A 72,089-nucleotide genomic window follows, 5' to 3' on the forward strand; every position below is an offset into this window, starting at 1 on the left:
CCCTCCCAGGCAAGAAAAAAAATGGGACAACCTAAAAACAAAGTACAGGGTAGGTACATGACATTTCATATATGGGAAAATGTACATGTGAAGTCAACTTTCTGGACATGCATTCATTCTGTCAGTACTTTCAATACATGATCTCCTTTCCTTACATCAGGAATGCAAGCGCCCTAAAACGGGCCAGGGGACAGAGGACGGCAGCGCAACGGCAGCTACCTGGCCCTTCTTCACCCTCATGGATGAAGTCCTAGGCCAGACTGCTGCCATTAAGCCGCTCAGCCTGGTGGCTTCCATCCAGGAGGGTGAAGAAGGGCCAAGCACCTCCTCAGCCAGCTCCTCGGCCAGCTCCTCTGCCAGCTCCTCGGCCAGCTCCTCTGCCAGCGGCGTGGAGTGGAGGAGCATGAAGAAGATGATGATGAGGAGGAAGAAAGCGAATACAGCAAAAGGCCAAAAAGAGGCAAAATGGACCCTTTAATTGAGCTTTACAGACAGGACATAAAAGAGCAGAGGGAGATGGAGGTCCAACGCGAGCAGCAGCGGAGGGAGCGGGCTGACCGCTATGCCTCCCTGTTAGAAAAATTAATTGACACCTTAAAACACAAAAAGTGATTAGTTAGGTCCTATATTTTTCTATTTATATTTATGTTTTGTATTTGATTTTGTTTAGAAATTTATGTTTGGACATCATTTTAATGGCCAACAAGGCAGCCTTTTTGAAGGGCACTTTTATTTATATTTTCATAAATAAAGCCTTATTTACAATTGGTATGTGCTACATTTTTTATGGCAAAAATGAACAATACCTTCTGTAGTCATGGTGGTACAATAAATTAAAATTATTGTTAGAGCAGAGAGGAAAGATGGTAATTGTGGCAAACTGTATTGCACAATTTTTACTGACCACAAGGAAAGATGACTGCACAAATAGCATATCCAAAACTGATTAGATCGCCATGCTTTTATGTGAATGGTGATGTATAATAGTTCCATGCAAAGTCTACAGTACTTTTCATGTATAGTAGGGTAACACTTTACAGTCAATTGGGATGCAGATAGGCATTCCCAATGCCTGATGGTACGAGGTGATGAAGTTGGCATGTAAGAACTGGGAACCCAAATGCACTTTACTTGACTGAATTATAGTTATATGTAGCGTAGTTGGGAGACATACTGGCATAAAATTGAGTGTAATGGCAGATACTGAACAGTGATGTGCATTGGAAATAATGCATTATTAAGATGGGGATTGAGATTTGATGTGTGCAATGCACAAAGAAGCAGCATAAAACTAATGAGTAGATCTGATGAACATAGCAGATTAATATACTTCTTCATTTCTGCAGGAAAAAAAAATGCTGCAACAATGAACCTTACTTTAGTTCATATTAAACATACACAATACGTCTTGTGTAGCTTTATTTATTATACAAAAATGTCAGAAACCAAAATGTCATCCAAAAATAGGCAAAAAAAATATAAACAATTAATCCTCGGTCATGTCTGCAAGACATAAAAACAATATACCAGTTAGTAAAGCATACACATCCATAAAAATCCACATGAAAGACATTGTATGCACAGTACCTGACAATAGTCATGGTCGACTGGATGTTGCTGCAGAGCTGACACATGTGCAGCAACAGCCTGTCTGAGTGCAGCCCCACCAGCTGCCTCTCCGGGTAGTTGCGGCACTTCCCCATCTCCTTCCTCTCCTGCCTCCTCAAAAGGTTCCTGCAGTCTGTCCCCAACTCCCAGACAATTGTTGTGCAGGACTGCACAACATGCCACCACCTGAGCAGAAAGCACAGACAAGTGACCCTGTAACTGCAGTGCTATTGTGCTATGTTTAAACAATGCCATAGTCACAAATTGTTAAAATCATTACCAGTGATTAGTGGATATTTACCTTTGGGACAAACTGCACATGTACTTCAAGTGCTCCTAAAAAGATGCACCTGAAGCGGGCTTTCATCATCCCAAAGGCACGCTCAATGATGGAGCGCGCCCTGGAATGATGATGGTTGAACCTTTGCTCTACCATGCCTCTCACTGGCCGCTTATATGGAGTAATAAGGGCCAGGGGGTCCTGAAGACATGGATAGCCACCATCTCCAACGAGGAAAAACCCTGGGGGTGGGTAATTTCCCCGAAGATAGATGGGACTGTTTCTCAGGATGCGTGCATCATGCACGCTGCCTGGGTACCCCACAAATAAGTCCAGGAACCGGCCCTGATGGTCACACACTGCCTGGAGGACAATGGATGGAAACAGCTTCCCATGAAAGGACAAAAGGTGTAAATACTGCATAAAAAAGATCAAGACTGTTACATTACAATAGTAAAATTACCGGTTGATGTAATCCTGACCATCAGGGCCACCTGGACAACAAATTCGGATGTGGCATCCATCAATTGCCCCAGCCGTCTTGGAAAAGGCTGGGTGATGGGCCAGCTGTCCGAATCCGTCACCCACAACCTGGACTTCCTGGGGGTTGGGGAGGGATATGAACCGGGGAAGAACACCGACCACCTCATCTGCCATCCTATGGACCACCCTGTGCACAGTGGAGAGAGGCATTTTAAAGACCCTGGAGACAATCCTGTAGGCTGAACCGCTGGCCAACCAGAACAGGAACACAAGTGTCTCCAGGGTCGGGCCCCAACCATGCTGCCTCTCCAATTGCAGCACTTGCATCAGGGTGTGGATGGCAGCTCGGGACAGGCGAAAGTCTGGTACGGTGTCCTCCCCCCGATAGAAGCGCTGCAGTACAGGTACTGTGAGGCTTACCTCACAGTACACTCGACTCTGTTGGAAACAAAGGCGGTTTGTTATTATTGTAATTCTCATGAATGTAAGCAGTGATATTTTTGGTTCCTGAGATATAATACATACATGTTTGTAAATTTAGGGGAAATGGGGGGGGCTGGCTGGCTGGCGAGATTGTTCTGAATATGTACACTGAGTAGCATTTCTGTATGAAAAGCGCTTTATAAATAAAGATTGATTGATTTATTGATTACATAGAGGTCATTTGTCCAATATAATGTCACATGTGGGGAGTTCACCTACCACATGTGCATTGTATGCATTATATGCACATGAGGTAGGTGAACTACCACTACCATAGCTTGTGTAAAGCTGGGCTTTACACAAGCTGATTTCTATATTGCATTTCACTAGTCCCTCAATTTACTGTACATGAGAGTGAATTAACATTTGCTGGGATGTGAAAATGTTTGGCACAACATCACGCAAATGAAAACAGTGAGTATTTAATTTGGGACAGGTTTAATTGACACAGTTACATCCTACTTCAGGACTGTGTGGCTTCAGAGTTACCTGCACTGAGCACATCTGGCGATTACGCAGACAAAGCATGCAGCGCCGTCGTCGGGCGTCTTGGCACCGATGCTCGTTTGCTATTTCCTCTTCCATTTCTTGAATTGCATGCACAAACAACATGCAAACAGCAGTTGCCTCGGCCTGATCCATCTTACCTGCTATGTATGTAGTGAAAGGACTTTCTCCGGGTGGGCGGGGGTTTAAATAGCGTCAGAAAGGGGCGGGCTTACGTTTCTGGATGCCTTTGTAGGCTGTTCCATTAGCATTCCTTTTGAGCAGAGGCAGGACACTTGCCTTCGATTGGAAGGAAGTGGCTTCGGAGGCAGTGCCTTCCAAGGCAAGGCAAGGCAAGATACCTTGGCTTTGGGAAACAGCCTTAGAGTCAGACGTCCTGCTCCAGTGTCGCTGGAATCTGGTTCGCGCCAAACGTACCAAGTAAAGAGCGACGTCTATGAGCGTTACCAGTGCGCGTGCACTCTTGTTCTCGCCTGTTTACGTGCGGTAGGAAAGTACAGCTGTGTAATGGTCTGACAGAGTGACGGATTATATTTTTTTCTCCATATGAGACTGTGGCGGAGCCAAATGAGACTGTGGAGGCCCGCCACAGTCTTATTAATTAATGGGAAACACTGTACGGTTACGGATATTTACCCCCATATTCGAAGGTTTATTCGAATATCGAATATAAAGTGACAGCCCTGGCACTAACCAAGGACTAAACACGCTAGCATTTTTATCGCTACCATGTTAAACCACCTCTAAACACTTTTAAACTCAACAGAAAAGCAAAGAAAACTCACCAAAAACGTCTCCTTTAGCTTAGGAAACACCGGACGATCCTTTTCAAAAGGAAAGATGAAGAAAAGCCCTATAATGCCTTGTGGCACGTGACGTGTATAAATAAGGCTCCTGCCAAAAGTTTACGGAAACTTACGATGGAGAAGGGACAGAAATTATTTGAGTACTGTTGCTTTTCTAACATTTACCATCATGTGTCTGCCTGAATGTGTTTATTGTGTTCACGATGAATGAATGTCGAAAAGGTTTATAACCCGAAACGTTTGGTTGCAATTCTGAACTGAAACGATGAATCACTAGTGATAGAAGTAGTGACGTTTATTAAAATCAATAAAAGAAGGACAAATGAGGACTTTTACAATACTCTGAATATAATAAATTCAAACAATGTCCATAATGATATGTGAATGAAACAGGGGGTATAGTGTTTCTGACAGTCTGCTGTATTATCCAAGACAGTCCTCTTGTGTTATCAGGCTTCAGACTGTCAACATTTACGAAGCTCACAGCTGTGAGCAGGAAACACCCACTGCATGACCAAAGACAAATCACCATCACAGGTAAATCCTCTGATCATGGATTGTTAATGTTAACTGGTCACGAAACGACCCTGTGAGATAAGGCAGAGGACAAATGCGCTTCTTGTAGTTCATTTTTGGAACATTGTAGTTCGTAGTGGCTTACCTACGTCACAAGTAATTGTCGTCACATTAATGTGACATCAAAGTGAAAGTGCAATCAAATTCCTCTTTGGCCGCAGTTCTCCTTTCCTCTCATCTTTTCCCCTCCTTCCCTTGACCCTGTGACGTTTTTTATCGGGCTTAAGGTAAAGTGGATAGGAAAGGACTTAGGAAGGACTATTCGGATCCACCCATAGGGTGCGTCTCAATGCGTTAACTTCGTGCTTCCTCCGTCCTATCTCCTCCGCGACACCGGAAGTACTTTCCCAGTCGCCATTTTGAAGACTGTCCCAAAGCGATAATAGCGCTCAAAGGAGTGAGGAGAGAGGAGAGAGGAGACTGATCAGAGGAGCTATGATCGAGGAGACACGAGAGCCGGCTTTGCGGAAGTCTTTTCACTGACCGACACGCCCCCATATGGAATATCACTCTCTGATTGGACGCTGCAGCAGCTCAGACTTCACATGAAACTTCACAAACACAACAGAGTTTAATGAGAGAAAAGTCGAGCTGAAAACAGGCACAGAGGATCGTTCAGAAACTGATCATAAATCTGGTATTAAAGGGTTCGCTGTGAGTTTAGAGCACAAAACACTGAACACAACCTTCATCAAATCAATATAATCAGAGGATTGATACAGAAAACTGACTGATCAATAATATCTTCCTGAGACACAATAAGGTGGGTCATATTGATAGTAATATAACCCACTTTATCTGATCGTGAACTCTGGAGCTTCAGAGTTCACGATCAGATGGGCTCAAGATAAAGGATAAATAATTCATAAATAATCTCACAATTACGCATTTTACCGGAAAAGTGATCCGTGAGCTTCTAAACAGCACACAGAATAAACAGAGAGCAGGTTTTCTTTATGGTTACGTGTGTGTTTAACTGGTTAAAGGAACAGACAAATCTCTGTTACTGTTTCTGTTTGATCAGAGTTATTACAGCGCACGTGCCCAGACGCACAAACAGCTGTTAGAGCTGACTGACAGATGATCCAGAGGTGATCAGCTGATGCCGTCATCACTGAAACTCATCGCTTCATGTGACGCTCCGAAGGAGAGGATGTCCCATTGCTCTAAAAACGAATCACCTCCGTTCCTCTCTCCTCTCTTTATTTCCTTGCGTCTCTCCCATGCATCTCTGGTGGGAGGGACTAAGACGCAAGAGAACGACGCAAGTGGAGGAAGGAAGGATGGAACTTTGGAGCTTTGAGACGCACCCATAGAATATTCATTCAGCTGGACTTGTTTTTTTAATTTAGCATTTATTTTGTAATTTAAACATTATCAACTAATAATATCATGTTATTATAACAGCCTCGGCAATCATTTGTTCTACTGACTCAAGATAATATTTTGGAATAACAAACATGCAAAAACACAATTTACAGTGTAGTTATCGCCCACCTCTAGAGAGGAGGCCTGTCTGTCTGTGTTTTGGATAGGGGAGGGACTCACACACGCTGACCATTAAGACTCAAATCCACGTTATTTTCATTGTTTGTATTAACCAAGTTTCCTTTTGGGGAAATTCTATTCTATTCTATTCTATTTTGTTCTTACAATTGTTTGAAGTATTTTTTCAGGAACTGTCGTATCTCTATCGCAGCCAAGGTGAAGAAAATTTAAATGACATTTAGCTCAAGAAAACAGGTCAGTCACCTCCAGCAACAAAGGATGTTATATGGAGTTACCATGGAGACAAGGCTTCCTGCAGGTAATGAGAGATAAGGATCTCCCAATCAACCAGAAAATGCTCAGAAAAGGTTTTAGGGGCGTAAATAGAAAACCAAAGGCTGCTCCTGTGCCACCGTTCAAACAATAAAGTAGAGGTGAACACATGAGATCCTGTGCAGCGTGCACATCAGACAGGACATACTAAAATGATGCCTGTACCCTTAATTTCATAACTGGGTTTGGTGGGTGGGTTTTGTATCTTTAACTCAATATTGTTCAGCCTGAATACTGAAGATGAAACTGTTTTTTGCCGTGATTTCACTTATAGTCACATGCTGCCATCTTGTGGTCACAATGTACAGGTTTGTCGTCTATTCACGTTTTAGTTCCAAGTGCTGTAGGGACAGTAAAACTTGCTGATGTTGTATTCTGAAGCAAATGAAAAAATTGTGTGCGTTGATTAGTAAGTTTCTCATTAAAACGCAACATCTGCTTATGTTTTTAGAGGCCAGAGCTGAGTTTCTACTCTGCAGAGTGAAATAGTGTCAGGATTTTGTCCCTTCGCAATTCTAAGAGCTCAGTATAACTTTGACGGTTCGTACCACAAAACCCCCTGTCATAACTCAAAAATGGTCATGAGATGACTGAAGCAAAAAGTTGAGATTTAATACAGCGCCTGAGTTTACAACATGTCAACAAGATGCTGGATGCAGAAAACTAAAGAAGTGTTATGTGCTCTTGGTATTTATGAGAGAGTCAAGAAGTGTATGTGTGTGTTAACCTTCGTACCTCACTGTCTTGGAATGAGCCAGACTGAGCTGGTGTGGAAGGTGTCCCTCAACAGATTAGAGGTCGAAAGACAGTCTCCACACCGAGATAAGATACAGAGGTCAGTTGAATCAGTATATGGCATGTGCTTAAGAAATGTCTAAGGCATGTGGGTGCGTGCTGTGTAGGTATGAGAAGAAGCATGAGCTGGTAGATAATTACAAGCATGATTACATGACAGGATTAGAACAGGGTTTACATAAAGTCAAATACATGAAAAGGTTAGGAGGTTAAATACATGACTGAATACATAAACTGTACAAGGGTCAAATTATAATTCATTATTCACGTCATTACAACTCATTCAAAAAGAAATACTAAGAGCTATGTGATATGAGCTTAGAAGGAATCATGAGTAAATTAAATACACAAAAAAGAGCACATTACAGTTTTATGCATAAAAGGCTTTGCAGAGCGAAAAAAAACACAACATGATTCATTTTATGATTTAAGATACTGAAGACATCTTTGTTGCTTCTTTCAGCTTTTGTGGGTAATTCAAGCGTTTGATGCTTGATTTTAAAAGCTTTTGGAGCAATGAGTCAAGTGAGCACAAATGTGCCATTGATCATGACACAGAGCATATCACTGTGCTGGATAAATTGAATAATTAAATAAATGTTTGAAGACAGGCTCTGACAGCGATCAGTCGCATAATGAATAATGAAACACATTTAAAAAAAAGCAAAACAGGAAACAGTAAAATAACTAAATATGACAGGAAAGAGCTAAGCAAGACAGAGATGTCATTTCTTGCAGAAATGTGAAATGATCACAGAAATCACAACAATACTAATGCTGGATGTCAAAAACAGCACCAAAAACGCTCAAGACACAGGATTACATGGATTTGTTCGCTGATCTACTTATAACAGTGAGTGGGTCACAAAAAACAAGATTGGTAGAGTATGGAAGTGTATTGCTGCCAAAACTTAAATGACATTGCAAACATGAAAATGAAAATGCAATACACTAATTGCATTTTCAATTCAAGATTAAAGGTGCATGATTTGCTTCAAAATGAAAATAAATTGTCAAATATACCATTATCATTTTCATTTTCATGTTCAAGACTGCAAACTGTGTGACATCATTCAAATTAAAATGAAAAAGGATGTTTGAATTTGAATTTTCAAGAAATGGTCGAGTCAATACAAGACATAATTCAAATGAAAATGCAAACGTGAAAATGAAAATGCTTTACTGAATTTACATTAACATTTGAAAATGAATATACAATACTGATTTTACATTAACATTTCAGGCAGGATCAATGGTGCATTACTTGAGTCAAAATGAAAATTAAATGTCAAATATACCATTGTCATTTTCATCTTCAAGACTGCAAACTGTGTAACATTATTTGAATTAAAATGAAAAAGGGTGTTTCCATTTTAATTTTCAAGAAATGTTCCAGTCAATACATGACATAATTCAAATGAAAATGCAAACATGAAAATGAAAATGCAATACTGACTTGACATTTACATTTCAGGATCAAAGGTGCATTAAGTATGACAAAACTCAAATGAAAATTTAAATGACTCCTTGGTTGTACATCATATTCAACACTAGGTTGCAGTGTGTACATACGGCACTGTCATCAATCCAAAAAGTAGCCTACCAAAAGAGGAGAAAAGGAAGCGCCAAGTTCTACCACGAGAACAGGAAAGTCACAGCAATGAAATGGATGAAAAAATATGGTCAAATCAATGGGGAGATAAAATGGTACAAACAGGTCAGCAGGGGTCGCCATACTCCTTAACAACTGTCCTGGGAAAGTAATTGCAATAAAAAAGGATTCTTCAGGTCACTGGATAATTTGCATTTTTGAAATGAACAATCGATTCTTGATTTTAGGTAACATCATCATAACAAGCCAGATGGCACTATCAAATCAAGATTAGACTATTGGCTTATTTCTGAGTTTACAACCAGTTTAGATATTAACAGTTCAATTTCTGCTGCCCCACTCATAGATCATTGTATGATTAAACTTACTGTAACGCCCACTGATACTTGTAGAGGAAACAAAGGTTATTGGAAGTTTAATTCAAATCTTCTTAAACATGACCCCTTTTGGCAAGATGACAAATGGACTATTGAGGAGATAACGAAAGATAACTCTCTTTCAACTTATAGGGAAAATGGAAATTACTTAAATATATAATACACCAGATCTCTATAGCATATAGTAAAGCTTTAAGTTGAGCCAGCAAACAAAAATAAATTGATATTATGAAAGAGATTCATAGCATCTGCAACAGCAACTCCTTAAGTGAAGATAATAAGAAAAAACTATCTCTTTTGCACTCCTCCTTAGACAATTAATAAAGCCAAAGGAGCATACATCAGATCAAGAGCAAAATGGATAGAGGAGGGATTTATCTAAAAGATCTTTTTTAACATGCTTAAAGAAATCTCTATAACATCAATTTTACCAACTACAATGAAGCAAGGGGTTATTACTGTAATTCCTAAGCCTGGCAAGGACCCAAAATCAAATGACAATCTCCGACCAATTACCCTACTTAACAACGATTATAAGATATTAACACACACACACACACACACACACATATATATATATATGTGTGTGTGTGTGTGTGTGTGTGTGTGTGTGTGTATATGCTAATAGACTCAAGACAGGAATCACAGATATTATCTCAGATACTTAATCCAGTTTTATTCAGGGACATTCTATTCACAACAATATACGACTCATCTTTGACTTGATAGACTATAAAGATCTAGTCGAGGATGAGGGCTTCATTCTTTTTTTTGGACTTCTTTAAGGCCTTTGACATAAATGAACACAATTTTATGTTTAGGACTATGGAACTTTTGGCTTTGGTGACAAATTCTTAGACTTTATTAAATTAATTTATAAGGATACTAACAGCTCGGTTCAATTACCACAAGGCACCTCCCCAAGATTCTTAACAGGTAAAGGAATAAAACAGGGCTGGCCGATTTCCCCCTTACTATTTATTGCTGCAGCAGAAATGCTTTCTATTCTAATTAAAAAATCTGATTTTGATTTACTAACAGTACTAGGGAAACATCTGACTATTAGCCAACTGGCTGATGACACAGCCATATTCATGAAAGACGATGATCAACTCCCTAAAATCCTCAAAGCTATAGATTGTTTCACTAAAGCATCTGGACTAAAATTAAACCTTGGAATATGTGAATTACTTCCTATTTATGATTGCAATTTAACAACTATTCACAACATTCCTGTCAAAACAACAGTAAAATATCTGGGTATTCATATCACTAAAGATGTAGGCCATTTAGCCAAACTTAATATATGGAATTGCCAAAACTAAAACACTCCTAAACTCTTGGTCACAAAGAGATACTTTTATCCTTGGAAGAACCTTTCTCACAAAAATGGAATGCATCTCTTGATTCATTTATCCAGCTTATTCATTATCAATACCCAAAGATGCAATTAAAGCAATTAATCAAACTAATTTCAATTACATTTGGAAAGGAAAAACGCACTATATTAAAAAGAGCACTATGGTTCGAGAGTATGAAGATGGTGGCGTTAAGGCTATTGACTTTGAATGCATCAATGGCACTGTCAAAATAAACTGGTTGAGGCAATTTCTTAGACAACCCAAACAATTTTGGTTTCATATTCCTAGTGAAATTTTCTCCAAACTAGGAGGTATCGAATTCCTTCTCAGATGTGACTATGACCTAAATAAACTCCCCAGTAAATTTTCCTCATTTCATCGGCAGGTTTTACTTTATTGGAGACTGATCTACAAACATAATTTTAGCCCTCTGTGGAACTATAGATAGGTTTTAGATAAACACAAATCTATATTTCTGCAAAATTGGTTAGATAAGGGGGTTTGGCCTGTGCTACATTTACTGGACTGTACAGGAAACATTTTAAACATTTGAACAATTTAGTACTAAATGTAACATCTCTGTACAGTACAAACAGGTGATTAAAGCGATACCTCAAGCAGTTTTGTTAATAGCTTCTGGTTTATGCAGAAATTGGGCACGATCAAATCTCCCATATATTCTAATAAACGGTCACAACATTTGTGATTCTAAACTGACAAATGTTGCAATCAGGAATACTTTTAATAAGGAAGTATTCCCAGTCTCATTACCAAGTTCCAATCCTTAACTTTTTCTCCAAAAAACAACTCAAATTTTAAGATCTAAAGTCTAAATTTCCTGTTGCACCTAAAGTGAAAGAGATTCAACTCAAAATTCTCAGTGGTATTTATCCTTCTGAGGATTTTCTAAGTAAACGCTTTGGCTTTGAAACAAATAATTGTTCCTTTTGTACTGACCATATTGAAACGACAGAACACATATTTTTTAAATGTGTGTATTCTAATGCATTTCGGGATGATTTACATCACTGGTTGTCAAAAAATGTACCAACTCCTGATTTTAAATGTGAAAATATTTTATACGGCTTCATAATTAAGAACTCCTTGCATGATCTATCAACTAATACCATTATAATCTAAGGGAAGTTCTTTATTCATAAAAACAGATTTCTGAAATGTAGACCCAATTTTAATGTATTTCATAAAAGATCTGTGTTATTTTTTCTCATCCCTGTGTAGAAAATCCCCAGACTATCCCTTTACCCACCAGGAGAGGAAAACTGCAGCCACACCCACACTTCCCATTTCCTGGTGTGTGGCACCAGGAGGCCATAAAGCCCTCCCCTTACCTGCAATCTTCCTTTCACCACCAGACAGAGAAGGACAAAGGACTGTGGGGCTTCCTGAAATGTTTGACTGTTAGATGCAAAGTGAGTTTTGATTCTGCTGTGATTAGTTTGGCTTTATTCATTATTTCAGTTATGTATTAGTATTTTGTGTTGCATGTTAGACTAAATCTACCTAAGTTGAAGTTTAATGTTTTGATAGGCATTTGTTTGGTCTAATACCTTTTTTACTCTGTTTCTTTGTCAGACAACAGCTCAAACCTTGTGAATAAACCTTGAAACTGGATTCCTGACTATGCTCCTCTGTCCTAACCGACACACCATTGAGTTTTGAATTATCCCCCCAAACCAGCCAACCTCTCACACTGAAAATATTCTTCACCCTGAAACACATGAAAAAAGGGACTTCTATGAAACTCCTCAACATGGCAAGACTCATGGACAACTCCTAGCCATTTCAAAACAAACAGAACTGTCGGCTATCCATTTTTTTATTTTATTTTATTTCATTTATTTATGTTTTTTCTATTATATATATAAAATTTTTAATTTGTATGTCCGTACCTTTTGTACAATTGTTGATATTTTGAAAATGTTCTCTCTTTGTATTAACTGAGTTATTTAATAATAATAAAAAAAATAATAATTAAAATAATAATAAAAAGTTCTACCACGAGCGGAAAGAGAGATGGCAAGTCAGCAGCAAAATTTGGCGGTGGGAATGGAAAGATCGGTGGTGGAGCTTCAGGGAGGCCACGGCTGCTCTGGAGCAGCAGCATCAACCACAACAGCGGAATTCCCCAACACCTACGGTTTGCCCGACACCTACGGTTGTCACCATAGATGTATATAAAGGCTAGATGGCTCATGGGACTTTTGCCGGCGTCGTCACTGGTCGGCCATCTTACCTAGGGGGACTTCTTCTGAGCACTTTACAGTAGTGGATGGAGGGTGAGCGACTTACACAAATAAAAATACACTTAACTTGCTGAATTCTTGACGGATTTACAAATGGTTTGATTTATTTAAAACTATTAGCGTGGGTATGATTTCAGGCCGCGCAGACCTGTTGAAATTGCTGTTTTTCTTTTCGAAAATCGCTGCATAGTTGTGTGTTTGTTACAGCCATTTGCAAGGCTGCAATCTGGGAGTTTCAATTATTATACAGGTTTCTGTGAGACCAATATTAATTTAGTGACAACAGCACAGTTTGTCTAAATGACAGTTTGTGTGGATGCAGATGCATTAGCTCGCAAAGAAACAAGAGATTATGAATGAGACGTGTGAGCCACTTGGACTATTACAAAGTAACCTGGACTTAATTGGGAAAGGCAAAATTACTTTTTCGTTTTAATATGATGTCAAAGTTGTTTCATTACTGAAATATATCCTAGATTTAGATTCATTGTGATACAGTAATTGGCTGGCTTTCTGTTTGCCAAAATACCCCCCTACAGTGCAAGATGCCACACTTTTGTGCAGCATATGGATGCTCAAATGAACGTTCCTTCAAAACCAGAGCCGTGGAATCACCTTTCACAAGAAATGACTTGAGGGACATATTTAGGATAATTGTTTCTAACTTAGTGGATTTGTACTTTTATAATACAAATTATTTTGACCCTGACGTTTTAGAAATGTTTCTACCATTTGTTTACATAATAATCATTGAATATTTCTTTTTCACATTGCTTTTAACATGTTACTATTATTAAGGTTTTCATAATGGCATTCAAGCATAGGCTACATGAATTACCCCAACAATATCATAATTTAGCTTAGTATTTTTGTTGTTACCATTAATGTTAAAGGTGTAAGAAGGGTGTAAAATGTTGTCAATAATTCATATATCTTGGAATCTTCTCATGTTTTTAAGGTGTCCCCAAAACGCAGAGAAGAGGAGACAATGGGAACTTGCTCTAAGAAGGAACGGTTTTATTGCATCAAAAAACTGCAAACTGTGCAGCGAACATTTCAGAAGTGAGGATTTTGACAGGACAGCGCAGACTGTCAGGCTTAAGGCTGGTGTTGTGCCAACCATTTTCAACTTCCCTGCTCACCTCCAAAGGGTATGTGTATCATTGGCCAACAAGAATATGTGATATATGTGTTGTCATGATTTCTGCATGTTTAGGAATACATAAAGTGTTGTGCATTAGGACATTTTAATATTTAACGATATATTTTAGCCAGTAGCAACAAGAAGCACTGCTGCCTCTAGAAAGTGGTAATCTGTTTAAAAGGACTGAGAACCACAGGCTGTCACTTGCTCATGTCACTCATACACTTTTATGAATAAGCATGCGCAAACTACAACAAGGTGTAGGAAACCTGTACAATCATAACTGACATTTTTGTCAAGAGACCCAAAACATAATTTTGTCTTTAGCCAAGACAATCTATTTAAATCAATATATTAAAAGAACACTGATTTAGGTTGTATTTTGTAGATTTAAAGAACATAACTTTTTATTGAACTCAGTACAGACAGGTGAAATGAAGCTTAGCGGAAGTTCAATCAGAAAGACTACCTTACTGGCATGCCCTTCTCTGTCTTTAACCACTTCCTCATAACTCCACCTCTCATCTCTTTTTCTCCCAATCACAGTCAGCCACCTATTCTCTCTCAGCCAATCCATCGTAGCTGTCATATTTAAATATGCTCTCTCTCTCTGCAGCCGGTCAGCTGTCATTCAGCGGAAAGGTGACTTGTCAAAATCGTATGGCGCTTACTTTCTTATTGTTTCTCTGTGTTTTTGCCGCTTGCTGCAACATGTCCGACACCGACTCCGATACCATGCTGGAGCACCTGAATCCATCTGGTGAACTCTTGCTTGAAGCAGCCCAGTCCTCTTCAGCTCATCGCAGGGGTGTTCGTATTGCTCAAGCCGAGTATGATTTCTTATACTCTCAGCTAAAAGCTAGCGGCATGCCCCTGGGCTTCAGCTGCCTCAGCTAAAGGAGCTGGCAAGTTTAGTATCTATCAGCGGCTCTCCCAACGCTTCCTCAGCCTCAGGCGGAGAAGCTGCCGGACCATCAGTGTCCTCCCGCGGGCGTTAACGATCCAGGTCTGCGGCCACCATCCGTCCGAAAATGAGGATTTCTTCCAGAGCAGCTTCTGCCGCTGCTTCAAACCCAGCCGAGTTTTCTGCCGCCCATTCGGCTCCTCCTGCTGCCGATGGCGTTTACACCGCTCCTCCTCCCGGACATTAATTTTGTTTAAAAAAATTTGCAGTCCGCCACGAACGAACCAGAGATTGTGACTCAGCTGCTAGGGAAAGAGCTCAATACAGGTTACTTGATCGGCCCCTTTGACTCCCCTCCTTTTCCAGTGTTTCGCACCAGTCCCATAGGTGTGGCCACCAGAAAATACTCTGGCAAGAAAAGGCTCATTTTCGATTTGTCAGCTCCGTGCTCAGGCCCCACTATGAGCATCAATAGCCTTATTCCTCCCATTCCTTTTTCTTTGCATTATTCTACCGTGGACAACGCCATCAAGTTAATAAAAATAGCCGGTAGGGGAGCCTGGTTATCTAAAGCAGATATCACCGATGCCTTTAAAATCGTCCCCATCCAAAATTTTATTTTGCTGTTAGGCTTACTTTCGGCTGTAGGAGTAGTCCTTTCATATTTAATCTCGTCTCTGAGGCCCTCTGCTGGATTTTGCTAAATAACATCAGACTCCCAGCAGTGCTCCATCTTCTGGATGATTTTCTGCTCATTGATCCCCCTCATGACAACTCCTGCTCCTCCCTGACTAAATTAAAGCAGCTGTTTAACAAGCTCGGCGTGCCTCTCTCTGATGAGAAAACTTTAGGCCCCGCTACATCTGTAGAATTTTTAGGCATCACACTCGATACCTCAGCCATGAAAGCTTCTCTTCCAGAGCAGAAACTTGAACGCATTCGTAGCATCTGTCAGTCCCTCTCATCTTCAGGTTCCTTTTCAAAACAGCAGCTACTGTCTCTTCTAGGTCATCTTAACTTCGCAATGGGCATTATTCCTCAGGGTCGCTCTTTTATTTCTAGGCTGTTAGATTTGGCCTCCTCCGTCCCAAATCTACACGATCGATTAGAGCTAGACGAAGGCTGGCGCTCCGACCTGAAATTTTGGTCGGAGCTGCTGGATCAGTGGAACGGCATTTCGTTCTTCTACGATGACATCGTGCACTCTTCCGATGCCATTCAATTTTTCACGGATGCGGCCCCATCCGTAGGTTTTGGGGGGTTTTATCAAGGCCAGTGGTTCGCTGATCACTGGCCCCCTTCTTTTTCAGAGCTAGATTTTTCTTCTGCTCTCTATGAAATCTATCCCATCATCGTAGCATGCCACGTCTGGGGTCATCTCTGGCATCGTAAAAGGATTGCTGTGCTCTGTGATAATCAAGCCGTAGTGGAGATAATTAACAAAGGTCGTTCTTCCAGCTGTGCAATCATGCCGTTCATGAGGCGAATCACCTGGTTATCAGTTAATTTTAATTTCATTATCACCACTCGCCACGTGCCTGGTCAATTTAATGCCATTGCTGACTCACTGTCCCGTTTCAAATTTCAGGTTTTCCGGAATCTCTGCCCAGATGCCAATACTCAGCCTACACCTGTCCCCTCTCTGAACGAGCTGGCCCTGTATTAGTTAATCGCCTTCTTTCCCCGTTTCTTTTATCCGCAAAATATTATATGAGGAAAGGGCTAGCAGCTTCCACATTAAAAATGTATGATTTTGCTTGGATTACTTTTGCTACTTTTTGTTTCAACATTAATATTCCATTAAAACCTGTTCATATCATAAACATCTGCGCTTTTATCACTTACTGCTCCGATGTTCGCCATTTCAAGCCGCAGTACATCCGTGGCTTGCTCGCTGGGATTCAGTTTAACATTAGATGTTATGATCCCTCCTTTCCCAGTCTTTTTTCAAACCCCTCAATTAAGCTTTTGCTCAAGGGCATCTCGAAATGTTTTCCCTCTAAGCCAAACAATAGAAGACCTATTACCCTTTCCATTCTACATCGAATTTTGTCTGTTCTTCATGAAGGTTTATTTTCCCCTTATGTTGATGCACTTTTAAGCAGCGTGTTTTTACTCGCTTTTTACGGATTCTTGAGAATCAGTGAATTTACCACTCCTTCTCTAGCCTTTTACCCCTCAGTAGATATTTCCTCTTCCGATTTAACTTTTTCTCCTGGACACTATAATCTCTTCCTCAAACATTCAAAAGCAAAAGGTGCATGCTCCATAATCATCTCTCAAATCGACCCTCCTTCTGCCCGTATAAGGCTATGGTTAAATATTTACGCCTCAGATCTGCTGCTGGTCCTTCTCCTCTTTTTCTCACCCCTGACAATAATCCCATGTCGAAAACTTGGTTTAATCTACATCTCAGAAAAGTGCTCATCTCATGTAAACTCTCGCCCCTTCATTATTCTAGTCACTCATTTCGCATAGGTGCTGCCACTACAGCAGCAGCACAAGGCATCCCGTCTGCTTCACTCCAGCAGATGGGCCATTGGTCTTCCTCTGCTTATACTTCGTACATTCGTCCTGACTCCACCTCCATTCTGGAGGCTCAAAGATCCCTGAAACCCTGATTCGTAAGTAATCTGGTGGTGGTGCTGCTTTTAGCTTCAGTTTACTCTGTGGTCATTCTTTTACTCATTTTTAACAAGTTTCATGTTCTGTCGTAAATCTCCGCTATCTACTTTCATCTACTTTTTCACTGTCGTCATTCCTTTAAAAAATAAATAAATAAATAAATAAATAAATAAATAATATATTAACCTACATTCTTCCATTTTATTCTCCAACTAATATCATCTTCGTTTTCAGCAGCTGTTCACAGATTGGCTCGTAATCTCCTCCCTTCAGCAGCTGTCCCGCAGCATCCGGCTGGTCATCTCTTCTCAATCAGCAGTGTTTCTCAACTTTCGGTTTTATCCTTACCTCTTATCTTTATTCATCTGTCTTATCTAGCTAATATCATGTGTTTGTCCTCTTTTCAGCAGCTGTCTCACAGCCTCCAACTGATCATTGCCTCTTCATCAGTAGCGTATCACGGCACCCGGCTTGGTTCCTCTCCATCATCAGTCGTTTCTCAACTTCCTGTTCTGCCCCTACCTATCATATCTTTATTCATTTATACTATCCAGCTAACTTCACACTGTTCGTTCTCTCTCTCTCAGCAGTTGTCTCGCAGCATTAGACTAATCATCTCCTCTCTACCAGCAGCTATTTCCCAGCATTCGCCTGATCATCTCCTTTCTCTCAGCAGTTGTCTCGCAGCATTAGACTAATCATCTCCTCTCTACCAGCAGCTATTTCCCAGCATTCGCCTGATCATCTCCTTTCTACCAGCAGCTGTCTCACAGCATTCGGCTGGACTTCCTCTCTCTATCAATAGCTGTCTCTCAGCATCCTGCTGTCATCTCCTCTCTATCAGCAGCTTCTCATAGCATTTGGCTGATTTCTCCTCTCTATCAGCAGCTTCTCATAGCATTCGGCTGATTTCTCCTCTCTATCATCAGCTGTCTCTCAGCATCTGGCTGGTTTCTCCTCCTTCTCAGCAGCTGTCTCACGGCATACGGCTAGTTTCTATTCTCCACCAGCAGCTATCTCACAGCATCCGGCTGGTCATCTCTCTATCATCAGCTGTTCCACAGCATCCGGTTGATTTCTCCTCTCTATCAGCCGCCGTCTCATGGCATCTGGCTAGTTTCTCCTCTACAACAGCAGTTGTTTCAACGCTTCCAGTTTATCCCTATCTCTCATATCTCTATTCGTCTATCTCATATTGCTAATATATTAAATGTCCTCTTTATCAGCTGCTGTTCACAGCGTCCGACTGTATACCCACTACATTAGTAGCGGTCACATAACATCCGGCGAACTGTCCTACGTTCATACCTGCATTCGCTCATCTTTCTGGCTAATACTATTCTGTTCTTCTTTGCTATTTTCCACTATTTCACAGTGTAACGTAAGTCAGGCTGGGACCTGGTTTCGCAGCTCTGACCTAGTCTCCAACTTTAACCCCCCCAAGGAAGGAGAGGTAATAAAGCAAGTTTGGAAAAAACAGACCTCTGCGCTAAAGTGGTTTTCTCCCGAGAGTCTGCCTCATCCCTTCCTCTGATGTTTGCAAGACTATAAAACATTAAGACATCGCTGTAAATTCGAAGACTTTTTGTTGACACCTGGCGGACATGTGAAACTGTACAGACATCCTTCTCTCAGGGAGAGGCTGGAGAGACCTCTCAGCCTCCACCTAGTATCTTGTGACCCTTGACCTTTCTCTCTGGGAACAGGAGAGAAGGAATGCCAGGAGAAGATCTGCTCCCCACCTTCTCCTCAAAGACAAAGACTCTGTGATTCACACAGTTGAGAACAGCACAAAAATGATGTTTTTACACCAAGACTTACATGTACATCTTCACCTTTGCAAACATGTACTGTGTAATGAGAATCATTGATAATGTGTGTGTGAAAACTGCTGTCTTTCCATTGTAACATCTTGGTTTTTATTTTATTGGGTTCTTAAAGAGGAAAACCTATCATGTTTGGTCTTGATGTGAAGCTTAAATCATAAGAAATGTGATTTTGACCATTACATGTAGGAATCTCTTTACAGCTCAAAGTTATAGTTAGTTAGTGATCTCTGGGACAATCTGGTCCACGTGCAGAAAGATGAGACATGGAGGGGCGTCAGCCTAAAGTGACCTCACTGACTCGGCGGGAAAAGCTGAGTAAAACTCCACACCAGGACAAGAACTCTGGCTCTTTCTTCTACCCTCCTTCCAGGAGGCTAGGCTCTCTCCTTTTACCCTTCTACACGAAGGCTCTTGCTCTTTCCTCTACCCCTCGTCCAGAGGGCTCTCTCCACCCTTCTACACGAAGGCTCTTGCTCTTTCCTCTTACTTCTTTCAGAAGGCTCCTCTTCTTCTTCTACTCCTCAACTGGCAACGCACATGCCAACTCTAAGCTCATCACCGGCTCCAGACTCTACAGGCTGAGACGCAAGTCACCTCAGCCCGACTGCATCCAGTCATCTATCGGTGCCTGGGTCTCTCCCTGAGACACCCAGCTGATCGACGGGGATTCCCCCTCATGCGCTGACGTCAGGAGACGAGCGCTGCTCACTGCTTTCCCTGCGGTGATTCAACTTTGGAACTCTGCCAAAGTTTCAACCCGACGCCCGGCATCATCGCCGTTGTTCCAGCCGCTACTGCCGCTGTGAGAATCGATTCTACGGACTCAACTCATCGGACATCACCTCCGTGACGCTCAGATGACCTGCAGCAGGCCTCCAGCCTCTCCATCACCCCTCAACGGACATCCGCAGACATCTGCAGCGGGACCCAGCCACCTCTGTCGCCCCCTCCACTCTCACCATCGGCCTCAGAACTTGTGTAAGACAATCTTGCATTTACTGGTATATCGTGGTCAATGCCCCAGAGATCTTGGGTGGGTTAGTTAGTTTATGTGGGTTGGTTTATGTCATTTTATTCCCTTTACTCCGGTTTTTATGATCAGTTTCACTTTCCATTCATCGATGCCTTTATCCTTTTATATCTTTCACCTGTTCATTTATTCATGCACATTTTTCCTCTTTTAGTTAGTAAATAAACTTTTCATATATAAAGAAATTGCTTCTGTCTTTGTGTGGTTGAAATTAACGGCCTCTGTACACAGTTCAAAAGAATTCACGTTTGATGTAGCGGCCTTTTGATATTGAGACCTGATAATTAATAATTCTATGAATAATTAAATCACCAATTCTTACAGTAAACCTTTCTAGAGTTTCCCTGTTTTCTCCAAAACTGGGTGGTGCCCCGACTTAAATTTAAACTTGCATATTGTAAGTTTAAATGTCTTTTGAAAGTTATACTTTCGCTCCGGTGGAATGCTGGCATTCTGCTGTTAATAATTAATTAGTCATTCTTTGACACCGATTCACGCTACAACAGCATTTGGCTCATATGCCCTCTCCATCAACTGCTAGTCACAGCAACCCAGGCTGATTCGTCTTACCTTTCTACATTTGATCGTCTTTCTTCTCTGGTTAATATTTATTTAATTTTGTCTCTGCTATCAGCAGCTGTTTCTCAGGTTCCAAGTGATATCTCCTCTCCAGCAGCGCTTTCAGCTATTTGGCTGATTTCTCCTTTCTTCCCTGTTCTCTCGTTTTCTCCTTAGCTGCCTTATCTCGATTTGTTATCAATATCATTTCTTTCTAAATCAATCCTTGACCAGTCCGTTTTCATTTATAAATCACTTCACTTCTCTTCCGCGGTGTTATACATATTTCATAAATTGTGATGCACTTTGCAAATTTCGATGTCCTTTAATTCCTGTCTCTTTTTCTGTTTAGCGTCAAGTTTCAGGTATGGTATACCTTATTTTGGGGGGAAGTTTACGGGAGCATCAATCATTCCTCCTGCTACTGAGACGATCACTTCCTGCGGGGTCTAAGCGCCAAAGACTTTTCACTCATCAATTCTTTATCTGTTTCATTAAATTTGGTCACTCTTACTATTTGTCTTCTCTTCCTTTCCTGATTGAAATGAATGAATGAAGCTTAGCTGAAGTTCAATCAGAAAGACTATCTTCCTGGCATGCCCTTTTCTGTCTCTGTCTTTAACCGCTTCCTCATAACTCCACCTCTCATCTCTTTTTCTCCCAATCACAGTCAGCCACCTATTTTCTCTCAGCCAATCCGTCGTGGCTGTCATATTTAAATATGCTCTCTCTCTCTCTGCAGCCGGTCAGCTGTCATTCAGCGGAAAGGTCCTCAAACCCACCTCCACCCCTTCACCACCCCATCAGGCCTAGGTCATCCCTCAAGTCTCAACTCAAGCATCACACTTCTTCACCACCACCAGTGTCTAGGCTAGGGGAAGTTTACGGGAGCATCAATCATTCCTCATGCTCCTGAGACGATCACCTCCTGCGGGGTCTAAGCGCCAAAGACTTTTCACTCATCAATTCTTTATTTGTTTCATTAAATTTGGTCACTCATACTATTTGTCTTCCCTTCCTTATTAGTCTTTCCTGATTGAACATGAATTGTTAAAATGTTACCGTTGGTACTGTCCTCATTATCATTATATTTTTCCAAAACCTCAGACAGCCACTGGAGAGAGGAGAAAGAGCCTGAAGATGAAGGCCCCTGACCACCTGTATGCATTGCCTTCCTGCCCCAAGGCTATAGAGGCCAAACTCTATGCAGCCTTGGCAATAGTGCGGAAACTGCAGCGGGAGAAGAGCAATGGCTTAGCGAGGGAGAGGAGGGCAAAGAAAAACAGTTGAATTGTTTTGTAATTGTTCACACCTGTTAATAAAAGAAACCTTGATGTCATGTTACTGAATGTGTTTATTTAAAATGTATAATAAAATATATGCAGGGGAGAACAGGTAAGATGAATGAACCATCCTCTTGATCTTTAAAACTATACACGAGTTGTCTATGAGACCCTAAAATAAGAACACAAACATTATTTCCAACTGGCTGTGGAATTCTTTGACTTTTGTGGTATGATTATTTTTATGCTAAAGCAAATTGACCCAGGTCTTAAGTTATACATTAAGCATGTTAGTGATATTGAACGTATAGAACTATGTGAATCATTTAGCAAAAGATCATTCTGAATCATTGAATTAATTAGGTTTTATCAAAACGATGGTCATGGGGCAAGATGAACCAAAAGCCTTGGGGTAAATTGAACCAATATGAATCACATATAATGTTCATACATTATAGTTCAGTTTAAGCTTAAAATATCATGTGGGTCAACTTACCCCTTTATATTTAATATATGTATTAATTAGAAATATAAAAAAAAGAAACTATTAAATGCCTTTATATATATCTATGGTTGTCACACCCAGTTCTTCCTCAGCTCCAACAGCTCCTGACCTCCGCACCAGTACGATATTACTTACACCAGTAAGATATTATCTTTTTGGCTATGGTTGCATGAAAAGAAGGAGATTGGTGGTGCCATGGACAATCAACTATAAATCAATTATTCAAGTATAAAATTAATTTATTTAATCTCATAACCTTCGGAATGCTCTCTGCTGCTTCAGTACTGTTTGTTTTGTAAGTCCGCATGCATATATTACTGCTACTGGTTATACCATACTCAGGGCTAGCTAAAAATGTGAGCAGCCACACCATCGCAAGAAAAAATGGATGTCCAGTTGCTTTTTTTTTCAAATCTTATTTATTTATTTTTTAAATAAACTTTATTTACAGTTAATTACATAACAAATAGGACAATATTAAACATCATGTCAATTGACAATGTCAGAACAGGTCTCAACAAAACAAAACAAAAACTGTCGTACAAGGGTTATACATTTGTGGAAAGTTTACACAATATTTCAGAAATGTGTTCATGTCCATTATGTTTGATATATTTTAGAGGTTTTAGATACAGTTCAAACTCAGTAAAAAAAAAAACAAACTTGAAGATGGGAGGTGATTTCAGCAGTCTTTGTTTATGTATAAAAAACTTGGCTAGGACAGAGGACCAGGTTACAACAAAGTTCATCGTTCTTGGTTTGAAGCAGGGTTACAATGTCTCTTGGGATGGGACTTCGAGATTCAATTTCATTTTGTATCTAGTCCTGCAAGTGTTTCCAAAAAATCTGTGTATTGATACATCCCAAAAAAATATGGTCTGTTGTCTCGGATCCATATTGACTTGACAGAAGGTACATGTATTATCATCGATATTGAATTGTTTTCTTAGTAATTCTTTAGAACGGTAAATGGCATTCACAATTTTATAGTGTGTTTCTTTGACTTTTGGTTGAATTGGAAGCTTTAAATACGAGGTTCTTAGTTTCATAATGGATGCTTTATCATATTGTGGCAGAGCAGCGGGTAGTGAGGTTTGTTTTATTTGTTTTTAGTTAACCACACATCCACCCAAAAGGTGAGGCAATAACTTTTTAATTTTTGATGACCTAAAGCCAGGCAACGCCACTCTCGGAATTTCACCCAGAGAAATTAGATAGACCCTCTGAAGGACTCACAGGTTCGTTTCACAGATGGAGCAAGAAACATGGTTCCAATACAAAAATTTTCTTTATTTTTAATCCTCAATAAAATTGTTATTTTTCTTTAAAAACACCATTCATTCGGGAAGGGAAAGGAAGGGAGCCTAACAGGGCTGAGGCTTACCAGTGGGAGATGTCCGGGACCACAAGGGGGAGGGAGACCCCCCAAGGAAGAGCACCCAGGATTGTGATACACACGCACACACAATGGTGAAGAAAAGAACCAAAAAAAAATGAAAATCAAAACCCGCAGGTTTCACAGCACACAGGGAAGGGAAACCACCACCAGGGAACCAGGACCACCACTGTGAGCTTCAGCCCTGAAAGGAGAGGGAAGAATTAGCGGTATTGACACAACAAAAACCAAAGCATAAATAATCCCAAGCTACTTAGGAAAAAAAACACGAGAAATAAAGGAAAAGAAGCTAATTATCAAAATTTACACTTGCAAAGAAAACAGTTAATCAATAAAACAATTTACCAAAATTGAATATTGCACAATTCTAAAGTATAACCCAACTTAAGAATTTTAACACTCACTGTTTTCAATCAAACAAAACTGAACACATGCCAAACAAAAGAAGATAAACGAAATTCCCCTCTAACAGTGTTTAAATCAAAATAAGAGAAAATAATGAAATTAAAGGGTGCCAATCCTGCCCCTAACACACAACATAAAACCAGCTTTTGGCCCACAGAATCCTTACACAGGCACCAGGAACCACCACACTGGCCTATTCCAGTGTTAAGCGGCCACAGGGTAGCTTAACCAGGCGCAGTGATGAAAAAAAGGAAAAAAAATAAATAAAAAAAAATAAACAAAACACTGGAATAGACAAAATGAAACAAAGAAACCTCAAGAAGATGAAAACAAAATAAACTTGAAATAATCCGAGTACAGCGAAACACAACAATAAATCAATTAAAGTAACAAGTTAAGTCTTAACAAAACAAAACCAGCTCCCCGTATAGCAAAGCCTGTCAAACAGGGCTCAGTAAGGCAGTTCCAAATAAAGCATGTTAATGAAGCATTTCTCAGCAAAGCAGCAGCATTTCTATCGCGTTATGCGACCAAGAGGTCCTGATCAGCGCACCAGATCACGTGTGGAGGAGAGAAGAATGCGCTCCCTGCTTAGCATTAGTTAGCAGCGCCTGAAGCAGTCCTGAAGATCAGTGTGAGGACGTCCCCTGTGCTGCTGCAGCCAACAGCACAGTGCTGTAAATGAGCCCAGGAAACCATAAATCTCACGTGAAAGAAATCAGATTTCTAAACTAAAACCGAAACTATTAATTTACCTGCAGCACTGTTGCCGTATCACACACCCAGAACGTCCCTACCCAGGCACCGGATCAGTCAGGGAGAGCAGAGAGGAGGTGAGCTTTGAAGCTCGGGAGCGACGGTGGCCAAACGACACCAGACAGCACCCAATGCTGAAGCGGGAACGGTGCGGGTCTACAAACGAAAGATTAGCCATGAGGAGAAGCCATGGGTTAGCACACAGAGGCAGCCACTGCTACGTTACCTGCACCGGTGCTGCAGAGGAGGCAGGAAGTGTGGCGACCGGGAAGTGGGCGGGACCCCAGAGCCAAAGAGCAAGAGCGCGACAAGAGGAGCAGGGCCTATCTATATAGAGTTGCCTCCTGCTCTGATTGGCTAATCAGCGGGCGGCTAAAAGCCCAACCCCAAAGAGCCAAGACGAGGGAGAGAGGAGAAAGAGGAGACCAGAGGAGCAGAGATGAGGCAACTCATCCTGCTACAATATTTATAAAGGATTTCATTTTTGTTTACTTAACCAGGCAACATAGTCTCAGTTAAACAATAAAGATCAAGATAAAAAGATAAAATATACTTTATTCATCCCCAAAGGGAAATTCATGTTGTTTGGGCCCATCTTCCGATTAAAGAATTATACACTCTGATGGCTGCAGGGAGGAACGATCTTCGGTATCTCTCAGTTCTGCAGCGCACAGAGGTAAGTTGTCTCCTGCTGCTTTTTCTCTGGACAATGATGGTGTGAAGTGGGTGATCAGTGTGACGAATGATGGCCTCCACTTTCTTCTGTGTATACCTTTCCACCACAGCCTCCAGTGAGTCCAAACTGGATCCAACCACGGAGCTAGCTCTCTTCACCAGTTTTTCCAGTCGCCTCTTGTCCTTCTGCTTTAAACTATTTCCCCAGCAGACTGCACCATAAAACAAAACACTCGCTACCACAGACTGATAAAACATCTGCAGCAGCTTTCCACAGACGTCAATTGATCTGAGTTTCCTTAAGAAAAAGAGACGGCTCTGCCCCTTCTTGAAGAGTGCATCTGTATTAAGGGACCAGTCCAACTTGTTGACCAGATGTACACCAAGATATTTGTAGCTTGGCACCACCTCCACGTCCACTTCATGGATGTTAACTGGCTGATGGCAGAGCCCAGACCTTCGTAAATCCACAATCATTTCCTTTGTTTTTGAGGTGTTCAGTAGGAGACAATTTCTATGACTCCAGTCACAGAAAGCTTTTATCAGATCCCTGTATTCAGATTCCTGTCCATTTTGGATACACGCCACAATAGCAGTGTCATCGGAGTATTTTTGGATGTGGCAGGACACAGAGTTGTATTTAAAGTCTGCAGTATAAAGTGTGAACAGGAATGGAGCCAGAACAGTTCCTTGCAGAGCCCCCGTGCTGCTCATGACCGTCCCAGAGACGCAGTTTCCCAACCTGACAAACTGTGGCCTCTCTGTGAGATAGTCTGTGATCCAGGAGACAAAGGATGGGTTCACTCCTATGTCTTTGAGCTTATCTCTCAGTATCATGGGCTGGATGGTGTTAAATGCACTTGAAAAATCAAAGAACATAATTCTTACATAGGTGCCAGGTTCTTCTAGATAGCACAGGGCACGGTGGAGCATGTATGTAACTGCATCATCCACTCCAATATGATTTCTAAATGCAAACTGCAGAGGTTCTAGTGTGTCTTTGACCTCAAGTCTCAACAGACGTAAAAGCAGCCTCTCAAAGGTTTTCATAACATGTGAGGTGAGGGCAACTGGTCTGTAGTCGTTAAGTTCTGCTGGGCATTTGAGTTTTGGTACCGGTACAATACAAGATGTTTTCCACAGAGCCGGGACCTGACCCAACTGTAGACTCAGGTTGAAGATCCTCTGAAGGGGTTCACACAATTGGGCAGCACAGTCCTTAAGCAGTCTTGGACACACACCCTCTAGACCAGCAGCCTTCCCTGAGCACAGTCTTCCTAACTCTAACCTCACTCCTAAAGCTGTGACAGACGGTGACGGTGGAAGAGGCACAGGTGTAAGAGGGGATGTAGCAGAAGTGGTGGAGAGACACAGATGTGTAGAAGGAGCAGCAGTAGCAGAGGAAGTGGTCGCTGTGTCAAACTTGTTGAAGAACTGGTTGAATTCATTAGCACGTTCAACCTCACCCACAATTGGCTGCCTTGTCTTTGTGTTATAACCAGAGATGTTATTGATTCCTCTCCACACCTCGCGCATGTTATTATTTTGTAATTTTCTCTCAATGTTCTTTTTATATTTCACCTTAGCCTCCCTTATACTCCTCTTTAGCACTTTTTGCACCAGTCTGAGCTGTTCTTTCTTTTATGTCTAATGAAATGATTATTACATTTCTTGTCAGTGAGAGAGATCCCCTGGATGTATATGGAACCAAGTTTTGGAGTGATAGGCTGATATTCAATTATATGTTGGGTTTGAAATATGAATTCTTCAGGTAGAGCTTTTAGTAGTCTTGTAAATTCATATTGAGGAGGATTGAATTTGTGTTTGGAACAGAGCTGCTCATAATTTAACAGCTCACCGTTTGATTTCATCAAGTGCGCAACCGACCATATATTCTTATTCATCCATTCTTCATAAAACAGTGACTCATTTCGATATAGTATATGACAGTTATTCCATATTATAGTACCATGAGGAGAGTAATTGTGTACATATAACAACTTCCAACATAATAACACTTGCTTGTGGAAATCAGACAATTTGATTGGCAGCTTATCAATGTTGAAGTCCTATAAAAGCAGTAATTTTAATCCACCTATTTTGTTAAATATAAAGTTTGGAATACAGTACCAAAATGTGAACAGTGTGTACAACAAGTTTTTACACACATTCACAAAACTGTTTGATAAATATTGCTTAGTGAGAAAGTTGAAGCTCAAAAAACAAAGCAGAGAGAATGACCTTAGATGACAAAAACATTGATAAATGCATGGAGAAAAAAAAACACACTATACAGGCAGTTTCTCAAAAATAGAACTGTAGAATCTGAAAAGAAGTACAAGCAATATAAGAATAAAATAACTTCCATTCTGAGAGAAAAAAAGAAAGACTATTACGAGGAACAAATACAAAATAATGTGAATCACACTAAGGAACTGTGGAACATCATAAACAGTGTAATCAAAAACAAAAAAAAAACATAAAAAGCTGTCCACTTAACCTTATTGACAATGCAGATGACCAAGTGAATAAATTCAACGAATTCTTTGCAGAGGTGGGGCCTAATCTTGCCAAGCAGATCCCACAGAATGACCTAAGCTGGAACCACTTTGATAGGGATGGGAAATGTAACCAAAACACTATGTTTTTGACTCCAGCAGAGGACACAGAAATAGAACAGCTGATTAACAGCTGCACAGGAAAAACATCAAAAGATGTCCATGACATTGACATGAAACTGGTCAAAATAGTACAAGAAGAGATTGTATTACCTCTGACGCACATATGTAATCTATCGTTTCAGACAGGAAAGTTCCCAGATGAAATGAAAGTCGCAAAAATAATCCCCTTGCATAAACAAGGTAACAACGAGGAATTCAATAATTACAGGCCAATCTCTATACTACCACAATTCTCCAAAGCACTAGAAAGCTGTTCAGCAGCAGACTAGATAGTTTTATTGAAAGATATAACTTGCTATATGATAGTCAATATGGGTTTAGAAAAAATCATTCCACAGCATTAGCGATAATGGAAGCTGTAGAAATTATCACTGACACGATTGAACAAAAAAAAAAATCTCTATTGGAATATTTATTGATCTAAAGAAAGCATTTGATACAATTGATCACAATATACTTTGTTATAAACTAGAAAAGCTGGGCATAAGAGGTAAAGTGCTGGACTGGCTCAGGAGCTACCTAGATAACAAATACCAATATGTCCAATTAGCAGGAAAAAAAATCAAGGTGCCTTAACACTGTTTGTGGTGTCCCGCAGGGATCTGTATTGGGTCCGAAGTTATTTATATTACTTTATTATTATATTTATATCTATTTGTATGAATGATATATGGAAGGTATCTAAAAATATTGAATGCATACTATTTGCAGATGATAAGAGTCTTTTCTGCTTGGGAGACAACCTGAAGGAGCTGGTCACTAAAACAAACGAGGAGCCAAACAAGCTACAAATATGATTTAATATAAACAGACTATCTCTGAACCTGGACAAAACAAATTTATGTTATTCAGCAACAAAAACAATGACAGTGATGATAATATAAATATAAATGGCACTAAGATACAAAGGGTTAAGGAACTAAAATTTCTGGAAGTAATTATTGATGATAAGCTAAACTGGAAACCCCACTCATCTTATAAAAAATAGCCAGAAGTGTGTCAATACTATGGAAGGCACAAAAACTGCTGAATCAGAAAACACTTCTCACAGTTTACTGGGCCCTGGTGGCACCGCACATACAATATTGCAGTGAGATATGGGGAAACACTTACAAAACAAACACTAACAGCATATCAACACTACAGAAAAGAGCAGTAAGAATTATTCACCACGCAAGTTATAGAGCACACACAAATTAGCTATTTATTGCGGCAAAGATCCTGAAATTCTATGACCTAATAAACTATAGGACTGTGCAGGTATTATACAAGGCCACACACGGTCAGCTACCGAGGAATTTACAAACAAGGTTCATAAAAAGAAAGACGAAACATAATTTAAGAGGGGAAATTATTTTTAAAAAGAGAAAAGTAAGAACTACATTGAAAGCCATGACTATCACAGTTAGTGGAGTCAATCAATGGAACAGCTTACAAGGAGAAACCAGGTGCAGCGGTTCCATGAACATATTTAAAGACAAAAAATAGTCAAAATGACCTTTGATGGATATGAAGATGATAATAGCTAAGTGTGTGCCATCCAAAATTTGTCAAGACCTGAAGGATGCTGAAACGTAAATGAATGGGTGTGTTTGGTCTGTAAGACAGCAGAAAGGACAAAATGTCCCAAAACAACGACTGTGAAGGAGGTGATGCTGTTTGACATGTGGGGTAGCAGTATATCCCACTAACTGCAGAGGGGTAGACAGTCTCAAAATGGATCCACTAAGCTGGGCTTTCAACGCAATCGATAAGGTTTTCTCAATCTGCCAAGCTGGCCCGGGAGGACCAAAATGCCCTGATGGAACATTCCTAGCTGGGTACGCAATGGACAGCTGGAATAAATGGAGAGCGGTGTGTCTGTCAATCCTGGAGGTTGAGGACGTGGAGGACATGTTCATGTTTGCAGCAATTGGAACAGTGATCATAGTCCTGGGACTGGGCCTTGGCGGGATTATGTGGAGGCTGAGACGCATTAAGGCTGAGTTTACATCAACAAGAGAGGCGATGCTGCAAGCAAGCGATGAGATCGAGAGAGCCGGAGGTCATAGAAAGATGACTCGTGCACTCTTCAACAAAATCCGAGTGGGAGGCGGAACACCTGCATGGCTGAAAACTGCAGCAGAGCCCGGGACGGCAGTGCAGGAGCACGTCTGGGTGAAGAGGAGAGTGACGACGAGTCACACGTTTAATACATCAACAGGAACAAAATTGAAAGACCCACGAATCATGCCTTACGTAAAAAAAAAAGGATTGGACATTAAAGATCAACTATGGACACTAAAAGACAATAAATAATTCCGTCAAACTTCTGTAAATGGAATCAAAATTTAAATTAATCTGACAATATGTGAAAAAGAGGAGACTAAATATTGAGTAAACGGGGACGGGACTAGATAAGCTCTGCTTCTCCCGTCTTCCCTTTCGGACATGTACAATGTGATCATCTATTGACAATGTGTGATGTTGTATAAGTGTGCTTACATGACTGAAATAAAAATCAATTCAATTCAATTCAATTCAATTCAATTCAATTCAATTCAAAGTAATTCAGCAATTTTAGCCAGGATTTCAACCAATTCATTGTAAAGGTACCATTAAGGCACTCAAAATCTATTGCTCTCAGGCCCCAGTCTCTTCTTTAACCATTTGATTTTATTTTTTTTTAGCATAGTGTGACTTATTTCTCGAAATAACGTTGAAGTTTATGGTGTTAATAGTTTTGGTTAGATTGCTCGAGATTGCACTGCTACATGTTGGATAAATTAATCTCGACAGACTTTCCATTTTTGTCAAGTAGATGCGCCCTAAAATAAAAAGATTCCTCTGAAGCCACAAATTTAATTTAGACTTACATTCATCAAGTTTATTTTTAATGTTTTTACTGATACTAGAATTTGGATCCTTTGAAATATATGTACCCAAGTATTACATTTCTGATTTAATAGGAATATTCCATACTTCATATGGAGTGTCATGGATTGCCAAAAGCTCACACTTTGTTAAATTTAGTGAAAGCCCTGAGGCCTCTGAGAAGAGTTTTATTTTATCAAGAGCAACTGGAATTTGTTTATCATTTTTTAGGAATAGTGTTGTATCATCTGCTAGTTGACTTATAACTATTTCTGTACCAAAGATATCTAATTTCCTTAAATCCTTACAATTTTTGAGATCTATTTCCAACATTTCACTAATTAAAATGAATAGGCATGCTGAAATTGGACAGCCAGAAATATTAAATCTAGGAGTGGTTCCTTTAGGTACTAAAACGCAGCTACTGATATTCTGATACAGCCCTTTGATTTAATTAATGAATTTTACTCCAAGACCAAAATTTTCTAAAACTGAGAAGATAAACTGGTGTTCAACTGAATCGAAAGCTTTATAGAAATCTAAAAAAAGATAAATCCATCATCATGAATTAAATCCCTGTATTCAATAACCCAGCAAACATGTACCTGTGGGCCCCATATGGGCTAACGGTGGGCTACATGGGTAACGACTAGGCATGGGCTTAAAGTGGGCTGACTATATCGGCCCCATAAGGGATACATGTGGGCAAGATGGGCATAGGTTGACACTGGGTTGACTATGTTGGACCCATAAGGGATACATGTGGGCTAGATGGGTATAGGTTGGAACTGGGATGACTATGTTGGACCCATTCGGGTTGTGTCACCTGGGTCCCACATGGTTCACCCATTTGGGCTAACAATACCGGCCCCATAAGGGATACATGTGGGCAAGATGGGCATAGGCTGACACTGGGATGACTATGTTGGACCCATAAGGGATACATGTGGGCTAGATGGGCATAGGTTGGAACTGGGATGACTGTGTTGGACCCATACAGGTCATGTCATCTGGGTCCCACATGGTTCGCCCATTTGGGCTAACAATACCAACGCCATAAGGGATACATGTGGGCTAGATGGGCATAGGCTGGAGCTGGGATGACTATGTTGGATTCATACAAGTTATGTCACCTGGGTCCCACATGGTTCGCCCATTTGGGCTAACAATACCAACGCCATAAGGGATACATGTGGGCTAGATGGGCATAGGCTGGAGCTGGGATGACTATGTTGGATTCATACAAGTCAAGTCACCTGGGTCCCACATGGTTTTCCCATTTAGGCAAACAATACCAGCCCCATAAGGGACACATGTGGGCTAGATGGGCATAGGTTGGAACTGGGATGACTGTGTTGGACCTATATTGGTTATGTCACCTGGGTCCCACATGGTAAACCCAATTGGGCTAACTATATCAGCCCCATAAAGGATACAAGTGGGCTAGAAGGGCATAGGTTGGAACTGGGATGACTATGTGGGACTTATATGGGTTATGTCACCTGGGCCCCACATGGTAAACCCAAGTGGGCTAACTATATCAGCGCCATAAGGGATACATGTGGGCTAGAAGGGCATAGGTTAGAGCTGGGCTGACTATGTTGGACCTATACGGGTTTTGTCACCTGGGTCCCACATAGTAAACTCAATTGGGCTAACTACACGGGCCCCATAAGGGATACATGTGGGCTAGATGGGCATAGATTGGAACCAGGAAGACTATGATGGACTTATATTGGGTTGTGTCACCTGGGTCCCATAAGGTTAGCTTACTTGAGCTAAGCGTACAGCCTCATATAGGACAAATGTAGGCTAAGTGGGCATTAGCCGGATCTTGAAATACTATGTAGGAACTAAATTGGCTTTGTAATACAAGTCCCACATGGTTAAGGGATATTCCTCCTCAGCAACATCAAGAAATTAAAGACAATATGCTATAGGAATAGGAAAGCAATCCATTAGACAATTTTAAGTTTTCCTTAATCTGACCGCAAATACTTAGAATTCTATTTCAGTGCCTAACTTTGAATGGGGAAGGAGGAGAAGAAGACTGTCCAGTTATCAGTAATCAGATAATTCACTTAACAAAATTGAGAATAGAACAATTAACAGATTTTTTGGGTGCATGCTATTCTTCCCTGACAGCAGCAATCAACTGGATCAGTTTAAAAAGTATGAGCCCCAACTTCCTGTCCCTGAAGCCTTTTATAATGTTTGAATGGGCACCTTTATTCTAGCTCTTCTTCTCCTTATCGGGCCATGCTGCTAAGTCAGTACTTTTCTATCACTGTATGGGTGGTTCCTTCGCTAAATGCTTGTTGCTTCCTGCTCAACATGATAAATTTGGAAAGAGGAAGAAGAGAGGGCAAAGAAAACCAGCCTAAATGTCTGCTAACCTGTTGCTGACTCCTGACCTATTGTAATTTCCATTTTAACAATTAAACTCTGGACATTTTAGGACATATGCACATTTCATAACTTTTTTCTGTAACTTTACACACAGTCAATATCCCTTTTATTAATGAAATCTACATGACCTTCCATTATAATTAGAATCCATTGTCCTCAGGAGCTTTTAATCTTCTTTGCTTAAATTCAGTCGTACTTGACCACCATGAGCAAACACATCTAATAACAAAAAATCCTTAATGTTAAGAAATCACAACAGTTACCCATTAATTATTAACATTGTCTCCTTTCAATACCACAAAAGGGAACAGCAGTGCTGTTGGAAAAAAAGCCTGGCATACAATAACGAACCGGCTTAATGGGTAAGTAGCCCAAACGTGTACAATTATTAAACTGTACTCCACAGGAACTGTCATAATTACAATAAAAGGATGAGTAGCCGATGATCTGTCAAGTCCACGGACACTGATCAATAGTAATGTGTTTTTGCTTTAATGTGGCCTATATAAGTGCATGTTACTCAGGTTATGTAGAATCAGTTTTTCCCATTTTATATTTAGTTTCATCTATCATCCTTCATCGAGAACAAACTTCTGTTCAGAAAAGGAACTGGCAACAGGTGAAAACAAAATGTCAAAATATCCTGCAGTCTGGTAAGTGTAGGCTAAAGAGAAATTATCAAATAAGGTGATAGATTTGTTTTCTGCTGACAGTAAAATTATGTAAAATTTTATTGCTCAACAAAAATGGCCCATGAAGCCAGGACTTGACTCCAGCAGAGGAACTTACAATCAATTTGAATAAAGGAGGTCAGTGATGGACACAGTTGTACTTTTGGAGCCACCAGAAGTAACAACTGATTGAAATTACAGACCAGATGAATGAATAGAAAGATTGTTGAAGTTGAAAAGTAAAGTCAAAATGACTTGGAACTGTTTAGATCCAACAAAAAAGTCATCATTTTCTTTAACTATTTTTAAGAAACAGTTAAACAAAATCTTTTTGTTTTACACCTTACTTGGATAAGTTCTGATTTTTTTTCTTGTTAACCTTTCAATGTTCGTGTTTTATTAAAATAAGGATTCCAAAAAAACTATCTAGCTTTATTGCTCAAAAGATGTGTCTTTTTTATAGCCTCTGCACTTTTTGTCTTTCTAAAATCTGTGCGAAAAGTACTAAAGGTGAACTGGCAAATAAAATGAAAAAGTTAGAATATTTTGATGCAGGATAATCTCAAATAATGTGAGGTGTTGTAAAACCATGGAAATGCTATCAACAATTCCTTAAACTTGACCTGATTTTGTACTAACTTAATGCTTAGTTTATCCTGGATAACCTCTATTAACTTGGTATGATATATATATATATATATATATATATATATATATATATATATATATATATATATATATGTATATATCACAACTCTGGAACTCAGTTTAAAAATCCGCATTTTTGCCACTAATTTCAACAGAGACTCAGTAGGGCTGCTATTGGCTGCATCCTGCGTCTTGCTGCTACGTCATCCTAAATGGGTCACGTGATTTGAATGCACGCACACACGTCTTGCGACTCCAGGGGGCTAATCACGTTGAGAGAAGAACTTGAGCGGGAGAAAAACCTGAGCGGGAGCAAAGGTAAAGTAATAGTTGCTTAGAGATATAACCTTAGTGCATGCACATCACTTACAATCAGAAATAAAGCCAAACTGGCTGCACACTAAAGTCCGTGTTTTATCAACATTTTCAGGTCAGAATTTTGGTCGTGTCTCAACCTTAGTCAGGACTTTCCCGTGACTCTGTTGAAGGTGAGCAAAGTTATGCTAAAATGTGATGTAGCAAATTTTGTTTCTTGGTTAGCTAATAGGGCTGCCACGTGTCCCGTTTTTCCCATAGTAAGGGAAAGATCTGAAAATTTGGGAACTAAATCGTAACCAAGAAATTTCTTCACCAATGTGTTTCTAAAGGTGTCTAATATCATGTACTAAAAGTTTGAAATTCAACTCCTGTGGGAAACCTCTCAAAAAACTTCTCAAAGTTGAGGTACTGATAACCGATTTTCAAAAATTCAAAAGTGCTTAAATTGGACTTTAGTAACTTGTGAAGGCTCAAACAAGTGGTTTTTCATTATTCTGAGTTGATTGCTATCATTTATTTTTCACCACAACCATTCCTTAGTGGAAAAAATGACACACCCACCTTTGCATTTACATATAAAGTTGCATTTATTTCAATTAGTTGCACAATAATTAGAGCAAATACTTATCCATGCTCTGAAATGCTTTAGGTGTCGATGTCTAAATCATCAAAACCATCATGAATGGCATTCTTGCAGATAATGCTTTTACAGACTCCACAAGCTAAGATTCACTTGACGCCTTTTTTGCAGCTGCATCACCGGTTACTGCAAGAAGAATTACAATTGCAGCTTGTAAACTGGAGTAGCTCTTCAGGAGCTATGGGGTCTAGAGTTGGAACTGGCCCATAACCATAAACACCTGGGGCTCTAATTTCATGGACCAGGCGCAAGTGCAGGTGCACCTGCCCTGTGCTAGCCTTCGCTGTGTGGACAAGTTTCCTGCAGTGCCAAGAAAGGCGCAGTCAAGGCACAGAGGAGCGCAGAGCTGCGTGTCCACGCCTCCCTCCGCGCAAATAGCAGAGAGGGAGGAGAAAAGCCGTGAGTGGGTTTAACACAGCCGAGCGCTGTTTTCACCAATCAAATGAGCGCCTCTCCTCGCCTTTAAATGCCCTGCAGCCGGGGCGCAGCGTCTGATTGGTCTGAGTGATCTCCAGCACCACGGAGAGAGTGTTGGTAGCGGAGACAGTCAGAGCCACTGTGCCTGCAGCAGGTCAATGGACAGCGGGGCACATCGGAGGACACGACGCGCGTCACCTTGTGGGCCAGCTCCCGGGACAGATTTAATCTGTTCCTTTGTCTTTATTCGGAGTAAAAAATTAAGAGGCAGTTACACAGCTGGCTTATCCATTCAGAATACTTTTGAGCCACCTGCACTCCTGGTTTGTCATCGCCAAGCAAAGCCTCTGGTGATACACTGTATACTCTCCCAGTGTCTCCACCTCATCCTCCTTACAGTAATGTACTCCATCTTTTTAGATCACGTTAAAAATAAAGACTAAAACAGAGAAATATGGGAAATCACGGGTAAATCCTGAGTGACATACATTTATTTTGTCTATTTGTTCTTCGTCTTTTCTCTCCCTCTTTTCTTTGAATTAAATGAAATGAGAGAACCAGATATACTCAGTATCAGATGTTAAGGCTGTTTATTGTTTAATTGTAAGATGTGCATCAAACTTCCAGCTGCCGTCAGGTTAACTTTCCATTATGACAAACGGCTTTAATCTGACATCAGATGTGACGGGACAGTTAATATAAATATAAATGTATAAGCTGGTTCAGACGGTTACATTAAATAGTGATTGCTGTGATTGTTTATTGCATTAAAATGTGCCTGACACTCTGGAAACCAGCCTCTGAGGCTTTGTTGACATGTGCGCACATGTGCGCCTGTCACCAAATTACAGCTACGTGGGGTGGGCTGCACCTTGCGCCGAGGATAGACCAGGTTGGAGCTGGCGAGCTTTCAGCGCACTTTTTTGGCACAAAATTGTCACCGCGCCAACATGAATCTGCTGTCACCTCCCCCTGGTGCGCCGTCAACTCCCCCTGGTGCGCCGTCACACCCATCTCTGCGCAGACGGTCTACCAAATTGTCAAATTGGCAGTGCACGGGGGTGCGCCGCACGAAATTACCACTGCGCAGGCTGCGCCAGGCTTGCGCCCCCTGCGCTGCGCCACGAAATTAGAGCCCTATATGTCATTCCTCTATTTAGCTGACACTTTTATTTGAAGCAACTTCCATACAGTATACATCACAGAGATGGGGACTTGATGGAGACTAGACTTGATGCTTGTCATTAAAAGACTTGAGTCTTGCTTTGAGCTCAATATTTGGTACTCCTCAACAGTTTTTATTTCAAGGACATTTCAGAGCTGGATTTATTTATCAGGCACTACACATTAGTCAATTTTTCAGTTTCCACATCAATATAGACCTACCAAGTCTTAGCCATTGAGCTATTTTTTAGCTTTAGTCACTGGGTAGGTTTAATCTGTGGTATAATGTTATCAAGCTTGACCATACCATGCTACATAATACCACAACTTTGTCCTTAACGTCAGTCCTACAAATATGTTTTATATTACACTAAATGATATTATTATTTATATGTTTAGTTGACTTTAAGACTGATGGTCTACTCTTGATAGCTTATGGTCTTTGTCATCCATGTATGCATTTTTCTCTTTTTGGCTCTTTTCCTTAGGTTGCTGTGGTGGCAGATGTAGGGGGCACAAGTGTTGATGATGCTACACCAAGAATGATGAAATATGTGTTATCAAACGGGCTGGCAATGGAATATAATATATTTGGCATGGGAAAAAGAAGTTCAAAGACCTGCAACTTTTCAACGTTGTGTATGGTAAGTAAATAAAGTTAGTGTAGTTAGTTTTTAATGCTTCCTTGAACTTGAATAATTGCCTTGTGATAATGTGCATTCTGGGTAATGTTTGAATTTCGTTGATTTCAATTCTGCTCATTGGATTAGAAGATAATTTATTTCCCAAATTTGATTCTTACATGGTAAAAAGTATTTAGTTTTTTCTTTTAAATGTTGAAGTTGATCTTTGTTATTTCATCAAAATAAGTCACTGTCTTTTTAATTGTGCATTCTAATTTTGTGTGGTCTTGCTTAAAATAGTATGTCCCTCTCCCTTGATGACTTTTTTTTGACCTGTACAGTTTTGTTACACTGACACATTTGAAATGTAATGGGTCTGGGCAGTATATCAAGAGTATTTTATATAAGACTTGACATCAACGTTTGAAAGCTCAAATAGTGCCAGTTTAGTGCACATTTGATAAGCAATTAATCGCAGACAGATCGATACTTGATTGATCCCACTGGGAAAATTACATTTCCCCTTGCAAAAATTTACAGTGACGATGCACTGAAATTTAAATGCAAAGTACTTCCTAAAAGTTAAGTTTTGGGATGCTGGTGCTATACTTTGATATGGGGACTAAATCTTTATTTCCCCACTCCAAGCTTTGTTTTTATTGTATGATACCCCCTACATATTAAGGTCATATAGTTTAACCCTCAGTAGTTGTCAAGGACTTTTTTTTGTCCTTTCAGAAAATTTTCTGCTCATCTTTTGGCCATAATTCTTGTTGTGTTACTCCATATGCATTGTTTTTTTTTTTTGTAGAAAGGGTTATTTCATTAAAACTCTTAAAGTTCAAATGTTGATTTTTTTTTTTTCAAAGGTCTACTGGGGACATATTTGAGGTCATCGGAGGTCATTAAAGTCCTCGTCCAAAAATGGCTATAAAAACATAACAGATTAATATTTTTGGTTCTTCTTTTGCTCAGAACTTATAGTTGACTTCAGTCCTAATCAAAAATACCAAATATTTAGTTATTTATTTTAATTGCCAATTTTATTGCCATTTTTATTATATGATTTCACTGTTTTTATTAAAAATAAAACATTAAAACATGATTTTTTATAATATATAAATTTTTTTAACCACTTAAATGTCAATTCAATTGCATGCTGTCAATGTATTGATAAAAATCTTGTAAAATGAGATATTTTCCACATAATAAATGTTAGAGGGCTTAGGATTTTTTTTTAGTTCCTGTCTTAAATGTGCACAAGATCAGTGTAAAAATTAATTTTATTTATTGTTATTTTCTTAGCAATTTCACATTCTTCCTTTTTGCAGATGCATGTAAGGTATAGGGCTACGTGCATGCATAGACCCACAATGCTAAAATCATTTACTTTGGTATTGGGCTCTCCATCCCTTCTTTGTATTTTCTGTGTCTTCTAATGTTCAGTTTTATTCTGAGTGATGATTGTGGTTTACAAAACAGTTGTAAATGGAGGATAAATGTCCATATTGATAAATCAAACGCTGATTTAAAAATTATTTAAAGGAAAGTGGAAATCTCATAAACAGTACAAATGACAAATTTTATTATTTTTCTCCAAAATTAAACCCTGAATGAGTGATCGCATGAGTATATAGTGTAAAAACTGTGCCATTACAATGTTGTTTTAATGGGACTCAATGTGCATTTTTGTCCCATTACCTAAAATTGCAGTAAACATGAAATTGCAAAGAAATAACAATGCATAAACTTAATTTGACACTCATCTTGTAAATATTTAAGCCTGAACTAAAAAAATCAGGCTTCCAACATTTATTATACGCAAAATATATTATTTCCTGTATGGTTTTTTGTACTTAAGTGACAACATGTAATCAAATTTGCTTTAAAAGGTTCAAAATAAAATAAAATATTAAATAATTGGTATTTTTGATCAGGACTGAAGTTGATTGTGAATTTGAACAAGATTAATAAATATTAATCTGTAATGTTTTTTTTTTTTTAGCAGTTTTTAGGCACGGACTTTTTTGTCATCTGATGACCTCAAAGGGTCATAAATCATGAATATGACGGTGAAATAAAATAATGATTCATTTCAATTAATTTTGTGTCTAATCTTATGTTTATTTAAGCCACATCTTTTTTTTAAATCCCAGCCCTCCAACATTAATTATGTAGAAAAGAACTCATTTTCATGTTTTATTTTAATAAAAACAATGACATGTAATAACACTGGCATTTAAAGGGTTAATATGAATTATTGAATATTAGAGGTCGACCGATATGGGTTTTTTGGGGGCTGATGCCGATGCCGATGCTTTCCAAATTGGGGCAGCCGATGCTGATATGCATAGCCGATTTTTCCAATTTGATATTCAGGCCGATTGTTAAATAAATATATATTTATCACATTTTTGTGAAACGCAGCAATTTCTGAGCAACCAAAAGAAATTCATTACAACAAGTCGTGTCCAGTCCTCTAAACATTTATTCAGCTTTCAAAACAATGAAATATTTTGTCTGAGTAAACACACAATGTAAGAAGCAGTAGTAAACATTCACACTCTTCTTAAAATGTCAACAAAGAAATTTAAACTTATTAATATAATTTGAACAAACGTATGTAATGTATCCAAGTGGTTCCACAAGTTTGAGGTGCTCATCTTTTTTGTGCCTGATCAAAAATTGCGTCATTTTATACAACGGATCAAAAATCGGCTTTTTAAAAGAAAATACGGCCGATGGCCGATAGAGACAAATGTCCAAATATCGGCCCGATATATCGGTCTACCTCTATTGAATATATAGTTTTTGGGCAAGAACTTTAATGCCCTCTGACAATCTCAATGGGTTGTAAATAAAAGCAACCAACAAGGGTTAATCATCTTCCTGAAAAATGTTTAACCGACCCATTCTTTTCTAGCTTTTTTGATCATTGTCCTGATTGTTCCTAGCTGCATTAAGGTACTATTTGGATAAAATGATACAACATATCCTCCTAAACCCAAGTTTGTCTTGCAGAGGCTCTTATGAAGAATGCAATGACATCAAAGGTCAACCTACAAGAAGCTGAGAGGGCTCTGTCGAAATGGTTTACCAGGGCAAGGGACAGAGGTGGACAGAGGGCATCTAGAAGGTCTGGCATGTCTGACTCTACAGAGTAAGGTAGAGAGCAGCAGGGGTCTGGCTTTACCTTTTTCTTTTTCCCATTTCTATTTGTTTTCATTTTTGTTATTTCATGGACACAAAAAATGTTTTGATTGTTGGACTTGTGACTTGGAGTCCTGTTATTTCTGTAAAAATGTTTTCCATTTACAATTACGAAACATAATACTAAGTCAGTACTTTTTACTTTTTTTGTTTACTGAATAGAAGATGATGCCCATTCTGGTTCTTGAGAAAATTCTACCAGCAGACTTTGTTACAATAATTTCTTAAAGTGTTTGTGTGTTTAATCTGGTTATATATAATAATTAAAATAAAAAGAAGTATCCAGTTAATGTTTTTCATTGTGAGATTTGTATGGACTAATGAAGTTGTATGCATGTGTTACTTGCATATGTGACTCAGTTGTGCTCGAGCTAACAAGAAGTGTTACCCCACTTAAAACCACTATGGGACTCGGGTACAGTCGCATCTATAACCCATCTTTTAACCCATGTAGCCCCCATGTTGTATCCACGTAGAACTTTAAGCTGGTACTGAAGTGGGTCTTATATATGTTGCCTAGATGGGCAACATAAATGCTGTACTACACAAGCAAAACCATGTGTAGTACGGCATGAAACCCATATTGGCAATTGGCATGGGGCCAATAGTCAACGTTCTGTTGCTAGGCGCTACCCAAGTAGCTGCCTGTCTGCCAGCTCTCTCGTCTTTGTCCGTTTCTTGTAATTTTTTCGTCTCTTTTTCGTAATCTTTGTATTTGGAGTGGATCATCACTTTGTGTGGTTCATTGTCGGTCACAGACACCAAACTTTTTGTGGCTTCGGCGATATTTTGTACTACTTTTCTCCTGTGTTTGTCTGGAGATCCTACATGTAACCATGGCTGCATTGTTTACATGCGAAATTAGCTGTTAGCAGCCTGTAGCATGTCAATGCTAACTAGTGTAGGGCTTGATGATTTCCCTCGAGCTGAGGAGGAGGTGGTGAGGACGACGTGCTGTTTCTCGGATGTGAGCTGGGAGGTGACGACGTGGACCTGTCCTTCCATCCATCGTTGTTGGGAACGTGGGATCTCGCTCCATGGGGGATGGATGAGCTAGCTGTGCTAATCCAGCGGCATCGCGCTGTTCACGGACGTGGCTGACGGAGCAGACATCGGACGCCGCGACACATCGGAGGAGCTTCGCCTGCTGTGAGCAGACAGGATCCAGGAGACAGAGACTGAACAGACTGCTGGGGAGGCTCAGTCCTGGACCCTGTGGAGGTGGAGACTGGCTGGGCTGGAGAGTGGTGGACGAGTGGTGGACGGGATGTCGACATCTAATTTCTTATGGACATTTTTTCACTTTCTATACCCTTTCTTACTTTTGTTTTCTTAAATGCTGCGGTGACTCCTGAATTTCCCCTCGGGGATAAATAAAGTATTTTCTATTCTATTCTATTCTATATGGGACCCAGGTTTAACCAATCTTCTAATCCATGTAGCTCCCATGTTGTAACCATGTAGAACTTTAGGCTGGGACTGAGATGGGTCTTGTAGAAGTTGCCCAGCTAGGCCCTGCCCAACACCCAGTGCAATCCTGTATGAAACCCATGAGGGTAGTTGGCATGGGGCCAATATGGGACCCACTTTTTTTTTCGAATGATGCGCTTCTAGCGGTAGCAGCAAAGTTTGGCAGTTCTCTGTTATTACTCTGCTTTTTTAGCTATATTTTTTTTTATCTTTAATTGTTTCTTTTGCTTATTTTTGCTCAATACTGGACTTTTTTGACAACAACTCATGGATATGTCTGCTGGAAGGAGAGTTTATTCAAGAGAGGAGCTTCTTGCATTACGATGGAGCAAATCTGGAGGATATCACCCTTTTCCTGCTGAGATAAAGATGCTTTTCCAAGGATGTCATGCTGGTGCAAAGTTAAAGGCCAGGAGATGGAGATACAAGCCCTTTCTTCCATCAGTCATCATGGGGAATGTCAACTCTCTGCCCAACAAAAAGGATGAACTAGAGATACTGGTGAAGACACTGAATGTATACCGTGAGTGCAGCCTCATGTGCTTTACTGAGACCTGGTTGAATCAAAACATCTCTGATTCCTGTGTGGATATCTCTGGCTTCACGCTGATACGTCTGGACAGAGACACCAAAGCTAGTGGCAAGTCAAAAGGAGGAGGACTGGTTTTATACATCAATCAGAGATGGTGTAATCCTGATCATACTACAGTCAAAGTGAAGATGTGTTGTCCGGACATGAGGCCATATTACCTTCCCAGAGAATTCAGTCATATAATAACAATCCTTGTGTACATTCCACCCAAAGCAAATGCTGAAGTTCCATGTGATGTTATCCAAGAAACTGTTGCCAGGCTACAGACTCAACATCCTGAGGCTCTCATAATAATATCTGGAGACTTTAACCATGTTAGCCTCTCCTCTTATCTCACTGGATTTAAACAGTTTGTTAATTGCCCAACCAGAGTGAATAGAACACTTGATCATCTATAAGCCAACGTCAAAGATGCATACAGTGCCACTGCATTACCACCACTGGGCAGGTCGGGTCACAATCTGGTTTTACTTCAGTCTTGTTACAGACCCTGCGTATTGAGGCAGCATGCAACTACTGTAACAGTTAGAAAATGGACACCTGAGGCCAGTGAGGCTCTGAGAGACTGCTTTGAGTGCACAGACTGGAATGTATTGTTAGAAACAGATGAGAACAGTATGGATATTGATAAACAGGTTGACTGTTTTACTGAATACATCAACTTCTGTAAAGACAATATCATACCATCAAAAACTGTACTCCGTTTCCCCAATAACAAACCCTGGATCACAAGTGACATCAAGGATATCCTCAATCAGAAAAAGGAAGCCTTTAGAGATGGCGACAAAGAACGTCTCAAACTGGTGCAAAAAGTGCTGAAGAGGAGATTAAGGGAGGCTAAGGTGAAATATAAAAAGAACATTGAGAGAAAACTACAAAATAATAACATGCGGTGTGGAGAGGAATCAACAACATCTCTGGTTATAACACAAAGACAAGGCAGCCAATTGTGGGTGATGTTGAACGTGCTAATGAATTCAACCAGTTCTTCAACAAGTTTGACACAGCGACCACTTCCTCTTCTACTGCTGCTCCTTCTACACATCTATGTCTCTCCACCACTCCTGCTACATCCCCTTTTACACCTGTGCCTCTTCCACCGACACCGTCTGTCACAGCTTTAGGAGTGAGGTTAGAGTTAGGAAGACTGTGCTCAGGGAAGGCTGCTGGTCCAGATGGTGAGTGTCCAAGACTGCTTAAGGACTGTGCTGCCCAATTGTGTGAACCCCTTCAGAGGATCTTCAACCTGAGTCTACAGTTGGGTCAGGTCCCGGCTCTGTGGAAAACATCTTGTATTGTGCCGGTACCAAAACTCAAATGCCCAGCAGAACTTAACGACTACAGACCAGTTGCCCTCACCTCACATGTTATGAAAACCTTTGAGAGGCTGCTTTTACGTCTGTTGAGACTTGAGGTCGAAGACACACTAGAACCTCTGCAGTTTGCATATAGAAATCATATTGGAGTGGATGATGCAGTTACATACATGCTCCACCGTGCCCTGTGCTATCTAGAAGAACCTGGCACCTATGTAAGAATTATGTTCTTTGATTTTTCAAGTGCATTTAACACCATCCAGCCCATGATACTGAGAGATAAGCTCAAAGACATAGGAGTGAACCTATCCTTTGTCTCCTGGATCACAAACTATCTCACAGATAGGCCACAGTTTGTCAGGTTGGGAAACTGCGTCTCTGGGACGGTCATGAACAGCACGGTAGCACAAGGAACTGTTCTGGCTCCATTCCTATTCACACTTTATACTGCAGACTTCAAATACAACTCTGAGTCCTGTCACATCCAAAAATACTCAGATGACACTGCTATTGTGGCGTGTATCCAAAATGGACAGGAATCTGAATACAGGGATCTGATAAAAGCTTTCTGTGACTGGAGTCATAGAAATTGTCTCCTACTGAACACCTCAAAAACAAAGGAAATGATTGTGGATTTACGAAAGTCTGGGCTCTGCCATCAGCCAGTTAACATCCATGGGGTGGACGTGGAGGTGGTGCCATCCTACAGATATCTTGGTGTACATCTGGACAACAAGTTGGACTGGTCCCTTAATACAGATGCACTCTTTAAGAAGGGGCAGAGCCGTCTCTTTTTCTTAAGGAAGCTCAGATCAATTGACGCCTGTGGAAAGCTGCTGCAGATGTTTTATCAGTCTGTGGTAGCCAGTGCTTTGTTTTATGGTGCAGTCTGCTGGGGAAATAGTTTAAAGCAGAAGGACAAGAGGCGACTGGAAAAACTGGTGAAGAGAGCTAGCTCCGTGGTTGGATCCAGTTTGGACTCACTGGAGGCTGTGGTGGAAAGTTATACACAGAAGACAGTGGAGGCCATCATCCGTCACTCTGATCACCCACTTCACACCATCATAGTCCGGAGAAAAAGCAGCAGGGGACGTCTTACCTCTGTGCGCTGCAGGACCGAGAGATACCGAAGATCGTTCCTCCCTGCAGCCATCAGAGTGTACAATTCTTTGCTTGGAAGAGAGCCCAACAACATGAATTTCCCTTCGGGGATCAATAAAGTATATTTTATCTTATCTTATCTTTATGTATAACCCATTTTTTAACCCATGAGGCCCCCATGTTGTATCCACGTAGAAAGTTAAGCTGGGACTGAGATGGGTCTTCTAGATGTTGCCCAGCTAGGCCCCGCCCAACACCCAGTGAAATCCTGTATGAAACCCATGAGGGCAGTTGGCATGGGGCCAACATGGAACCCGCGGCCAATCCCACAGAAGACCCATTTTGGATTCCCATGTGGGACCCACTTTTTAGCCCATTTGTGCCCCACATGGGCCCCAGATACAAATGTTGTCTGGGAATGTCCATTACCAATCTTATATTGTTGTGAATTGATCTTCCCTTTAGAAATCCAGATTGCGATTCTGCAACAATATTTGAGATCCAGACTGAAGACGCGTTTTGAAAATGTAAGCTTGTAATTTATGATCTGTATTTCTTAGAGTGATTGGTCTTCTATTTTCAATGACTCTATGGTCTTTGTTTGCTTTTGGGATAGAAATAATGACTCCTTGGCGCATTGTGGGAGGAAGACTGTATGATTCAAAAATATCTAAAAAAAAAACATTATAAAGTAGTTCCTTTATTTCATCCCAGAAATGATATAATAAAAATTCACTGTAAGTCCGTCTGGACCAGGAGCCTTGTTCAAAGATAAACACTTTAGAGCTTTATCTAACTCTGCTCTTGTTATATTGTCCTCACAAGTTTTTTTAAATGTATCATCAATTTTAGGAATATGTGTTTTACTACTGTTGCTTTTCTGAGAAGTTTGAAGAATACAAGTTACTGTAAAATTCAAAAATTTCCGTTGAAATTGATTTTTCATCTGTGGTTTCAATATTGTTTGTAAGTAGGGATTGTATAGCATTTCGTCGCTGTCTTCTTTTCTCCAAATTACAAAAATATGCACTATTTTTTTCTCTCCTTCCACAATCCATTTAGCCCTTGACCTCACAAAGGCTCCTTTTTTGTTCATCTTCATCAGTAGGATTAGGTTTGTTGCAGTAAAAAATCAGCTGTTGTGCAAGATCAAGTTCCTTCTCTTGAAGTGCTTTGAGGGATTTTTTGATGAAGAAAATAGAAAATAGTCAAACTTTATATTTAAAAAATTCCCATTTCCTGACTGGTGTATCTAGTTCTACGAGACCTCAGAAAGAATTGCTCTTATATTTTCACAGTAACTGTCATTATTTAAAAGATTGGAATTAAATTTCCAATATTTACTTGTTCCCTGTTTTTGGTTATGTGGTTTTAAATGTAAAAGAATAAGGCTATGATCAGTTAGAGGCGCAACAGAAATATCAGAACTGATGTCATAGGTTAATAAATCATTTGCTACAAGCCAATGATCAATTCTAGATTTATAATTTGAGCTGAACCAAGTGAATTGTATTGTTTCTGGGTTAGGTTGATGCCATACATCCACTAAATTTTGTTCATTACAGAAGTTATTAAAAACAGTATTTGGATGATTTGATGAATATTTGGAGGGCCATTCATCCAAAAATTCATCTTGAACCATGTTAATGTCGCCTCCAATTATAACATTGTTGGTAGAGTATTTTAATTTTAGACTGTCAAGCCAAAGGGCTTTTTCTTCAAGCAGTAATTTGTTTTGGTTTGTAATATCATATCCGTATATATTTGTCAAAATAAGCGTAAAATTGTCTATGTCAAGAATCAAAATTAACCAGTGACCATGTTCATCTTTATGTTGAGAGACGACCTTCCCCTTAAAGTTTTTAAGTAAAACAGCAACCCCTGCTGACCTTGGGGTATTGCACAAAACCAGGATAATGGAATAAGCTGGCAAACATTGGTTATCCTGGATGAAGTTGGCCTCAAGTCGGTTGAACAAAAACTGGTCTAGTTTATCCCAGACTAGTTACCATGGTGATTTATTCTCTGCAGCTAGCCTGCTCCAGACCAGGCTAACTACCAGGATAAGATTAATCCTGCACTGGCTCTGCTCTGTGTAATGTAAGAAATGAGCGTGGTTTACATGCTTTTTCTCCACATTACATCATTTAATCATCCTGCACCCAAATCTTACAACTGTAGTCATTGCATTTGCTGGTCTTTAGTATTGTTTATTTGCACAGATTATATGAAGACAAAAATAACCTTAAACACAGACAGTTGAGAATCCTTTCTTTATTAATACAAGTCCTACAATAAAAGAATTAAAATTATTGTAAATAAAATGGAAAAAAAAACAGGCCTTACTGAAATTGGTACTTAACCAAACTGATGTAGGGGCCTAAAAAATGAATAAGATTTATTTCTTATTCATTTTTTAGGCCACAACCATAAACCTACAGAATGAGAAAGAGGAGAAACAAAAGAAAAATAAATATATCACACCACTGAAATGGACTACAATATAACAGACAGAATATAAATTTGTCATAACTGTCTCCTGAAAATAGGAAAATCGTCCTATTTTAGGACTCCAGCTTCAGAAGTGAAAGGGTCCCACATCATTCTGACTCCACTTTTTAACTTAAACAATCTTTCTATTCATTCATTTAGTCTCGTTGTCAGCCCTGCTGTTGTATTCCCCTCGGACACTGGCCTCCCTTTATTTAAGTTGGGTGCCAGCTCCTCTACTGGGGTCAGGTCCTGGCTTGGTGGGCCACCCCCTGGGCCACCTCCTGTGCTGGTTTGACGTGTCTTTTTTTTTCTTCTAAAATCGTACAGAAATTCATTCTCAGCAGACAATAAATTTATCACTTCATTTGATAATTGCTCTTTGGGCTACGCATAAGTAACGTACCAGACAGAATATTTTTATATTTAGTTTTCACCTGCTGCCAGTTTCTTTTCTGGCCAGACAGGTTTGTTCCTCATGACAGATGAGGGATGAAACAGAACACAACATAAGAACATTGGATTCAATAGATTTTTCTTTGAACTTAATTACGCTATACTTCAAATAACCTGAGTAACATGCACTTCCATGGGCCACATTAAAGAAAAAAAAAAGTATTGATAAGCGGACTTGAGAAGACATCAGCTCCACATCCTTAAACTGGAATTATGACAGTGTGTGGAGTACAGTTTCTTAATTGTACATGTTCACGCTACTTACGCATTAAGCCGGTCCATTATTAACTGCCAGGCTTTTTCCCTCTTCTTTTTTACCACACTCGTGTTGCCTTTCTTGTGGATTATACGTTTTACTTTTTCATACAGTTGAAGAGGCATTGCGTGTTTGTCCCGCGTGAAGAAAGATGCACGTCCTTGTTTCATTTTCAGTCTGTGATTCTGTGATCGATCTCGTGGTCTTCTTAAAAAGGTTGTGAACGCCCCTTATCCAAATGATCCACACCTGGCTTGACTAAGCCGTGTCTTTTCATCCTGGCTCGGCAAACGTGCAACCAATTAATCCGAGAAAGCGCCGACTAGGCTTATTCAAGCTGCGCCTGGTCATTTATCCTGGTTGTATTTATCCTACTTTTGTGCAATACCCCTCTTGAAGTGCCATGACATGAATACATCTCATCTCCCCATTGTTTGCACCAAAAATCACAATCTTCTGGCTTTGAATGAGTTTCTTGTAACAGTATTATATTTGCATTTTTTCCTTTACAAAATAAGAAAAAACTTTTCCTCTTAGTTATGTCTCTTAAACCCCTTGCATTGATAGATATTAAAGATAAATAGTTTTTTAAACAGAACATATAAGAATAGTGAACAATAAAAAAAATAAAACAAGTAGAAGTGTTTCCTTAAAGAAGAATGCAGGGAGAGTATCTCGGGGTCTTGTTCACAAGTGAGGCAAGGATGGAACAAGAGGTCGACAGGCGGATCGGTGCGGCGTCTGCAGTAATGCGGACTCTGCACGGGTCTGTCGTGGTGAAGAGGGAGCTGAGCCGGAAGGCAAAGCTCTCTGTTTACCGGTCGATCTTTGTTCCCACCCTCACCTATGGTCATGAGCTTTGGGTAGTGACCGAAAGAACAAGCTTGCGGGTACAAGCGGCCGAAATGAGCTTCCTCTTTAGGGTGGCCGGGCTCTCCCTTAGAGATAGGGTGAGAAGCTCGGCTATCCGGGAAGAGCTGGGAGTAGAGCCGCTGCTCCTCCGCGTTGAGAGAAGCCAGATGAGGTGGCTCGGGCATCTGATGAGGATGCCTCCTGGACGCCTCCCTGGTGAGGTGTTCAAGGCACATCCCACCGGGAGGAGACCCCGGGGCAGACCCAGGACACGCTGGGGAGATTACATCTCTCGGCTGGCCTGGGAACGTCTCGGGGATCCCCCGGGAAGAGCTGGACGAAGTGGCGAGGGAGGGGGAAGTCTGGGCTTCCCTGCTTAGGCTGCTGCCCCCGCAACCCGACCCCGGATAAGAAAATGGATAGATGGAGAACATAGGGAGTAGCAGAACCCTGAGTGCAACATTAACTTTTAACTCACATTTTCAAAACCGACAACAAGTGCTAAGGAAGTAGCTAAGGAATTACTTTCTGTCCAAAACTGCATTATGATCTGTCTGGGACGGCTGTTGACGGTGGTACCAAGGCGATGCACGGTGTCCAAGATTAAATCCATCTTCTCATACCAGTATGGCAAAATCTTGATGATGTCGGCAATCTTTTTCTGTGTGTCTTCATTTTTATCTTCTTTTAGCCCGTTAAGGCGCAGGTTCCATCTTCGTTTATACGCCTCCAAATCTTCTGCTTTTTTTCCCAGAAAGTTTTTCCCTGAAATCAGTGTTATCAGCTTTCAGAAGTTTAATTTCCTCGGCCATGTCTTTGTTCTTCCCTTTCAGATCTTTGATTTCACCACTGTTACAGTCAACTGTTTTAACAAGGTTGGCAATGGCAAGTGTTTTTTGCTTTAGCTCACCCCTGAAATCTTCAAACGACAAAGCAGCCAAAATGACATTTGTCTCTGCACTGATGGCGGGCTCCTCTCCTTTTGACTTTTTGAGTGGCACGGGAACGTTACAAGCCGATGTTAAAATTTTTTTAGTTCCTTTGATATTGGTCTTCATGGCTTCTTGACCGGTGTAGTCGTGGGTTAGCAAAGCTTTAGCAGCTTTGCCGTTAGCTTTTACGTTAGCCATTGGAAAGTTATCCGATAGTTTAGCTGACCCATACATTTTGTTTGTTTCACAGCAGTCACAGAGTTTTTTGATTGTTGTTGGATGTCGGGTATACAAAAAATGTGAGTCATTTAATTTTAATCTTTTCTTTTCTGGGTCCGCTACTCAGAACTCTTCACAGTATGACCGCCTGCTCCGCCATCTTGCCCTTAAGCCCACATCCGGTTGCTAAGTGAGGTCCCCTTGCAGCAGCGATGTGATGTTCAAGATCCGAGACCGAATCTTTTGAACAACTTATTTACATGAACGGTGGGATCTGAAATGCGATTTGTTGGGAGCCGTTTGCTTTTTCTTTCCCCCTGAGTTCACCCCTATGGTTCACAGTACACAGACACTCACACAAGCTCATCCACACTGAGTTAGATGAAGGACAGTTCATTAATCCATTGTAGAGTTTGTACCAGTAGTATTAGTTGGCTGTATTCACATTTTTTTGCTAATTTATTAAGATAAGATAAGATAAGATAAGATATACTTTATTGATCCCCGGAGGGAAATTCATGTCGTTTGGGCTCTCTTCCAAGCAAAGAATTGTACACTCTGATGGCTGCAGGGAGGAACGATCTTCGGTACCTCTCGGTCCTGCAGCGCACAGAGGTAAGACGTCCCCTGCTGCTGATTCTCTGGACTATGATGGTGTGAAGTGGGTGATCAGAGTGACGGATGATGGCCTTCACTTTCTTCTGTGTATACCTTTCCACCACAGCCTCCAGTGAGTCCAAACTGGATCCAACCACGGAGCTAGCTCTCTTCACCAGTTTTTCCAGTCGCCTCTTGTCCTTCTGCTTTAAACTATTTCCCCAGCGGACTGCACCATAAAACAAAGCACTGGCTACCACAGACTGATAAAACATCTGCAGCAGCTTTCCACAGGCGTCAATTGATCTGAGCTTCCTTAAGAAGAAGAGACGGCTCTGCCCCTTCTTAAAGAGTGCATCTGTATTAAGGGACCAGTCCAACTTGTTGTCCAGATGTACACCAAGATATTTGTAGGATGGCACCACCTCCACGTCCACCCCATGGATGTTAACTGGCTGATGGCAGAGCCCAGACTTTCGGAAATCCACAATCATTTCCTTTGTTTTTGAGGTGTTCAGTAGGAGACAATTTCTATGACTCCAGTCACAGAAAGCTTTTATCAGATCCCTGTATTCAGATTCCTGTCCATTTTGGATACACGCCACAATAGCAGTGTCATCGGAGTATTTTTGGATGTGGCAGGACTCAGAGTTGTATTTGAGGTCTGCAGTATAAAGTGTGAATAGGAATGGAGCCAGAACAGTTCCTTGCGGAGCTCGTGCTGCTCATGACCGTCCCAGAGACGCAGTTTCCCAACCTGACAAACTGTGGCCTATCTGTGAGATAGTCTGTGATCCAGGAGACAAAGGATAGGTTCACTCCTATGTCTTTGAGCTTATCTCTCAGTATCATGGGCTGGATGGTATTAAATGCACTTGAAAAATCAAAGAACATAATTCTTACATAGGTGCCAGGTTCTTCTAGATAGCACAGGGCATGGTGGAACATGTATGTAACTGCATCATCCACTCCAATATGATTTCTATATGCAAACTGCAGAGGTTCTAGTGTGTCTTTGACCTCAAGTCTCAACAGATGTAAAAGCAGCCTCTCAAAGGTTTTCATAACATGTGAGGTGAGGGCAACTGGTCTGTAGTCGTTAAGTTCAGCTGGGCATTTGAGTTTTGGTACCGGCACAATACAAGATGTTTTCCACAGAGCCGGGACCTGACCCAACTGTAGACTCAGGTTGAAGATCCTCTGAAGGGGTTCACACAATTGGGCAGCACAGTCCTTAAGCAGTCTTGGACACACACCATCTGGACCAGCAGCCTTCCCTGAGCACAGTCTTCCTAACTCTAACCTCACTCCTAAAGCTGTGACAGACGGTGACGGTGGAAGAGGCACAGGTGTAAGAGGGGATGTAGCAGGAGTGGTGGAGAGACACAGATGTGTAGAAGGAGCCGCAGTAGAAGAGGGAGTGGTCGCTGTGTCAATCTTGTTGAAGAACTGGTTAAATTCATTAGCACGTTCAACATCACCCACAATTGGCTGCCTTGTCTTTGTGTTATAACCAGAGATGTTGTTGATTCCTCTCCACACCTCCCGCATGTTATTATTTTGTAATTTTCTCTCAATGTTCTTTTTATATTTCACCTTAGCCTCCCTTAATCTCCTCTTCAGCACTTTTTGCACCAGTTTGAGCCGTTCTTTGTCGCCATCTTTAAAGGCTTCCTTTTTCTGATTGAGGATATCCTTGATGTCACTTGTGATCCAGGGTTTGTTATTGGGGAAGCGTAGTACAGTCTTTGATGGTATGATATTGTCTTTACAGAAGTAGATGTATGCAGTAAAACAGTCAACCTGTTTATCAATATCTATACTATTTTCATCTGTTTCTAACAATACATTCCAGTCTGTGCACTCAAAGCAGTCTCTCAGAGCCTCACTGGCCTCAGGTGTCCATTTTCTAACTGTTACAGTAGTTGCATGCTGCCTCAATACGCAGGGTCTGTAACAAGACTGAAGTAAAACCAGGTTGTGATCCGACCTGCCCAGTGGTGGTAATGCAGTGGCACTGTATGCATCTTTGACGTTGGCATATAGAAGATCAGGTGTTCTGTTCACTCTGGTTGGGCAATTAACAAACTGTTTAAAACCAGTGAGATAAGAGGAGAGGCTAACATGGTTAAAGTCTCCAGATATTATTATGAGAGCCTCAGGATGTTGAGTCTGTAGCCTGACAACAGTTTCTTGGATAACATCACATGGAACTTCAGCAGTTGCTTTGGGTGGAATGTACACGAGGATTGTTATTATATGACTGAATTCTCTGGGAAGGTAATATGGCCTCATGTCCGGACAACACATCTTCACTTTGACTGTAGTATGATCAGGATTACACCATCTCTGATTGATGTATAAAACCAGTCCTCCTCCTTTTGACTTGCCACTAACTTTGGTGTCTCTGTCCAGACGTATCAGCGTGAAGCCAGAGATATCCACACAGGAATCAGAGATGTTTTGATTCAACCAGGTCTCAGTAAAGCACATGAGGCTGCACTCACGGTATACATTCTGTGTCTTCACCAGTATCTCTAGTTCATCCTTTTTGTTGGGCAGAGAGTTGACATTCCCCATGATGACTGAAGGAAGAAAGGGCTTGTATCTCCATCTCCTGGCCTTTAACTTTGCACCAGCACGACATCCTCGGAAAGGCTTCTTTATCTCAGCATGAATAGAATAGAATAGAATAGAAAATACTTTATTTATCCCCGAGGGGAAATTCAGGAGTCACCGCAGCATTTAAGAAAACAAAAGTAAGAAAGAGTATAGAAAGTGCAAAAAAAGTCCATAAGAAATTAGATGACGACACCCCGTCCACCACTCGTCCACCACTCTCCAGCCCAGCCAGTCTCCACCTCCACAGGGTCCAGGACCGAGCCTCCCCAGAAGTCTGTTCAGTCTCTGTCTCCTGGATCCTGTCTGCTCACAGCAGGTGAAGCTCCTCCAATGTGGGGTCGGCGTCCGATGTCAGCTCCGTCAGCCACGTCGCTGGGTTAGCACAGCTGGCTCGTCCATCCCCCCGGGGCTAGATCCCACGTTCCCAACAACGATGGATGGAAGGACAGGTCCACCTCGTCACCTCCCAGCTCACATCCGAGAACCAGCACGTCGTCCTCACCTCCTCCTCCTCAGCTCGAGGGAAATCATCAAGCTCTACACTAGTTAGCATTGACATGCTACAGGCTGCTAACAGCTAATTTTGCATGTAAACAATGCAGCCATGGTTACATGTAGGATCTCCAGACAAACACAGGAGAAAAGTAGTTAAAAATATCGCCGAAGCCACAAAAAGTTTGGTGTCCGTGACCAACAATGAACCATACAAAGTGATGATCCACTCCAAATACAAAGATTACGAAAAAGAGAAAAAAAAAATTACAAGAAACGGACAAAGACGAGAGAGCTGCTGCAACAGGCAGCTACTTGGGTAGCGCCTAGCAACGGAATAAAGGAATGAATGAATGGAATGAAAAGGGTGATAACCTCCAGATTTGCTCCATCGTAATGCAAGAAGCTCCTCTCTTGAATAAACTCTCCTTCCAGCAGACATATCCATGAGTTGTTGTCAAAAAAGTCCAGTATTGAGCAAAAATAAGCAAAAGAAACAATTAAAGATAAAAATATAGCTAAAAAAGCAGAGTAATAACAGAGAGCTGCCAAACTTTGCTGCTACCGCTAGAAGCGCATCATTCGAAAAAATTATTTAATTATTAATTAATTATTAATTATTGTAGTTTTATCTATTTTTCTGATACTTTAAGTTTTGATTTTGAGTATTCTATCAAAATATTCTTGTGTGAAACGTTTTTCTCTAAAAAGTGCACCAAAACATGACATGGTGGTACTTAACAATAACTTTGTCGGAAAGTATTTCAGGTTTCTTTAATTTTATTGTGAGAGGTGTCGTCAGGTGACGTCACTTCCCTTTCTGTTTGTGTATCGAGAGCACTTGTCATCGGGGGTTTCATAGGGTGCGTCTCAAAGCTCCAAAGTTCCATCCTTCCTTCCTCCACTTGCGTCGTTCTCTTGCGTCTTAGTCCCTCCCACCAGAGATGCATGGGAGAGACGCGAGGAAATAAAGAGAGGAGAGAGGAACGGAGGTGATTGGGTTTTTGAGCAATGGGACATCCTTTTCTTCGGGGCGTCACATGAAGCGACATGTTCCAGTGATGACGGCATCAGCTGATCACCTCTGGATCATCTGTCAGTCAGCTCTAACAGCTGTTTGTGCGTCTGGGCACGTGCGCTGTAATAACTCTGATCAAACAGAAACAGTAACAGAGCTTTGTCTGTTCCTTTAACCAGTTAAACACACACGTAACCATGAAGAAAACCTGCTCTCTGTTTATTCTGTGTGCTGTTTAGAAGCTCACGGATCACTTTTCCGATAAAATGCGTAATTGTGAGATTAGGCTATTTATGAATTATTTAGCCTTTATCTAGAGCCCATCTGATCGTGAACTCTGAAACTTCAGAGTTCACGATCAAATAAGGTGGGTTGTATTAATATAGTAATAAAACCCACCTTGTGTCTCAGGAAGATATTATTGATCAGTCAGTTTTCTGTATTAATCCTCTGTTATATTGATTTGATGATGGTTTTGTTCAGTTTTTTGTGCTTTAAACTCACAGCAAACACTTTATTACCAGATTTATGATCAGTTTCTGAACGATCCTCTGTGCCTGTTTTCAGCTCGTCTTTTCTCTCATTAAACTCTGTTGCGTTTGTTAAGTTTCATGTGAAGTCTGAGCCGCTGCAGCGTCCAATCAGAGAGTGATATTGCATATGGGGGGCATGTCTGTCAGTGAAAACACTTCCGCAAAGCCGGCTCACATGTCTCCTCGATCATAGCTCCTCCGATCAGTCTCCTCTCTCCTCTCTCCTCTCTCCTCTGAGCGCAATTATCGCTTTGGGACAGTCTTCAAAATGGCGACTGGGAAAGTACTTCCGGTGTCTTGGAGGAGAGAGGACGGAGGAAGCACGAAGTTAACGCATTGAGACGCACCCATAGTGTGCGTGCATGACTAAAAGTAAGTGATGATTGCTGTAAATGCCGTGATGATTGCTGTGAATGCCTAGATATTTTTTATGAATGCTTAGACATCGTTTTGGTTCAAACCCCTTTTTCTTATCCTGTTTTACATGCTCGTTCGGGTAGTTCGGAGCGTTGTTTATAAGTTAATTAGACACACGTGACAGTGTCATAAACTATTGTGTGAATGTAAACCTGGATGCTGTATTTACACTTTGTTTCTGGATGCTAGGTGGTGTGGGGTTATCTGTTTTACATCGTTTTATGTAGCTTGGTCTTCTCTGCGTGCCGTGTATGCTTGCGATTGTTGTTCACCCATGCGCGCTTCACGTGATCAGCCAGATTACCTGTAGTTGCAGTCTGCGCCCGCTAGATGGAGACACCACCAAATGTATCTCAAATCCTTTATATTCACACATTTGCTGTGGTTGTTACTTTCTGGGTTATTTGACCACATTCTCACATATTTCAGCGATAAATGACAATGTTGAGTATTGTATAATATAATTTATTTGTTTTACAATGTTTAATATTTCTCTGTATTTCTGTTTTCTTTTGTAGACCACACACCCACACATGTACACACAGGCATCATCTTGTGCACCTGCTGTGTTTCTCCTGTATCCCATCCATCCAAACTTCAACATTAAAGTTCCTGTAAATTCTCTCCGTGCCCTTCTCTCTGACCGGAGCTCTGTCGGAAGAGGCTATTAGACCAGGCAATCCTTCAGAGTGTCCACTATCACAAACTTCTTATTTTTACAGCACCTTTTATCTTTATTATAAGCCTTTATCATATAATTTTAAAATCCACAAATCTGCCACGTCAGACTGTGGCTTGATGCAGATTGGTTTGTGATGAATGTGACTGGCAGACTGATCGTCCAATCACCAGCTCCTGGATTTTTATTTTTTAATGTCCCACCTCTGAAATCAAACTTTAGCGGTCCTCATTTCATGTCACATTCCACATTTTTCCCGGTCTTGCAGCATATTTACCATACTTTGCAGTGACTGCTTCCTGATTTGTATCCTGCAATGTTGCACATTATATTATTAATTTAGAATGAGCCTAGTGGAAATGTGAGACACATTTTCTTGTTGCCATTGCCCATTGCACCATTACTTTTTAAATAATAAAGTGTATGTTTAATCAAAATGAATCTGATCATTAATTCTTTTCTTTTCTTTTCATGTCTTTACCAGCCGAGGTTATGAAGCTGTTCAGCCCATACACTCCTGCACAAGGCGTGTGAAGACATTCTGCTCCCTCAGTCAACCAGACCAAAAAAATAAAAAAACATGTACACACACACACACACACACACACACACACACACACACACACACACACACACACACACACACACACACACACACACACACACACACACACACACACCTTTTTCTGCTTTGCTAAAAGAAAGTCATGTGAGGTTCCATGTGCAGCAGAAAAAAAAGAACTAGAAAGGGTTGGTAAAGGGGTAAAGAGAATTACATTTCCAGGTAGGTGTGATTGTTTTAGGTAATAAGACTCATACCTCAGCACAGAGCCACCCTCTCAAATCCAATTAAAATGAACACTGCTCCCTAAAGTGATTGACACTGTACTATAGATGGTCCAAATTATTTTTAAAATCTTTGTACTATATGTACATGTTGGTCTTGTGATGGTAGATTAGTTGCAGAATATGAGAGCACATCTTAACAACTTTGAACTCTTCACATTTTTCAATCTGTGGCATTAACATGATTTTACTTTCATTTGGATTTTTTATACAGGTAAACATTTTTTAAGATAAGTTTACTTTTTTCCTTCAAATTCTCACATCACAGTTTACATCTCACGTAAAAGGTAAATGGACCAGTACTTATACAGTACTTTTCTGGTCTTACCAGATGTCATGATGTATGAGCTCTCCTACTTTTCAACAACACCTATCTTCATAGTAGCACTATTTCTGTTTTTTATAAGTAGCTACACAACTAAAAGAGTGGAAGAATAAAGTTTGGCTAAGAGATCAATGTTTTTTCATGGGCAAACAAAGGCAAGCAAAGCTCATTGTTCATATGGTATATATGGTTTTCACTTCAAGTCGGTCTTGACTGCCTTGTTTTTATTTTCCCTCAGACAAATTCTGCACAGCATCAGATTTTGTGGATCAAATCCATTTAGACTTTCCGCTGCTCCAGCAGTGCGGAGATTTTCAACTTTTGAGAAGCACAGGTTCCACACGATCAAAGGTCTTGGACCTTATCCTCTGCCCACAAAATGGCTATACTCCAGAGTACCTGTCAAGTAAATAACTTGGAGTGGGGCAAGCTATGGTTTATATAAATCCACTGCAAAAAGACATTTCTCTGGAGGTAAAATTAAGTTTAAAGTCCAGTATTATGTCTGATTACTCCATCAGACATACAGGAGTTTTGACTGTTAAACATATCTCCACAACTTCTAGTACGTCTAAACAGATTTCACTAAGCTGAGTTGTGCATTTAAGCTAAGTGCTTCGTTACTGTGTGTAATTGTTATTTGATTTCGCAAAGGGTCTTCCCAGTGAGAATGTCATTTCTCAACCAAGTGGACCCTAGATTGAATGCGTTTACTGTAAGGACACATATTGGTTTTCTGACACTGAGGAGCACATTGACAGCTGTGAGAAGTAAGTTATTCATCAACAGTTATATAAGCATGGAACTGATCTATAAACACCAAGTGGGCACAATTTCACTTATTGTTTAATTTTGCAGTATTAATGACACTTATGACAACAGATCTATTTTAAGATGCTATAGCTTATGTTGGTATATTTGCTATTTTCTAATGATACTATTCTTCTTTTTTTTTTAATTTTCAAAGAAAACAGCAAACGCTGAGGGATCAGCAGGATCTCAGACAAGTACCTTAGAGGAACAGCCACCAAAAACTTCAGAGGAAGCCCCACCAGCAACCTCAGTGGCTGCCAGTTCATCAAGCAGCCAAACGTTACTTGAAGAAAACAGCAGCAGCAGCTTTGAAGGTGTCGCTATCCTCTTGTTTAAAACTATCAACACTTTCTGAAAAATATTTATCATAAAAATTAGAAGATAAATTAAGTTATTGCTTCTGATCTGGGAATAATAAAATTAATGTACTTGAAAGAAATTCTGGTCACTAATTTTAATCCTAAAATGACAAGTCATTCAAATTTCCTATCCTCAATTCTGATCCAATCAGAGGGGTACTCTTCTCCTTGTGCACCTGAAGTTTTCTCAAACCTATTAAACGCCACAGAAGAGGGTACTCTTCAAAATCACTCATCACACTAAACAATAATTATTTACCTTATTACCAGTCCCTCTGTACTCGTTTATCTGAGAAGAGATGACCAAAATGCATCCAAGTTCTCAATTAACTCAGATTTATTAATTACAATGAATTAAGAATGTGCGCTAGAGCTCTGGGTTCAAACTATGCATCCCTGGCAAACAACATATGCTGGGTCATTCCACAAAGTCTGAACTCCGTCTATCTCTCCCTGAACCCATTTTAAAGGCTGGCACAGGAATTCTAAGGATAGGATGGGCCTCTTCAGGATCCTGTCTTCTTCATTGGTTGTCCAGATCACTCGGTCCTCCTTCTTTGTCTCCAGACAAGTTCCTTGTTGGGTCACCTACAGGTTTCACTATCTGTAATGAAACTGCTAAGAACACACAGTCTGCCTCCGCAATACACCCATAAAACTCACCATAGAAACCTTTTTTTTTTTCCCTTCTTTTCTTTCCCCTTGTCTGCATTATCTTTTCTGCTGAGCACTGTGTCATATGACAGTGTTGAAAAGACCAATGCATTTTTTTTCTAGCAGTCCGAGATGTGAATATGATTAACTGCTATAACTGTGTGTCATTCCTTAACTACAACATGCAAGAGTAGTTAAACTATTAAGAACAGGCATGCAGACATATAATGAAAAGTTGTTCTTTACTTAGGAATTAAGCTTTACATTTAAACCAATCACTCCTCATTCAACCAACTGAAAACTCACAAACACGCCACATCCTGACCAGACTCCCATAAACAGAGGATAAAGTGAGGTCAGTGAAAAGTTAGTAATTTCAGTGTTGAACATAAACCTTCATGTCAATGATGGCATTACTCAAGTGGGGGTCTGCTGTCTCCCAAGAGCTTAAAACCTTAAAAAGTACACACATTTACACATGACCACAATAAGCACATATAATCTTAGCATCTGTTTCATTCATTCACTATCATACATTACCTTGTTTTTTTTATTTTTTTTGATGACTTGATTTTCACAGGGTGGATGTTGGAGCCTGACATAACCATTGCAGCAGACATGCATCGACAAAAACTGCTTAATGAGAACACAAGCCAATACTAGTTGCAAGGCTTGACTTCAGGAGCAGTTAAGAAGATGAGGAAAGGGAAATCTTAACATTTTACAAGAGGCTAGGAATTGACTGGGCAAGCCCGATTTCTGTGGTACTGACAGGTACGTATCTCTCAGCAACTGATAGTCTTTTTAAAATCCAGCCTTTCTTATCACACTATAAGGAGTAAAATGTATTGAGCCCAGAGATACTGAATACATATTGTCATGAGGCTAGAATATTTGGGAAGTGAATCCCCAAATATATACTTACAACTTCTTTTGTTTCAGGGGATAAAGCTGTGGGGGAGGAAGTGAAGCAGCATTTCTTTGCAATGACGATGGATAAAATCCAGTTTGGATTTGAGCTTAACCTTGGTAAGACTTTAAATTGTATTTTGTGAAATGGCAGGTTACTCTGTAGCCCTGGTGAGAGCTCTGCAGATCAATCAATCAATCAATCAATCAATCTTTATTTATATAGCGCCAAATCATAACAAATGTTATTTCAAGACACTTTACAAAAACATTTACAGGTCTAGACCCGTAAATGTTAATAAAATTTTATTAGCAGAAACCCAACATCAAGACAAGATAAGGAGTCTTATCTTATCTTAATCCACCATGAGTACAGGACTTTGCAGCATTTAGCAAGTTACAATGGCAAGGAAAAACTTCCCTTTAACGGGCAGAAACCTCGGACACAACCAGACTCATGTTAGACAGACATCTGTCTTGACTGTGTTGGGGTTAGAGAGAGGCAGATAGAGGAGAGAGAGTGGGAGAGAGAATGGGGGGGGGGGTACACACACACGCACACAGACACAGACACAGACACACACACAGACACACACACACACACACAGAAAGGGAGAGAGAGAGAAACAGACGCAGTCTGAAGTTTGGCGCTGTGGCGACAGTTAAGGTGAAACCAGCAGGCCAAATCCAAAGCTGTAGTAGCTGGTGTCGGACAGGAGCACAGCAGCAGGCCGTCTTCTTCACCGATCCCCAGGAACCTACAAGACAAACTCAGACCCTCCCAGAGAGGTGTATGGTCAGTAACTATAACAGGACAGTAAGACTAGAAGTTAGACTGACAGAAAAAGAGGGAAACAGGAGCCCTGTGTGTCAGTTCCCCCCAGCAGTCTAAACCTATAGCAGCATGACTAAGAGCTGGTTCAGACCTGATCCAGCTCTAACTGTACGTTTTATCAAAAAGGAAAGTTTTATGTCTACTCTTAAAGGTTGAGACCGTGTCTGCTCCCCGGACCTCAACCGGTAAGTTATTCCAAAGAAGAGGAGCCTGATAACTAAAGGCTCGACCTCCCATACTACTTTTAGAGACCCTAGGTACAACGAGCAGACCTGCATGTTGAGAACGCAAAGACCTAGACGGATTATACGGAACAATTAAGTCTTTAAGATACAATGGCCCGATGCCATTAAGCGCTTTGTAAGTCAAAAGAAGAATTTTAAACTCTATCCTAGATTTTATAGGTAACCAGTGTAGAGACGCTAACACTGGAGAGATGTGCTCTCTCCTCCCAGTCCAAGTCAGTACCCGAGCGGCAGCATTCTGAACCAGCTGAAGAGTCCTAATAGACTTATTAGGACAGCCGGATAAAAGAGAGTTACAGTAGTCCAGCCTAGAAGAAACGAAAGCATGGACCAGTTTCTCAGCGTCGCTCCGAGACAAGATGTGTCTAATTCTCTTGATATTGCGAAGATGAAAAAATGCCGTCCTTGAGACCTGTTGGATGTGAGAGTTAAAGGACAGGTCCTGATCCAAAAGAAGTCCCAGGTTCCCGACAGTGGTGCTGGAAGCCAAGCTGATGTCGTCAGAGGCGGCGATGTTGTTCAAGAAAGCTTCTCTGAGATGCTTAGGTCCAAGAACAATGACTTCAGTCTTCTCTGAGTTCAGCAGTAAGAAGTTTCTGCTCATCCAGGACCTTACGTCTTTGAGGCATGCTTCAAGTTTAGATAAGCGGTTGGTTTCTTCAGGCTTCATTGACAAGTAAAGCTGAGTGTCATCTGCATAGCAGTGAAAGTTTATGGAGTGTTTCCTCAATATAGTGCCGAGAGGAAGCATATACAAGATGAAAAGAATCGGTCCGAGCACTGAACCTTGAGGAACTCCATATTGCACCCTGGTGTGCGAAGAAGAGACGTTGTTCACATGAACAAACTGATGTCGATCCGAAAGATACGATCGAAGCCAGGCTAAAGCGGTTCCTGAGATACCAAGAAGACTCTCTAATCTCCGCAGAAGAATGCAATGATCAATAGTGTCGAAAGCGGCACTAAGATCAAGCAAGACAAGCACAGAAAGAAGACCACTGTCCGAAGCAAAAAGTAGATCGTTGGTTACTTTCAGCAGCGCAGTCTCAGTGCTGTGGTGAGCTCTGAACCCAGACTGAAAGACCTCAAAGAGACTGTTGCTATGAAGAAAATCACAGAGCTGACTCGCAACAACTTTCTCCAAGATCTTAGAAACGAAAGAGAGGTTAGATATCGGTCTGTAGTTGACAAAAGAGCCTGAATCAAGTGTAGGCTTTTTAAGAAGAAGCTTAATAACAGCAACTTTAAAAAGTTGGGGCACGTAGCCCGACAGTAAGGACGCATTAATCATCCTTAGTAAAGAAGATCCGACCAAGGGAAAGACTTCCTTTAACAGCCAAGCTGGGATGGGATCCAGAAGACAAGTTGATGGTTTGGCTGAAGAGACAGTTGAATCCAGCTCTGACAGGTCCACAGGCGAGAAGCAGTCCAGGAGTATATTAGCTCTAAGCGACGTTTCCGCAAATTCGCCATCGATCGAAGGTTCTATCACGGTTGCATGTAACACAACATGATGATACTGTCAAAATTCTCTTTTTCTTCCTCACACTTTTTCCAGCTTTGTTTCACTGCTTTTAGCATTTTCATTTCACATTGTCACTTCTTGAGCTTCAGCATTGGACATGTGACTTTCCTAGTTTTAAATGTTTTATTCTTATAATTTTTTTTTTTTTTTCATGCAAACTATTTTTTACGAGACTGATATAAGTGACCCTGAACCTAAGTTGAAATAAAACTAAGTTAACTAAGTACAACTGTCATCAAATAATTACTACAACTATAATTTTACATTTTTTTCCCCATCATCTTAGAGAACACAGGCAGAACTCTTCTGTTTAATGGAGCAGAAGACCACAAAGTCCCGTCCACCTGGAGGTGGACGGGACCCTGGTCCTGGTTGAAGGTGACCTCTTCAGGGTAGCAGGGCGTGCTATGGGACATTCATTTACTGATGGAGGTCCCAAATTTAATGGACTAAGTCCAGTGATGCAGCAGCTTGTCATTGGTAACAAAGAGGAGTGTCCTGCTCTGGGGCTCCTTGACTGCCCTGATCTGGATGTAGTTGACATGGTGTCTGTTGTAAGTTTTACCAGGAGTATTAGATTAAATTAGAAAATACTTTATACATCCCCGAAGGGAAATTCATGAAATTCATTCTTTACTTATATTTGCTCAAGCATGCCACTACTGCGATTTGTGATTTATAAGTCATTTATAGTTTATTTTAATGTTAACTATGTACAGTGGTACATAGTGTAAAACAACAAAACATACAACAGAATTATGCTTTGCTCTCCTGTACATTGCAGCTCGAAAGTCAGTGGGACCTGACACAGCAGGAGAAAGCAGAAGTCAACAATTTGGCAATAAGTTGGGATCTGCCACAAGTCACTGCTGACAACAGAAGGTGGTTGGCAGAGAGGCTTCTCCACCATACGGTAATTTAAAAGGGAAAAAAATAGAGACTGTTTACTTTTTTATTTTAATGTACAGAGCAAAATGTAAAATAAAGTAACTGTTATGAACTAGACCTCTTTAAATATGCTTAGCCTGCAAACCACTAAAATTATGTAACCCCTTTCCTTCAAATTTTTATTTGTTAAAAATGTTATTGTAATTGTAAACTCTTCATTGTACTCATTGTAGGTTGTTGAACGACGCAAAACACAAATAAAACAGCTGCGCAAGGGACTGAAGGACACTGGTGTTCTTGATATGATTAAGGGACGGTGATGTCTTTTTTCCTAGAGCTGCAGCACAGGCGATAGATTCACATGTAATTAACATTCAGCTTGAGGCTTATGTCTGCTTACTAGATAACACTGTATTACAATATTTTTAGGGTCCTCACCCTAAGGCTGCTCCGTTTCTTTCTTTACAGTATTCCTTGCCTCTTTGATCCCTAATTTGATCCCCTAAAGGTGCTCCAAAACTCACCAAAATCTGCACACACCTCACAGCCGGCAAAAAATTCGAAAAAGTAAAATAATATTTTTTCTTAACTTTTCCTCATCTAATTTCTTATGGACCTTTTTGCACTTTCTATACTCTTTCTTACTTTTGTTTTCTTAAATGCTGCGGTGACTCCTGAATTTCCCCTCGGGGATAAATAAAGTATTTTCTATTTCTATTTCTATAATTAACAGCTGACATCCCATAATAAGCTCTCTTGCACCACCTTGGCACACTTAAATGACTCTCACGGCCTGTAGGAATGGCATTGAGAGATGGTATAGGCTTGAAAGTTGCTTTAGATGACAGGAGACTGTGCTGATCAAAAGTTGCCAAAACCTTTTATTTCTTAAACGGTTTTCGAATGGCCAGCCCTCAAAGTCGGGGAGCCCCTCAGCTCTTATCAATAAAAGTCTATGGAGAGAGCACTTTTCCAAAGACATGCTGCATTTCTATAACCTGACACGCCAGACGGACAGTTTCATATATCCCCCACGGAATTATTTCACAAGTCCATCTAGGTAGCAGCTCTTCCAATTTGTTTTCAGAGGCGGGACTTTAAAAAAAAAAATCTGCAGCTGGTGATTGGACGACCGTTCTGATTAACACACTCACCACGGACCAATCCACATCAAGCCACAGTATGACGTAGCTTATGTGAGCCGATGCTTCTAATAAACAATGGATGAACAACTACTGAATCACGAGAAACAGCTGTGAAAAAGGCGTCAGACGACAGCTTCCGTTTTTATAAATTTAACTTAAGAATCAAAGGAACGCTGACAAGTACGAAAGTCTGCTGAAGTCACGTCTGCTCCCACAGCTCCTGCCTCTCTTCCCTGATTGGGCCGGTCAGAATTTAGCCGAGTGAAATCGTTGGTCATTGGAGCCTGGCAAGATGGACCTGCAGGAGGTCAGGAAACTGAATCAAAAAAGTAAAAGTCTGAAAGCTTTGTAGATATCATGGATGGATTCCTGACACATTTTACTTCAAAAATATTTATTTGCACAAAGGTTTGGACAAAATTGTTTTAACTTTTGAGAGCGGTTTCAGAAAAAAAGTTATTTCAAAATCAGGAGCAGTAGGTGATGATGTCATCCACTGATTGAGGGTTCCGTATGGCTGGTCATGTGACTCTCCAGTACTAGTAGCATAATCTCAGCTGTGAGAGCTCAGAGAGGGTCAGAAAGGAATGCAAGCTTTGCAGTGGGGGAAAAATGAGGCATGAGGGGCAGGCGAGAGTGTGAGGACCTGACCAACGCTGCTTGCAGCTTTAATTAGATTTGATGTAGTACTTTTTTTTCCTAATTTGGGATGCCACTTTCAAAATAGGCTTAAATCATTAGTCTATTTTTACTCATTTCACTTATGTATTGTGTCACAACCTTTTGTTTTCTAGATGATCCTGAAAAGGGTCATTTGGCCAACACCTGACAGTGAAGATGAGGATGACCAGAGCATTGTGGAGGGGACCTGCTTGGTCACAGGATTTTTATGAGAGTACATTGAAAATGGTCAGATCAGTGTATATGTATATATCAGAAATATAGTTACCATTTTGATCCTCAAGGGGCACATGATGAGTTCTCACTTGATAATAGTTTAAATTGATATCGAGGCTATTGTGAGTCAGTTACTGCTTATGAGTTCTCACTTGAGAATGGCTGTAACGGACTCACAATAGCCTCTATATCAATTTAAAGTCTATAAAAATTTTTAGAAAAATCTATATTTCAAGCCATGTTTATAATTTGTTACTTTAGAAAGGGGGGGGTGTTTGGTGGGAGCGCCCTGGGCTTCTGCTGCACAAACACACTGCTGTAGGGGTAATTTCTGCCCTAAACCTTGTGATAGGACCCAACTTGTTCCATCCCGGAGTATAACTTTAAGGAATGGACGATTTATTTTATGCAAGTGACACACTTTTGCAGGTTATCAACTAGGTTTTGCAGTTTGCACTAATTGTTTTGAGAAATGCACTAACAGTTGTGAGAAATGAACCAAAGTGACTGAGAAAAACTATAAGAAAATAGTTAACACTATAACATCAAATAAGGAAAGAGAAGATAGACACAGTTCTGTCAGGTTCAAATATAATTCACCTGATCCGATGGCAGACGGCCAACGAGGGCTTGTTTAGTGGTCGGTAAAATGCTGCCATCTAAGAATTTGAGTAAGTTCTCCTAACGTGTCTCGCCATTGGTGTACAGTAAGTGGTATTATGCAATAACATCTCAGTATGTAGTCATGTTCTCATGTGCACAGTGAATTGTCATTCATTGTTTTTAATAGGGTGTTTTTGAAGGACTACAGCTTGGAGGGTAGGGTGGAGCCAGGAAAGAGGAAGTGGGAAAATTTGAAGCAGAAATACAAAGTAAGAATGAAAAAGCTCCTGTCTCCAGGGTTTGTCGACCTCCAAAAATACCTGATAATCTAATAAATAACTCATGACGATTGTGTGTGTGCCATTCAGGAACTTAAGGCTCCTAGGACAGGGATCAGCACAGAGGGAGGAGAAGCCACTGCTGCATCCTGGAGATGGTTCAACCTAATGGATAAGGCCTTGGGCCGGGGGCCGAGTATTTCCCCTCCGGTTACCATTGACTCCTCCAACCAGGATGAAGTGGTGGCTTCCCCTCACTCTCCGGAGGTAAGAACACCATCCAGAAAGAGGAGGCCAGAATGGGTGGATGTGTTGCCCCAGGTGTCGGAGAGGGACCAGAAGAGAGAGACGCTATGTTTGGAGAGAGAAGAAAGGAGAGAGAGAGAGGCCCTGGACAGAAGAGGAAAGAGAAGGAGCAGCTAGAATGAGAGGAGAAAATGCACCGAGAGCAGCTTGAGCGAGAGGAGAAGAGGGAGAGGGAGAGGTTGGAAAGAGAAGATAAGAGAGAAAGAGAGCAACTGGACAGAGAAGAGAAGAGGAAGAGAGAGTGGAGGGTGTGGTTGGAGAGGAGAGAGCAGGAGATTGCTGCAAGGGAGGAGATGAGACAATAAGATTTGATGGCAACGATTGAAAAATTGATCAACGATTTCTGTTGTTACTGTTGTAGATATTTGCACCAGACAACCACCATCGAGTTTGCAAAGAATTAAAAAACGGCTAATTAAATAAAAATAGAGGACACTGGATTGTAGTGGCAGCTTGTCAAATTCAAACAGGAAAAGAACAAAGAGGAACAAAGAACAGTTAATAAAAACTACTGAGGAATGTAGAACCTGAACCCAAAACATCATTAGGCTATTTACGATACATCAGAGAATCGTTATATCTACAGGGAAATTTAAAAAAGAATGCTTATTGGTAATGAAAATATGTACATGTATAACTGGATATCGATGATCAATTTAACCTGATAATATAAATTTCATATATATATTATACGTATGTGTGTTTGTATACAATTTCTTAGAAGGCCTAATAATCGTGATCATGCAAAGCAGGAATTGCAGCCCCAGGAGCAGAAATTTGGGCTGCCAGCTTCTCCCTCAAGTTGTCCCCTGGCTCTTGGTCTTCCTGCTGTACATCTTCATCTCCTGGGTTGGCCCCCTCCTCTATCTCTGGCTCCACCAAATCTCCATTGTGGATGGAGAAGTTATGGAGGAAAGCACAGGAGGACACCACCAATAGTATGAAGGTGGGCTTGACCCAAAGAAAAAAACAACAACTTAGCCCTTTGAATTAATGATCAATCAATCAATCTTTATTTGTATAGCGCCAAATCATAACAAACGTTATCTCAAGACACTTTACAAAAAAAAATTACAGGTCTAGACCCGTAAATGTTAATACAATTTTATTAGCAGAAACCCAACATCAAGACAAGACTAGAAAAGCAATTTCTGAAGAAATTGCGCTGTGAATGCAGAATGCTGAAGCAGCTTGCGCTGAACTGCTAATGTAACGAAAGCTGAACCTGAACGACTGAAGATATGTCTGAAAATGGTTGAAAAAGTCTTGAATAGCTTGCGCTCAACTGCTAATGCAGAATGCTGAACATTAATGACTGAAGGTTTGTCTGAAAATGGCTGAATGAAGTCTTAAAATGCTTGCGCTGAACAGCTAAAGCAAAATTCTGAACAAGAATGGCTAAAGTTATGTCTGAAATCATTTGAATTAAGTCTTGAAAAGCTTGTGCTTAACTGCAAAAGCAGAATGCTAAACGTGAATGACTGAATTTATGTCTGAAAATGGTTGAAATAATTCATGAAAAGCTGGCACTCAACTGCTAATGCAGAATGCTAAATTAACCTGCCATGAACTCTTGGATGAAAGGAAATGAATGGATGAATCAGTTAAATGGATAAATGAATTTAAAGTTGAAATGGCTGCATCTTTTCAAAATTTGAAGCAATGATTTTAATTTTAAAGAACAGTTCTGGAAATAATGACCTGACTGAGGGAAAATGCAAGTCTCATCTCTGAAACGCTGTTAAAATGAAATCCTGCTTGTCCTGTGTGTGAGTTTTTAATCATGTAAGACTTTTAGCTGAGGCTCATCTGAAGCCAGATGTTGCCATGGTGATCATTGTTTACCAACTGCCATCAGAGAGCTGGTGGAGTCTGTTGATTCCCAACACATTTCCACTGAAATCAGGGTGTCGAACTGTCTGCAACTGTAACTAAACCAAAGGGCCGATCAGAAAAGTGATCACACCGTAGGAATCCTGAGACCCAGAGGAAGCTGTCTGTGTTAATTTCATGTCTAAAGATGCAGAAATAGGCCCATGACAGCGATAGATAGATGAGGGAAATTTGACTGATCTCTGAGAAAACCCCTCAGGAATTAACATTGGAGTACATGGGTGCCGGAGCTGACTTTGTCCGACAGTTGGCCATTTTGTGAAAAAGTGCTCCATCCTTTTGCTTTAAAAACCACTTTGTCAGAGGCAGGACAAGACTACTTACATGCTGAGGGTTTATTTGTGTTGATAGCTCAAAAAATGTGGCCAAGAGAGCAGTTTACCCAGAAGTTTCCCAGGTCTTGTTTCCCCCTCTCCCTGCTCTGTCGTTTGAATCTCCCACTCTGAGCCGAAACATTCCGTCCAATACACACCAATGTTAAATGGCTTGAAGAGCTGAAATGCATCATGACCTTTGAAGGGTCATTGTGAAGTAACTATGAATGCTAGGAAACATTTGAAACCCACTGAATGGAGCCAAAAGATAGCTGAATATTTTGAAGTTTGAATGGAGTTTGTAGCTGAATTAATGACTGAATTAGAAGGGTTTGAAGAAGGCTGAAAAAATGTCCTGAAGAGAGAAAATTTTGAAAATTCCGCATTCATCTCTATGGGACCGAAATTTCGTTAAACGTTGAATATCTCGGAGAGTATTTGTGAAAAGTTTCTGAAGAGTCATAGCCCCCTTGTCCCCACTGAAGCACACGTTTTGAAGTTTGAACGGTGAAAATCAGTTGAAGTTTGCAGAAGTTTTAGCGGTCCAAAAAAGCGGGCGGAAGAAGAAGAAGAAGAAGAAGAAGAAGAACTAGACAATTTCCGCGGAAATCGTGAGAGGGGCTCGGGCGGCGGCCGGGCCTTTTGCAGTCATCAAACATCAGAAACACCGATGTGACCAGACCTTGTTTTGTACTGACTTCTGATTGAACAGGTGTCAAATTATCCCATGAACAATGGAGCGCGCTTCGCACGCACACTTTCATATCTTGAAAATGTTCAGAAACACAGATGTCACCAGATCTTGTTTCCGACTGACATAGCGAAACACTTCTTAACATTTCTTATTTCTGATTCAACAGGTATTAAATTACCTCATGCACAATGAAGCGCGCTTCGCGCGCACACTTTCATATCTTTACTGTTCTAGCCCCAAAACATTATGTCACAAATATACACCTACATATCACAAGACATGTGAGAGTGGCTGGTTGCAGAGCCTTAACCACAGATAAGCTCTTGAGAACTTGTTAAATTACTTGTGTGTGTGTGTGTGTGTGTGTGTGTGTGTGTGTGTGTGTGTGTGTGTGTGTGTGTGAGGGAGAGAGGGAGAACTGTAAAGAGAAAAGAGAGAGAGAGGGACAGAAAGAGGGAGAGAAAGAGAGGGTGAGGGAGAGAGGGAGTATTGAAAGGAATTGGGGTTCATGTCTGTGTGTGTGTGTGTGTGTGTGTGAGGGAGAGAGGGAGAACTGTAAAGAGATAAGAGAGAGAGAGGGAGAAATAGGGAGAGAAAGAGAGGGTGAGGGAGAGAGGGAGTATTGAGAGGAAAATGGGTTCATGTTAGTGTGTGTGTGTGTGTGTGTGTGTGTACACACACTTTCATATCTTTACTATTCCAGTTCCAAAGCAATACGTTACAAACATAGACTGCAAGCCAAAACACCTCCATCAAAGGCGCAGCCATTGGAAGCAGTTGTGCAGCCAGAGTCTGCGCAGT

At 40.6% G+C, this 72,089-nt stretch overlaps 1 long non-coding RNA gene across 2 annotated transcripts; it reads right to left on the reverse strand.

The window, feature by feature from the left end:
- Positions 1-23,404: 23,404 nt before the first annotated feature.
- On the reverse strand, positions 23,405-25,697 carry LOC141799716 (uncharacterized). 2 transcript variants are annotated; one of them, XR_012599255.1, is made up of 3 exons: positions 25,635-25,697; positions 25,408-25,564; positions 23,405-24,431 (listed from the first exon to the last, which is right to left on the reverse strand). It is a non-coding gene; the product is annotated as an uncharacterized LOC141799716 (long non-coding RNA). The 2 variants fall into 2 exon arrangements; XR_012599256.1 differs by having other exon boundaries at positions 23,405-25,327.
- Positions 25,698-72,089: the final 46,392 nt, after the last annotated feature.

Source organism: Halichoeres trimaculatus, unplaced genomic scaffold (genome assembly GCF_033239565.1).
Source record: "Halichoeres trimaculatus isolate MK-OKI-2021-1 unplaced genomic scaffold, fHalTri1.1 fHalTri1_scaffold_11, whole genome shotgun sequence".
Taxonomy (NCBI): domain Eukaryota; kingdom Metazoa; phylum Chordata; class Actinopteri; order Labriformes; family Labridae; genus Halichoeres; species Halichoeres trimaculatus.